This window comes from Papio anubis, chromosome 1 (assembly GCF_008728515.1).
Source record: "Papio anubis isolate 15944 chromosome 1, Panubis1.0, whole genome shotgun sequence".
Classification (NCBI taxonomy): Eukaryota; Metazoa; Chordata; class Mammalia; order Primates; family Cercopithecidae; genus Papio; species Papio anubis.
Genome location: NC_044976.1, coordinates 164,913,203 through 164,974,150, shown reverse-complemented (window position 1 = coordinate 164,974,150; position 60,948 = coordinate 164,913,203). Strand labels below are relative to the sequence as shown.

The 60,948-nt window shown below is 33.7% G+C and overlaps 1 protein-coding gene across 1 annotated transcript; it reads left to right on the top strand.

Moving 5' to 3' along the window:
* The first annotated feature begins 3,150 nt into the window (after positions 1-3,150).
* Positions 3,151-27,457, top strand: CFHR3 (complement factor H related 3). The gene is given in 9 exon segments (XM_031657432.1): positions 3,151-3,320; positions 7,565-7,759; positions 8,204-8,380; positions 20,265-20,389; positions 20,391-20,417; positions 20,420-20,456; positions 20,893-21,069; positions 25,765-25,947; positions 27,066-27,457. Coding segments are annotated over 9 exon segments (1,185 nt in total). The 5' UTR covers positions 3,151-3,262; the 3' UTR covers positions 27,272-27,457.
* Positions 27,458-60,948: the final 33,491 nt, after the last annotated feature.

Genomic DNA, 60,948 nt, shown 5'->3' with positions numbered 1-60,948 from the left:
ATAGTTATATATAATCCTTTGTGTTTCTGTAGAACCAGATGTAATGTCTCCTTTTTCCTCTCTGATTTTACTTATTTGGATCTTCTCTCTTATTTTTCTTAGTCTAATAAAAGGTTTGTCAATTTTGTTTTTTTTAAATCTTTGCTTTACTGATTTTTTTTTTTAACTTACATTTAGTCTCTGTGTTGTTTGTTTCTGCTCTGACATTTATTATTTATTTTCAAATTGTTTTTAATAATGTTATTCTTATATTTCTAGCTTCTTAAGGTGCAATGTTTGTTATTTATTTGAGAGCTTTCTTCTTTTTGATAAGGCATTTATTGCTATAAATTTTCCTATTAGAACCGGTTTTGCTGTATCTCATCTATTATGGTATGTTGTGTTTCCATTGTCATTTGTCTCTAAAACTTTACAATTTTTGTTTTTTTCTTACTGTCTTCATTGAGCCATTGGTTTTAAATGAACATGTTGTTTAATTTCCAAGTGTTTGTAAAGTTTCCAAGTTTTCTTGTTATTACTAGCTGTGTACCATTATGATCAGAAAAGATTCTTGACATAATTCCTATTTTTTTCAATTTGTTACAACTTGTTTTATGACCTATCTGATGATCTATTCTGGAGAATATTCTATGTGCAGTTAAGGAGAATGTGCTCTTCAGCAGTCAAATTAAATATTCCAAAAATACCTGCTAGATCTATTTGGTCTACAATGTTCTTAAAATCCAGTGTCATTTTGTTGATTTTCTGTGGGAAGTATCTTTCCATTGCTGAATGTGAGGAGTTGAAAACTCCTACTATTATTGTATTGCACTCTCTCTCTCTCTTTAGAGCTATTAATATGTGCTTTATATATATATATATATATATATATGTGCTCTAATGTTGAGTATATATATGTATGTTTACAATTCTCATGTGCATGTGCTGATTTGATGTCTTTATCATTATATAATGACTTTCATTGTTTTTTTTTCTGTTTTTAGTTCAAGTCCATTTTATCTGATTTACATATTTCTGCTCCTGCTTTTCTTTTCCAACAGCATGGAATATCTGTTTCTCTCCTTTCACTTTAATACTATGAGTCCTTAGAGGTATCGTGTGTCTCTTGCAGCAAGAATAGAGTTGTTTTTGTTTTTTTAAATCCACTAACCGAGTCTGTCTTTTAATTGAATAATTCAATCCATTGACATTCAAGGTAATTACTGATAGATAAAGATTAACTATTGCCATTTTGTAATTATTTTCTAGTCATTAGGCAGTTTTTTTTTTCTTCCTATCTTCTTCACTCTTTCCTGGTTAAATGATTTTTTCTATTAGTGTTGTTTGACTCTTCTCTTTTTACTTGGAGTGTTATTATTAGGGCTTTGTGCTGTGGTTATTCTGAGGCCCACAAAATTCTTATATTTATAACAGCTTATTTTACCATGATAACAACTTGTGATTCACTTTTTAAAAGAAAAAAAAAAAACTCTACATTTTTACTCTACTTTGGCACACATTTTGAATTTTTGAAGTTACAACTTACAACTTTCTAAATTGCATATTCTTTAACCAATTTTGTAGCTCTTATTTTGAATTGTTTGCTATATTATAGCTTCACTCCTAAGTTCTGGGATATTCAGGGTGGTAATCTTGGTCTGGGTGGTTGCTACTAAGTTTCTGTAGGAGGGAGAGAAGCTGGAGAACTCCTACGCTGCTGTTTTGCTGATGTTATTCTCTCCACGATTCTCTTATTTTAATGAGCGGTATCTTAAAACACAGCAAGTATAATAATGTAAAATAAAGAATAAACAGAAGAAGTCAATGAGAGAACATGTGTGGACTTGAGTTATATTCTTCCAACAAAGCAGAAATTTATATATATATAAAATATATATATTGGAAAATAGGTGAGTATCTTCCACATACAGAGGAATCACTAATGAATAACTCTCAGGGTCCACATGTCACTAAAATTTTCTGTTGTCCTTTGCTTTGCAGTACCTAACTTAATTCTTTCAGGATGTTTGAAAACAAACCAGTGTGTCTGGACCACATTCCACTGTCTGTGTATATATATAATATGTATGAATGTATTGTACCTTAAAATAAAGATACCCTAAAACACAACTTTAAAAATATTTAAAAATCAAGAATATACTGAAACTTTTGTACTCAGTATGATCTATTGTGAGTTCTGAAAATCAGTCTGTTTCTCTAAACACATAAAAATACAGACAGTGGAATGTGGTCCAGACACACTGGTTTGTTTTCAAACATCCTGAAATAATTAAGTTTGGTACTGCAAAGCAAAGGACAACAGAAAATTTTAGTGACATGTGGACCCTGAGAGTTATTCATTAGTGATTCCTCTGTATGTGGAAGACACTCACCTATTTTCCAGTGTTTAATTTTAAAATTAGTGTTCTCATTGTAAGAAGAGTATGTTGGATAAGAAATTGTATTTTGACCATTTGTGAGGAAAAAAAAAAAAAAAAAAAAAAAAACCAGCTTGCCAAGCTCAACAGCAGGATTTTCAGAAAGAGATTAATGTACCAGATGTTTATTTTCAATGTGACATCAACCCAGTTCCTATTTTCATTTTCTTCTGCATTGCGGACCATAAGTTTGAAACTATAGTTTCCGAAGTTCCTTTCTCCATAGCTTGCTTCTACCTTAGATTCCCCCATGAGATGTACTTAAAGAAGATTTGGAAGAAGAGAAAGACAAGGTATTATCTTGTAGCAGCTGAGATCACCAACAATAGCTTTTCTTGATTCTGGAAGTTTTCCTGAGAAACATCCACTGCAGCACCATGGATAATTAGTGAGGGCATCACTAAGATTCTTGAATATCAGAATTTTCTGGAAATAGCATTTTTGACCTTAGTTCCCTCAGTTCTTCCAACAGTTGCAGAAGCCTTTCGTTCCCTTTATTAATACTCTCTTTACTCAAAAAATAAGAAATAAAATAAATTAATATTTTATATTACTTTTGGATTCAGTCCATTATTGTCCCTAAATAAAATTGTACACATCAACTGATAAGCTACACATCAGGAAATCAATTCCACAGATGATTGTGAAACCACTAACTGGAATTATTGAAGGATTTTGCAAAACTCTCTGAACTTCGATATTTACTAAGTGACCTTAAAGGCCTAGCTTTGTGGTAGTGCACTTAAATTCAGAATCACACTTGGTAACTAGCAAGGAAAGATTTCAAACCCCAAATAGTGCAATTGAGACCTTTGTATGAATACATACTACTGAGAATATCTAACATGTTGTTACTAATCAATGTCATTCTCACCTTGTGGGTTTCCTGTGCTAATGGACAAGGTAAGTTAAAAGCGATCTAAACACTCAGCTTCCCTCTTAAATGTAACTTCAGGTAATATCTAGCTTTGTATATCTATCTGTTTTTTAATGAATCAAAGAGGATTAATTCACTATGCTAGTGGAAGTGGCATATTTTGTGGGAGTATAACAGAAACTAATGTTATAAAAAATTATCTCATTTTAACTTAAAGAAAAAATGAATAATATTTTATTTGTTTTCTAAGTTCTGCAGTGTAAAAGGCATTTAATATTGATTAAGGAGATATGAGAATGTACTCATGAAACGTTATTAGGAAACATGTCATTAGACAGATTCTAAACTTAAGACGTTCAGAATTTTCTTATCCATAGTACAAGGGGAACATTGGGAGTGATTGATATTTTCATAATCTTACATATGGTGATTTTCATAGATTTATATATTAAAAATCAAATAATACATTTTAAATTATGCAGTTTAATGTATTTCTATTATATCTTAAGAAAGCTGCTAAAACTAATTAACATTATCATCAACCTACCGTTTCAACAAAATTAGCAACATATATATATGTTGAATATAAACTTATATCGGAATGACATAAAAAGTAGAATATAAACTTACATTGGAATGACAGTATGTTTTGATTGGCTTTTCTGAGTCCACTAGCAAATGTTCAATAAGTAAATACACAGAAAATACTTTTCAGAGCTTTATGTCATTGTTCACTGATTTCTTTTCTCCTTGATAGTCATATATTTTCTATATTAACTATCTTTTTGAATGCAGGCTTTCCATGTTAAAGAACTATATCATAACATTAGCAGCTGAACCATATGGGTCAAAAATCGTGACCAATCAATGGTGTGTGGCTATTAATGAAGAATACAAACTTTGTTATTATTCAAGATTTTATAATATTTCAACAAACATAACAGTGGGTAATACTGGAAATCCCATTATCAATTCATGAGAGTATCTTTTCCCTCATCCTCTCCTCTCAAAGCTATGCCACCTTATTTGATTCTAGGGAAAGAGTTTTTAGTTTTATGGTATTAACTATCATAGGATTTGCTAGTTTTATTTGTTGTGCAAAACAAACTTGATCTATGCCAAAATGGAAAAAAAAAAAGGAATTACTCTGGTTATTTCCTTTTTTAACTGAACTGTTACAGGTATATTTTTTCAAATAAAGATTAAATTAAAGTAGAATGCAAAGGAGAAAAATAGCACTAGTTTGAAATGACTGGAATTAGAGAAGCATATGCGCTATACTTTCTTACTTACTTTCTTAAAAGCACTATAGAAAAGAATGATGACAAACTCTTTCTTATCTGATACTCCAGTTGAAAACTTGTTTCCTCCAATGAACTCTTTGTAAGAGTAAACTAGAGCAAACTGTCTTGTAAATTTGGGTCTCACCTATATTTCTCAAAGGAGAAAGTAACTCATTTAGTGGAATAACGTCTTGGGTAGAGAGAAATATCTTTATGTATTCAGCAGCATTGGCTCAACTGCATCCCTCCAAAATTCATTTGTTAAAGTCCAAACTCTCAGTACCTGAAAATGTGAGTGCATTTGGAGAAGGAGTGCTTAAAGAGGTAACTAAGTTAAAGGTCAATGATTCAGGTGGGCCCTACTCCAATATAACTGGTGTCTATATAAGAAGAGAAAATAAGGACACACCATATAGAGAAAGATCAAGCAGGCATAGAGAGAATACAACCATTTACAAGACAAAGGAAGAGGTCTCAGAAGAATTCAACTCCATTGACAGCTATATCTCAAACTAGTAGCCTCCAGAACTGTGAGAAAATAAATTTCTATGAAATCTGTGTACTTTATTATGGTAGCTCTAGCGGATGAATAGAATGATATTTACACAATTTATTAAAACAATATTAATAATTAAAATAACTTTCTACTTTTTACTCAAGGATATATATATATACACACACACACACACACACACCCAACACAGATTTTAGAGCGTATTCATCAGAATTTGGTAATAATATCTTGGGTGTATTGTCCTTGCTGATTTTTGTCTTGTTGAACACTTTATGTTTACATATTATCTGTATTCATCTATAATCAGAATCTAGTTAATCAAATCAACAGATATTTTTCATATGATTAATGAATGATATACTTTGTGAGTTGCTTATGCTAAGAATTTTTTTTTAATGGTAGTTGATATTTCAGTTCTGAACAATAAAATCAGCACGCCAATTCTTTTGGTAGCCACACTATTTGAAAGATAAACTTGACAGAAAATTTGTAATTGTAACTTATTATAACGTTCATTGAATTTGTATTGACCAATATTTCTTCCATCAACTCATAAGTTATTCACACTTATTTAAAAATAGGGTGTCAAGAACATTATTTTTAATTTCAAATATCCTTTTAGAGTTGTTTAAATTGTACATTCATCTACTAGAGTTGCCATAACAAAGTGTCAAGGGTGACAATTCTTAATGTAGAGCAGGGTTGCTTCTAAATCCCTTTTAAACTGATCATTTTCAGTACCCAATGCATTACAATCAATTGTCATTGTACTTCTTTGGGACGCTCAAATTTGTTTCAAATCTCACTAAGAAACTGGTTTCTGTGTATATTTCACGTGCTCCCATTAAGCTTTGGCATAACAAAAGGTCCCAGGCTTTCCTTGACTTTTCCTACTATGGACCAAGTTCCTTTAGTTTTTCTATGAAATTCAAGTGGCTTTTAGTGGGAAAAACGATTTTTAGAAACAAACCTAAACTATGAAAAACTCACTACAGGTTCGAAATTATCGTTGACTAAGAAAAATAATTTTTGACTGAGCCGGGGGCTCATGCCTTAATCCCAACACTTTGGGGGGCCAAGGTGCGCGGATCACTTGAGGCCAGGAGTTGGAGACCAACCTGACCAACATGATGGAACGCTGTCTCTACTGAAAAGTCAAAACTTAGCCGGGTGTGGTGGCACACATGTGTAATCCCAGCTCCTCAAGAGGCTGAGGCAGGAGAATCACTTGTACCTGGGAGGTAGAAGTTGCAGTGAGCCGAGATCGTGCCACAGTACTCTAGCCTTGGCGAAAGAGCAAGACCGTTAAAAAAAAAAAAGAAGAAGAAGAAGAAAAAGAAAAAAGAAAGAAAAAGAAAAATTAAAATGATTTCCTTTAATGTATGTCCCTTTCTTCCTCAGACTAAATATCCTGCAATCATAAGAAAATGTAAGAGTATCTCAGGAGGTTATACAGAGCAGGGAAGGTTAGATTTTCCAATATGGAGGAGACACTCAGCAGAAAACTGTGCATTCATGCTTGAGGGGCTGGGTCAGAGAAGCTGTCATGCGTCACCCAACAAGCCTCTGGAGCCAGTTACGTAACTAGCAAACGCTTCCCACTAAGTAAAGATGTCACTTCTCTGAACTTAGTCTTCTCGTCTGCACACTAAAGCTGTTGTGCCGCTAGCCTCCTTCCAGTTCTGATTTATGATGGTTCAAACTTAAAGATTTTTCTTTAGTTACATTCTCAGTTTTCACAATAAATAGGTTGTAAATATTATTTTCTATCACTTGTTCCAGAATTATAGAAGAAACATAAATTATATCCTATTTAAATTATGGTGTAAGTATAAATATATATATATATATATTTTTTGAACATTCGTGTATGCACCTGTATTTTTTATGGTAATAATATATCTCATCCGGTACATGAATTCGCACTATGGTAAGAATGCATGCCATCGAATACAAACAAAATGCCACGAAACTCAACAAAATGTTTTATTTCTGAAGATAATTTGCTACATTTCTGATTTTTTTTAATGTTAGAGTCGTATTTCTTGTTTCTCTTTTCCAAAAAACAATTAATGCCAATGTGTACACCCTGAACGGACAGCTTTAGCATAACTTGGTATAGAGTTAGATAAGCTCAGTTTAAATTAATGCTGATAAAACCTCCAGAATTGCTGAAGAGACCATACTACGTGAGTAGAATTAGAGAAAGTGGAATGAGATTCTTCTTGTCCTGTTAATTGATTTGGGATCCATTAAGGATTTTATGGAGAAATAAAATGGTCAGATGATGGGTTACTAATTTATATAAAGAAAAATAGATTATAAAGATGAGCGGTCAGGATCAGGAAACTAGTCATGGTTGCTGTGATTCCAGAAGAAAATGTTTGAGAGAAGGTGATATCAAAATTTATCTCTAATATGAGTTATTACAGTAAAAAATATGTATACTTTTTTGTTTGTTTTTTATTGCAAGTGAGACCTTGTCATTTTCCTGACATTAAACATGGAAGTCTGTATTACGAGAGCATGCGTCGACCATACTTTCCAGTACCTGTAGGAAAATATTTCTCCTATTACTGTGATGAATCTTTTGAGACTCCTTCAGGAAGTTACTGGGATTACATTCATTGCACACAAGATGGGTGGTCACCAGCAGTACCATGCCTCAGTAAGTAAACTTCTGGACACCTATACATGCATAAAACTTTCAAAGATTAAAGAAAGGAGAGCACAGAAGTGATTACTCTTGTCTTATGTAACAGAAATAGGGCCAAGAAAAGAGTTGTTCAAGCAAAATGACGAGAATAGATCTTTTCTATTATGAGGAGTTCTTGAAAATCATATGAGAAATAAATATAGAGACTTTATGAGAATATCTATATAGTTTATACATATTTTAATTATTTAAACTAAAGATAAGTAATCTTCAACGTTGATATTTCTTTTTGTGCAAACCTTTGTTAGTAATTTCAGTTCATACTAATTTATACATTATTTTTGGATGTTTATGCAATCTTATTTAATATTGTAAAAACAATTTTAATAAACTTTTTTTTTAGCAAATTTATGCTTCTCATTTACTTTATTTATTTATCCTTGTTATGGTCCTTAGGAAAATGTTATTTTCCTTATTTGGAAAATGGATATAATGAAAATAATGGAAGAAAGTTTGTACAGGGTAACTCTATAGAAGTTGCCTGCCATCCTGGCTATGGTCTTCGAAATGAGCAGACCGCAGTTAACTGTACAGAGAATGGCTGGTCTCCTACTCCCAGATGCATCCATGTCAGTAAGTACACTGCTCTGAGATCCCAGCATGTTCATGTCTTTCTAAGTAACATAGATGACATTCTCAGACTCATCTATATTAACTGTTGCAGAATGTTTTTGTCAACTTGTTTTGCCAATGGACCTATTTAGTTTTACTTTTTTAATTGTGTGAATATACAAATTTCTTGATAAGAACATAGCAAAATAAATGCTCCTACTAATGGACATTAGTCAAGAATACAGTAAAAGAGTTAGAGCACAATACTTGTTGGCTAAATAAAGTCACATGGAAGCGGCATCAGTGTCTGGGGTCAATACTCGAGGTTGGTCATCTCGCACCAAGAACATTAAGTACAAATGGGTATTCTGGGATATTGTGCATATTCGACTCTAGAAGGTTTCCTACAGTATTTATTCTGATATACATTTATATCAACAGTTCCTTCTTTTTTTACATGTTACTAATGATTGGTGATGTCACATTTTAATATTTACAAGTTGAATGACTATACAATGTTACAACACTGCAGTGTATATTTTCATTTACTACCAACTGATTTACAATATATGTTCACAATTTAATTGATATTTAATGATTCTAATCTTTGGAAATGCAATTTGATGTCTTTTTGATTTGCCTTTTTGGGAGTTTGGGAATTTATTAGTTGGAATCATCTTAATAATTCTGCATATAAAATCTCTTTTAATCATACGTGATGCAAATGCTTTCTGTTTGTGGCTAGTATTGTTCTTTCCCTTTTTTTTCTGCATTGTGAACATAAGTTGCTCATTTTACTAAATAATTGTCAATCTTGTTTCATGATGAATGCTTTTTGGTTCTTTTTAAAGGAATACTTTTCCAAAAACACAGAGTCATTACACTATTCTTTATTCTGAAATGTTGTATGTTATCTTTTCATATTTAAAAAAAAATTTTTGTTTATTTTATTCTTGATAACAGCTATATTTCATTATAAAATAAAATATGGTAAACTCAACATTTCCCTAACAATTTTTATGATACCTTTCTCATACAGTATGTGTTATGCTGTATATTTTGTACATTGTGTGTGTATACACACACAGGCGTACACACAGACAATGACTCTTATTCTGAATAGTCTATTCTGCAGTATTAGTAAACAGTTTTTTTAACCAGCATTCCAGTAACCCTCTATTGAATTTATTTTATTTTATTCTATTCTATTCTATTTCATTTTATTTTATTTTATTTTAGACAGAATCTCGCTCTGTCATCCATGCTTGAGTGCATTGGTGCAATCATGGCTCACTGTAACCTCCAACTCCCAAATTTTAATTAATATAGGTTTACAGTAAGTATGGATATGACTTTTCACCCTAATCATGACCTTTCATCCAAATCTTATTTCTTCATCAGCCTCTTTTCTGTGTCTCATCATTCAGTGTCAGATGATCCCATTACTTTCTTTCCATTTTTTTCTTCATAGATTACTTGAGGCTAATAAGAAGCCTTGATTAGATGTATAGTTTCTGCTGATATCAACCAACTCAATCAAGATTGATACCCCTTGCTTTGGTTTTGGAGTTGTTTGTAGAGTCAACTACTTGTTTTCTCTTTCTTTTCTTTTCTTTTCTTTTCTTTTCTTTTCTTTCTTTCTTTCTTTCTCTTGCTTTCTCTTTCCTTTCTTCTTTTTCTTCCTTTTCTTTTTTCTTCCATTATTCCTTTCTCTTTTTTTCTTTCTCTATCTTTCCTTTTCTTGCTTCTCTATTTCTTTTCCTCCTTCATTTTTTCCTTTCTTTCTTTTCTCTTGTTCTTTCTTTCTTCCTTTTCTTTTTTCTTTCTCCCTCTTTCTTTCTTTCTCTCTTTCCTTTTCTTGCTTCTCTATTTCTTTTTCTCTTTCATTCTTTTTTCTGTCTTCCTTTGTTTCTCTTATTTTCTCTTTTTTCTTCTTTCTTTCTCTTTCTTCCTTTTTTTTTTCTTTTTCTTTCTTTCTTTCTCTTTCTTTCCTATTCTTGCTTCTCTTTCTATTTCTTTTTATCTTTTATTCTTTTTCCTTTCTTCCTTTCTTTCTCTTCCTTTCATTTTCTTTTTTCTTGTCCTTTCTTTCTCTTCCTTCCTTTCTTTCTCTTTCTTTCTTCCTTCCTTTCTTTCATCTTCCTTTCTTTTCCTTCTTTCTTTCCTTCCTTCCTTCCTTCTTTCTCTCCATCCTTCCATCCCTCCTTCCTTCCTTCCATCCCAAGTTTGTCGGGCTCAAGTTATTATTAATAATGTTACTATCTTACTCTTCATGCTAGACCCTGTACTTTAGTCAGGTTATTTAGCTGCTTTATGTGGTCATATAATTAACGAGTATTAGCTTCATCTTCAGATTGAGATATCAACATTATGTTATCAGTGTACAGTCAATTATCAATGAATCAAGCACTTTTCAATTTAATAAAATCTAAATTATTCAAGCCATGTTGTGAAAATAAGCAGAAAAATTTAAATATAATTGAGTGAATACAGCAGATATATATTGGAGTATGTCCTGCATGAGTGCAAACTGGCTGTGATTTCCTTTAAAATAATCATGTAAAGAAAACATTTGCCAAATAAATCACAGAATACCAATTTCTCTTGACTTAGGTCTTGTTTACATATCCATTCTGCCTTCCTTGGCCTGGTAACTGGTGCACTTGGACCATTTACACTTAAAATATTATTGACATATAGTTTCTGTTTGTTACCTCTGGTTTTCAGTCTTATTACTCTTTTCCTCCATTCCCTGTGGAAAAAGTTTTTAAAAAGATTAATTTTGATTCATATGTATTGTTTACGATTGTATCTCTTTGTATAGTTTTCTCCTTCTTTTAAAAAGTTGTTGCTATAGCTAATACTATATACATGTAATAATATATTACTGTCTACTGGTACTGACATTTAAATCTACAACTGGAATATGGAAACCTTACTTTCATGTAGATCCATTTATACTCTCCACGTTTTAAGTATAAATGCCACTAGTATTTTTTCTACATACATTGAGCACAATATTAAACTCATTTTGCTTCACATAAAACATGATTGAACAAACTTATGAGGAAAAAGATAGCCTGTTATATTGACTCCTCTTTTTATCCATTATATTATTCTATTCTTTCAGTCTCTTAAAGTCTCAAGCTCTTTCTTTTATCTTTTTATTTTAATTTGAGGAATTCCTTTAGTTAATCTTTAAGCATAGATTTATTAGAGACAAACCCTCTTCGTTTCCCTTTCTCTGAGAATGTCTATATTTTTACCTTTACTTGTAAAGGATAATGTCACTGGATATAAAATTTGTAGTTGACTGTTATTTAAACACTTGAAAACTGTGCCACATGGTTATAGGTGAAAAACTCACCGTCACTGGAATTGTTGATCCCAGAGAGGAAAGGCATAGTCTTTGTCTGGTTATTTACAAGATATTTTGTTCTTTTTTTAAAGTAGTTTTATTTTAATGTATATTGGCATAAATTCCAATGTGTTTACCCTCGTTGGAGTTCACTCAGCTTCTTAAATATGTAAGTTTATACCTTATGTCCAAACTGGGAAATTTTCAGCCATTATTTTATTTATTCATTTTTCCAGCCCAATACCCTTTCTCTTCTTTTTCTGGATCTGCATTATTTGTTGTTTTTGTATTTTTCTAAATGTCTCAGTTCAGTTTTTTGTTTTCAGTCTTTTTCAGAATGGGTAATTTATATTGCTCTATGTTCAGGTTCATAGATTTCATGTCTGTCAGCTCACAATGTGTTATTACACCTTTCCAATGTTTTTTAAAAAATTTTGTCAAACTTTTCCATTTTATAATTCCCATTGGATTTTTAAAAATCATCATCAATTTCAAAACCTGTGACTTCTTAGTGTTACTCCAAAGAATGCTGAATATAAAAAAAGTAACTTTCTTTGTCATGGTTTTCTATGTTTAGCATGTATTCATTCGGAAAGACATTGCTTAATCCTGGACTACTATAAGCAGCGATATTTGTTAATGTTTTATGTGTTCCTTCAGCAAGGCGAAAAGAACCTAAATATATTACCTTCATTTTGTAGAAGTAAAATTTCTCCCAGGACACTTTTCTTTTGCCAAAAATGACAAAATTGTTGATATTATAAAAAGTGCTGTATTGGTATTTGCCTTATTTGAATTTGTATTTTGATTTGCTCTCACAATAAATCAAGTGATGAAATGATGTTTTTTAGATTCTACAAGAAAGTGTGGGCCCCCTCCACCTATTGACAACGGAGACACTACTTCATTCCCGTTGTCACTATATGCTCCAGATTCATCAGTTGAGTATCAATGCCAGAACTTGTATCAACTTGAAGGTAACAAGCGAGTAACATGTAGAAATGGACAATGGTCAGAACCACCAAAATGCTTACGTAAGTACTTTAATATTCGCATGGACCCTGGAAAAATCAGTGTGATGAGTCTGATATTTCGCTGTTTGTAACAAAATAATCACAGATTATTGTATAACCATTCTGCTGAATGCTTGCCTACCAAATATTTATGTTAGAAAGCAAACTTTAGAAATTTTTCTTTATGGCAGGGACGGTGGCTCAGGCCTGTAATCCCAGCAGTTTGGGAGGCTGAGGCGGGCAGATCACGAGATCAGGAGATCCAGACCATCCTGGCTAACATGGTGAAATCCTGTCTCTAGTACAAACACAAAAAAGAGATCCGGGTGTGGTGGTGGGTGCCTGTAGTCCCAGCTAGTCAGGAGTCTGAGACAGGAGAATGGCGTGAACCCGGGTGGCTCAGCTTGCAGTAAGCCAAGATCTTGCCACTGCACTCCAGCCTGGGCAGCAGAGTGAGACTCCATCTTAAAAAGAAAAAAAAAAAAAAAAAGGAAAATTTTCTCTTTATATTTATATTTCATTTTAAAACATTTAGTTGACAAATAAAAATAATATATTTTCATGTTTGATAATATGCTCTATTGATATATTTATAATACAATGATTACCACAATCAAATTAATTAGCACATTCTTCATCACCTATGGTTATCATTGTGTGTAGGTGGGTGTGGGAGTATCTGTGTGTGTAAAGGTGGTGAGGACATTTAATATCTTTCTTACCAATTTTAAAATAAATACAGTATTATTAGCTATAAACATCGCTTGATCTCTATGTTTGATTCCAAGTTCTTACATATTATAGTTGAAAGTTTGTACTCTTTGACCAATATCTTAATCAGAAAAAGCAGCAATGATAAGTTCTAAAATGCAGGGATCCTAAAATGGCAGTTTATGTAATGAATCATTGATAATACACCTGTAATTTTCATACATTAAACATAATACCTCATTTTTACATCCTTTGCCATTTTAACATTATTTAAATAAATCTGATGTTTTTACATAGTCTGTTTGGATAGTGTTTTGAGAAATAATTCCTGAACCATCATTTAACATTCTACTTGAAAACTTGAAAGTCTGTGACAATTTGCATATTTGCATAATAATTATTGTTTTATGTTCATTTTTTAAAAATTATACTTTAAGTTCTAGGGTACATGTGCACAACCTGCAGGTTTGTTACATATGTACACATGTGCCATGTTGGTGTGCTGCACCCATTAACTCGTCATTTACATTAGGTATGTCTCCTAATGCTATCCCTCTCCCCTCCCCGCTCCCCACAATAGGGCCCAGTGTGTGATGTTCCCATTCCTGTGTCCAAGTGATCTCATTGTTCAGTTCCCACCTATGAGTGAGAACATGCGGTACCTGGTTTTCTGTTCTTGCGATAGTTTGCTGAGAATGATGGTTTCCAGCTGCATCCATGTCCCTACAAAGGACACTAATTCATCCTTTTTTATGGCTGCATATCATTCCATGGTGTATATGTGCCACATTTCCTTAATCCAGTCTGTCACTGATGGACATTTGGGTTGATTCCAAGTCTTTGCTATTGTGAATAGTGCTGATAATAAAATACTAATGGTGCGCAGGTTCTATAGCAGCATGATTTATAATCCTTGGGGTATATCCCCAGTAATGGGATGGCTAATAAATGGTATTTCTAGTTCTAGATCCTTGAGGAATTGCTACACTGTTTTCTCCACAGGGTTGAACTAGTTTTACAGTCCCACCAACAGTGCAAAAGTGTTCCTATTTCTCCACATCCCCTTCCAGCACCTGTTGTTTCCTGATTTTTTAATGATTGCCATTCTAACTGGTGTGAGATGGCATCTCATTGTGGTTTTGATTTGCATTTCTCTGATAGCGAGTGGTGATGAGCATTTTTTCATGTGTCTGGTGGCTGTATGAATGCCTTCTTTTGAGAAGTGGCTGTTCATATTCTTTGCCCACTTTTTGATGGGGTTGTTTGTTTTTTTCTTGTAAATTTGATTGACTTCTTTATAGGTTCTGGATATTAGCCCTTTGTCAGATGAGTAGATTTCAAAATGTTTCTCCCATTCTGTAGGTTGCCTGTTCACTCTGATGGTAGTTTCTTTTCCTGTGCAGAAGCTCTTTAGTTTAATAAGATTCCATTTGTCAATTTTGGCTTTTGTTGCCATTGCTTTTGGTGTTTTAGACATGAAGTCTTTGCCCATGCCTATGTCCTGAATGGTATTACCTAGGTTTTCTTCTAGGGTTTTTATGGTATTAGGTCTAACATTTAAGTTTCTAATCCATTTTGAATTAATTTTCGTATAAGGAGTAAGGAAAGGATCCAATTTCAGCTTTCTACTTATGGCTAGCCAATTTTCCCAGAACTGTTTATTAAATGAGGAATCCTTTCCCCATTTCTTGTTTTTGTCAGGTTTGTCAAAGAACAGATGGCTGCAGATGTGTGGTATTATTTCTGAGGACTCTGTTCTGTTCCATTGGTCTATATCTCTGTTTTGGTACCAGTACCATGCTGTTTTGGTTACTGTAGCCTTGTAGTAAAGTTTGAAGTCAGGTAGCATGATGCCTCCAGCTTTGTTCTTTTGGCTTAGGATTGTCTTGGCAAATGGTAAATTTCTTGTTCCATATGTCCCTTAAATCGCTTTTTACAATTCGGTAGAAGAAAGTCATTGGTAGCTAAATGGAATGGTATTGAATCTGTAAATTACGCTATACAGTATGTCAGCCTTTTTAAAATAATACATTCTTCCCATCCATGAGCATGGTATGTTCTTCCATTTGTTTGTGTCCCATTTTATTTCACTTTGAGCAGTGGGTTTTGTAGGTTCTCCTGAAGAGGTCCTTTACATCCCTCTTTGTAAGTTGGATTCCTAGGTATTTGATTCTCTTTGAAGCCTTACGTGAATGAGAGTTCATTCCTGATTTGCCTTCGTTTGTCTGTGTATAAGAATGCTTGTGATTTTTGGTGCACATTGATTTTGTATCTTGGAGACTTCGCTGAAGTTGCTTTTCAGCTTAAGGAGATTTTGGGTCAGGCATGTGGTTTTCTAAATAAGGGCCAATCATGTCATCTGCAAACAGGGACAATAATTGACTTCTTCTTTTTCCTAATCCAGTCACTGATTTCTTTTCTGCCTGATTGTCCGTCAGAACCCCCAACACTCGTAGTTTAGGAGGGTGAGATACATCCCTGTCTTGTGCCGTAGTTTTCAAAGGAATGCTTCCAGTTTTTGCTCATTCGCATGATATTGGTTGTGGGTTTGTCATAATAGCTCTTATGATTTTGAGATATGTTCCATCAATACCCAACATAGTTTTGTGCTACGAAGGGCTGTTGAATTCTGTCAAAGGCCTTTCTGCATCTATTGAGATAATCATGTGGTTTTTGTCTTTAGTTCTGTTTATATGCTGGATTGCATTAATTGATTTATGTATGTTGAACCAGCCTTGCTCTCCTCTGTGACAGATGCCCACTTGATAATAGTGATAAGTTTTCGGTCGTTGATTTTATTTGCTAGTATTTTTGAGGATTTTTGCAACAATGTTCATTAGGGATATTGGTCTAAAATTCTCTTTTTTTGTTGTATTTCTGTCAGGCTGTGGTATCAGGGTGATGTTGACCTCATTAAATGAGTTAGGGAGGATTCCCTCTTTTTCTATTGATTGGAAGAGTTTCAGAAGGAATGGTACCAATGCCTCCTTGTACCTCTGGTAGAATTCGGCTGTGAATCCGTCTGGTCCTGGACTTTTTTTGATTGGTAGGCTATTAATTATTGCCTCAATTTCAGAGCCTGCTATTGGTCTATTCAGGGATTCAACTTCTTCCTGATTTAGTCTTGGGAGAGTGTAAGTGTCCAGGAAATTATCCATTTCTTCTAAGTTTACTAGTTCATTTGTGTAGAGGTGTTTATAGTATTCTCTGATGGTAGTTTGTATTTCTGTGGGGTCAGTGGTGATATCCCCTTTATAATTTTTTATTGCGTCCATTTGTTTCTTCTCTCTTTTCTTCTTTATTAGTCTTGCTAACAGTCTATCAATTTTGTTGATCTTTTCAAAAAACCAGCTCCTGGATTCATTGATTTTTTGGAGTGTTTTTGTGTCTCTATCTCCTTCTGTTCTGCTCTGATCTTAGTTATTTCTTGCCTTCTGCTAGCTTTTGAATGTGTTTGCTCTTGCTTCTCTAGTTCTTTTAATTGTGATGTTAGGGTGTCACTTTTAGATCTTTCCTGCTTTCTCTTGTGGGCATTTAGTGTTGTAAATTTCGCTCTACACGCTGCTTTAAATGTGTCCCAGAGATTCTGGTATGTTGTATCTTTGTTCTCATTGGTTTCAAAGAACATCTTTATTTCTGCCTTCAGTTATTTATGTACTCAGTAGTTATTCAGGATCATGTTGTTCAGTTTCCATGTAGTTCAGTGGTTTTGATTGAGTTTCTTAGTCGTGAGTTCTAGTTTGACTACACTGTGGTCTGAGAGACAGTTTGTTATAATTTCTGTTCTTTTACATTTGCTGAGGAGTGCTTTACTTCCAACTATGTGGTCAATTTTGGAATGCGTGTGATGCGGTGCTGAGAAGAATGTATACTGTGTTGATTTGGGGTGGAGAGTCTGTAGATATCTATTATATCCGCTTGGTACAGAGTTGAGTTCAATTCCTGGATATCCTTGTTAACTTTCTGTCTCATTGATCTGTCTAATGTTGACAGTGGGGTGTTAAAGTCTCCCATTATTATTTTATGGGAGTCTAAGTCTCTTTGTAAGTCTCTAAGGACTTGCTTCTAAATCCCTTTTAAACTGATCATTATCAATACCCAATGCATTACAATCAATTGTCATTGTACTTCTTTGGGACGCTCAAATTTGTTTCAACTCTCACTAAGAAGCTGGCTTCTGTGTATATTTCACGTGTCCCCATTAAGCTTTGGCATAACAAAAGGTTCCAGGGTTTCCTTGACTTTTCCTACTGCAGACCAAGTTCCAATAGTTCCAAATATTAAATGATTTTATGGTTCCAAGTATTAAATCATTTTATGGTTGACTTGTGACAATGTAGTTCAGCTCAAATGTATCTGGACCAACTGAGATCCAACTATATCTGGATTTCAATTGTTAACATTTAACATTGAACCATCAGGCGTTCTCATGGACAAGAGGAGAAGTTGATCAGTTATATGGTTTATCAGTTTCTAATTTCATTAAATAACCATATCTAATTATCAGACGCAGGACTTTATTCTCAGAACTGCTACATTACTCACTTGTGTCATTGAACAGTTTAAAGATTTAAGGGAATCAGAATTTGGTAATAATATCTCGGGTGTATTGTCCTTGCTAATTTTTGTCTTATTGAATACTTTGTGTTTACATATTATCTGTATTCATCTATATTCAGAATCTAGTAATTCAAATCAACAAATAGTTTTCATATGATTGATTAATGAATGATATACTTTGTGAGTTGCTTATGCTAAGAAATTTTTTTTTAATGGTAGTTGATGTTTCAGTTCTGAACAATAAAATCAACATGCCAATTCTTTTGGAAGCCACACTATTTGAAAGATAAACTTGACAGAAAATTTGTAATTGTAACTTATTATAATGTTCATTGAATTTGTATTGACCAATATTTCTTCCATCAACTCATAAGTAATTTACACTTATTTAAAAATAGGGTGTCAAGAACATTATTTTTAATTTTGAATATCCTTTTAGAGTTGTTTAAATTGTACATTCATCTATTAGAGTTGCCAAAACAAAGTGTCAAGGGTGACAATTCATATTGTAGAGCAGGGTTGCTTCTAAATCCCTTTTGAACTGATCATTTTCAGTACCCAATGCATTACAATCAATTGCCATTGTACTTCTTTGGGACGCTCAAATTTGTTTCAAATCTCACTAAGAAGCTGGCTTCTGTGTATATTTCACGTGTCCCCATTAAGCTTTGGCATAACAAATGGTTGCAGGCTTTCCTTGACTTTTCCTACTACGGACCAAGTTCCAATAGTTTCTCTATGAAATTCCAGTGACTTTTAGTGGGAAAAACGATTTTTAGAAACAAACTAAACCATGAAAAATTCACTACAGGTTCGAAATTATCCTTGACTAAGAAAAGTAATTTTTGACCAAGCCGGGGGCTCGCGCCTTAATCCCAGCACTTGGGGGGCCAAGGCGTGTGGATCACTTGAGCTCAGGAGTTGGAGACCAGCCTGGCCAACATGATGGAACGCTGAAAATTCAAAAACTTACCCGGGTGTGGTGGTACACATCTGTAATCCCAGCTCCTCAAGAGGCTGAGGCAGGAGAATCACTTGTACCTGGGAGGCAGAAGTTGCAGTGAGCCGAGATCGTGCCACAGTACTCTAGCCTTGGCGACAGAGCAAGACCATTAAAAAAAAAAAAGAAGAAGAAGAAGAAGAAAAAGAAAAAAGAAAGCAAAAGAAAAATTAAAATGATTTCCTTTAATATATGTCCCTTTCTTCCTCAGACTAAATATCCTGCAAACATAAGAAAATATAAGAGTATCACCTCAAGAGTTATACAAGAACAGGGAAGGTTAAGATTTTCAATATGGAGGAGACCTCAGCAAGAAACAATGCATCATGAGGGGGCTAAGGTCACGAATTAATCATGCGTCACTAACAAGCCTCTGGAGCCAGTTACGTAACTAGCAAACGCTTCCACTAAAGTAAAGATGTCACTTCTCTGAACTTAGTCTTCTCGTCTGCACACTAAAGCTGTTGTGCAGCTAGCCTCCTTCCAGTTCTGATTTCACGATGGTTCAAACTTAAAGATTTTCTTTAGTTACATTCTCAATTTTCACAATAAATAGGTTGTAAATATTATTTTCTATCCTTGTTCCAGAATTATAGAAGAAACATAAATTATATCCCCTACCCAAATTATGAATGTGAAATATAAATATATATATATATATTTTTGAACATTCGATGTATGCACCTGTATTTTTATGGTAATAATATATCTCATCCGGTACATGAATTCGCACTATGGTAAGAATGCATGCCATCGGAAATACAAACAAAATGCCACGAAACTCAACAAAACATTTCTGAAGATAATTTGCTACATTTCTGATTTTTTTAATGTTAGAGTCGTATTTCTTGTTTCTCTTTCAAAAACAATTAATGCCAATGTGTACACCCTGAGCGGACAGCTTTAGCATAACTTGGTATAGGGATGGGCTCAGTTTAAATTAATGCTGATAAAACCTCCAGAATTGCTGAAGAGACCATACCTCACGTGGTAGAATTAGAGATGGAATGAGATTCTTCTTGTCCTGTTAATTGATTTGGGATCCATTAAAGGATTTTGTAGATAAAATGGTCAGATGATGGAGTTTACTAATTTATATAAAAAATAGATTATAAGATGGCGGTCAGGATCAGAGGAAACTGAGTCATGGTTGCTGTGATTCCAGAAGAAAATGTTTGAGAGAAGGTGATATCAAAATTTATCTCTAATATGAGTTATTACATTAAAAATATGTATACTTTTTTGTTTGTTTTTATTGCAAAGTGAGACCTTGTCATTTTCTGATGACATTAAGTCTGTATTCTGAGAGCATCGTCGACCATACTTTCAATTTACCTGTAGGAAAATATTTCTCCTATTACTGTGATGAATCTTTTGAGACTCCTTCAAGGAAGTTACTGGGATTACATTCATTGCACACACAAGATGGGTGGTCACCAGCAGTACCATGCCTCAGTAAGTAAACCTCTGGACAGCTATACATGCATAAAACTTTCCAAGATTAAAGAAAGGAGAGGCACAAGTGATTACTCTTGTCTTATGTAACAGAAATAGGGCCAAGAAAAGAGTTGTTCAAGCAAAATGACGAGAATAGATCTTTTCTATTATGAGGAGTTCTTGAAAATCATATGAGAAATAAATGTAGAGACTTTATGAGAATATCTATATAGTTTATACATATTTTAATTATTTAAACTAAAGATAAGTAATCTTCAATGCTGATATTTCTTTTTGAGAAAACTTTTGTTAATAATTTTAGTTCATACTTATTTGTATATTATTTTTTGATGTTTATGCACTCTAATATGGTAACAATAATTTTAATATACTATTTTGAACAAATTTATGCTTCTCATTTACTTTATTTATTTATCATTGTTATGGTCCTTAGGAAAATGTTATTTTCCTTATTTGGAAAATGGACATAATGAAAATAATGGAAGAAAGTTTGTACAGGGTAACTTTATAGAAGTTGCCTGCCATCCTGGCTATGGTCTTCCAAAAGAGCAGACCACAGTTACATGTACAGAAAATGGCTGGTCTCCTACTCCCAGATGTATCCATGTCAGTAAGTACACTACTCTGAGATCCCAGCATGTTCATGTCTTTCTAAGTAACATAGATGACATTCTCAAACTCATCCATATTAACTGTGGCAAAATGTTTTTGTCAACTTGTTTTGCCAACGGACTTATTTAGTTTTACTTTTTAATTGTGTGAATATACAAATTTCTTGATAAGAACATAGCAAAATAAATGCTCCTATTAATGAGTATTAGTCAAGAATACAGTAAAAGAGTTAGAACACAATACTTGTTGGTTAAATAAAGTCATATCGAAGCAGCATCACTGTCTGGGGTAAATACTTGAGGTTGGTCATCTCGCACCAAGAACATTAATTACAAATGAGTGTTCTGGGATATTGTGCATATTCAACTCTAGAAGGTTTCCTACAGTATTTATTCCAATATACATTTATATCAACAGTTCCTTCCTTTTTTACATGTTTCTAATGATTGGTGATATCACATTTTAATATTTTCAAGTTGAGTGGCTATAAAATGTTACAGCATTGTAGTGTACATTTGCATTTCGTTTACTACCAACTGGATTTACAATATATGTTCACAATTTAATTGGTATTTAATGATTCTAATCTTTGGAAATACAGTTTGATGTTTTTTGATTTACCTTTTTGGGAGTTTTGGTATTTATTAGTTGGAATCATCTTAATAATTCTGAATATAAAATCTCTTTAATTATGTGTAATGCAAATGCTTTCTGTTTGTGGCTAGTATTGTTCTTTCCTTTTTTCTGCATTAGGAACATAAGTTGCTCATTTTACTAAATAATTGTCAATCTTTTTTCATGATGAATGTTTTTCGGTTCTTTTTAAAGGAATACATTTTCAAAAGCACAGAGCCATTATACCATTCTTTATTCTAAAATGTCATATGTTATCTTTTCATACTTAAAAAATATTTTTTTCTTTTCTTGATAACAGCTATATTTCATTTTTAAATAAAATACGATAAACTCAACATTTCCCTAACAGTTTTTATGGTACCTTTCTCATACAGTATATGTTATGTTGTATATTTTGTACATTGTGTGTGTATACACACACAGGCATACACACACACAATGACTATTATTCTGAATACTCTGTTCTACAGTATTAGTAAACAATTTTTTAATCAGCATTCCAGTAACCCTTTATTGAATTTTATTTATTTATTTTATTTTAAGACAGAATTTCACTCTGTCACCCAGGCTGGAGTGCATTGGTGGGATCTTGGCTCACTGCAACCTCTATCTCCTGAATTTTAATTAATACAGATTTACAATAAGTATGGATATGGCTTTTCACTCTAATGATGACCTTTCACCCCAGTCTTTTTTCTTCATCAGTCTCTTTTACGTATCTCATCATTCTGTGTCAGATGATCCCATTACTTTTAGACTATTTTTAAAGATTGAGGCTGATAATAAGCTTTGATTAGATGTGCAATTTCTGCTGATATCAACCAACTCAATCAAGGTTTATGCCCCTTGCTTTGGTTTTGGAGCTAATTGTAGAGTCAACTACTTATTTCCTTTTTATTTTTCTTACTTTTTTCCTTCCTTCCTTCCTTCCTTTCTTTCCTTCCTTCATTCCATCCTTCCTTCTTTCCTTCCTTTCTTGTTTCCTTGCTTCCTTTCTTTCTTCTTTCAGCTGTTGAAAGAGTCAACTACATTTTTTCTCCTTTCCTTTCTCTTTTCCTTTCTCCTTTCCTTTCCCCTTTCCTTTCTCTTTTCCTTTCCTCTCCTCTCCTCTCCTTTCCTTTCCTTTCTTTTCCTTTCCTTCCCCTTTCCCTGTCCTTCTCCCTTTTACTTCCCTTTCCTTTCCTTTTTCCTTTATTCTACTTTTCTCTTCTTTCTCTTTTTTCTTTTTTTCTCCCTTTCTCTTTCTCTTTTTTCTCTTTTCTCCTCTTCCTTTATTTTTCCTTTTTTCTTTCTTTATTTTTCTTTCTTCTTTTTTTCTCTGTTTCCTTCTCTTCCTTCTCTTTCTTTCTTTTTCTCTGTCACTCTTTTTCCTTTATTCCTTTCTTTCTTTACCTTTCTTTTTCTTTTTTCTCTTTCCTTCTCTTCCTTCCTTCCTTCCTTTCTTTCTCTTTCTTTCTTTCTTTCTTTCTTTCTTTCTTTCTTTCTTTCTTTCTTTCTTTCTTTCTTTCTCTTTCTCTCTTTCTTCCTTCCTTCCTTCCTTCTTTCTCTCCCTTCCTCACTCCTTCCTTCTTTCCTTCCCTCCTTCCTTCCTTCCTTTCTTCTGTCTCAAGTTTGTCTGGCTCAAGTTATTCCTAATAATGTTACTATTTTGCTCTTCATGCTAGACTCTGTACTTTAGTCAGGTTATTTATCTACTTTGTAGTGGTCATATAATTAACAAGACTTAGCTTCATCTTCAGATGGAGATATCAACGTTATATTATCAATGTACAGTCAATTATCAGTGAATCACAATACTTCTCAATTTAATAAAATGTAAATTCCTCAAACCATGTTGTGAAAATAAGCAGAAAAATTTAAATATACTTAAATGAATACAGCAGATATATACTGGAGTGTGTCCTGCATTTGTGCAAACTGGCTGTGATTTCCTTTAAAATAATCATGTAAAGAAAACATTTGCCAAATAAATCACAGAATACCAATTTCCCTTGACTTCGGTCTTATTTACATATCCATTCTGACTTTCTTGGCCTGTTAACTGGTGCACTTGGACTATTCACACTTAAAATAATTATCGATATATAGGACTTAAACCTCTGTCATTTATTAGTTTCTGTTTGCTTCCTCTGGTTTTCAGCCCTATTACCCTATTCCTCCATTCCCTGTGGGGAAATCTTTAAAAAAGATTAATTTTGATTCATATGTATTGTTTTTGATTGTATCCCTTGTATAACTTTTTACCTTTTTTAAAAAAAGTTGTTGCTTTAGCTAATACTATATACATAAAATAATATATTACTGTCTACTAGTACTGACATTTAAATCTTCAACTGGAATATGGAAACCTTACTTTCATGTAGATCCAATTTTACTCTCCACATTTTAAGTACAAATGCCACTAGTATTTTCCATACATATATTGAGCACGATATTAAACTCATTTGCTTCAAACATCAAACATAATTGAAAAAACATGAGGAAAAAGCCTGTTATATTGACTCCTCTTTTTTTTTTTTTTTGAGACAGAGTTTTGCTCTGTCACCCGGGCTTCTGGAGTGCAGTGGCGGATCTCAGCTCACTGCAAACTCTGCCTCCCGGGTTCACGCCATTCTCCTGCCTCAGCCTCGGGTAGCTAGGACTACAGGCGCCCATACCTTGCCTGGCTAGTTGTTTTTTGAGACAGAGTGCAAGCTGCATTAAGCTCAGGCTGAGTGCAGTGGCGGGGATCTCCAGCTCACTGCAAGCTCTGCCTCCCGGAGTTTCGCCATTCCTGCCTCAGCCTCCCGAGTACCCGGCTGGTTTTGTTTGTATTTTTTAGTAGAGAGCCCGGGGTTTCACCGTGTTAGCCAGGGTGGTCTCGGTCTCCTGACCTCATGATCCAGCGTCACCGGCCTCCCAAAGTGCTGGGATTACAAGCTTGAGCCACCGCGCCCGGCCTGACTCCTCTTTTTATCTATTATATTGTTCTATTCTTTCAGTCTCCTAAAGTCTCAAGCTCTTTCTTTTATCTTTTTATTTTAATTTGAAGAATTCCTTTAGTTAATCTTTAAGCATAGGTCTACTGGAGACGAATTCTCTTGGTTTCCCTTTTTCTGAGAATGTTTATATTTACCCCTTTATTTGTAAAGGATAATGTCACTGGATATAAAATTTAGTATGACAGTTCTTTAAACACTTGATAACTGTGCCACATGGTTATGGATGAAAAACTCACCGTCATTGGAATTGTTGATCCCCTAGAGGAAAGGCATAGTTTTTGTCTAGTTGCCTTCAAAATATTTTGTTCTTTTTAAAAGTAGTTTTATTTTAATGTATATTTGGTATAAATTCCAAAGTGTTTATCCTCTTTGGAGTTCACTCAGCTTCTTAAATATGTAAGTTTATACCTTATGTACAAAATGGGAAGTTTTCAGCCATTATTTTATTTATTCATTTTTCGAACCTAATACCCTTTCTCTTCTTTTTATGGATCTGCATTATTTGTTGTTGTATTTTTCTAAATGTCTCAGTTCAGTTTTTTGTTTTCAATCTTTTTCAGAGTGGGTAATTTATATTGCTCTATGTTCAAGTTTATGGATTACATTGTCTGTTAGCTCACAATGTGTTATTAAGCCTATCAAATGTTTTTAAAAATTTTTTTTCAAATTTTTCAATTTTGTAACTCTTATTGGGTTTTTAAAAACCATCATCAATTTCAAAACCTGTATCCTCTTAGTGTCACTCCAAAGAAGGTTGAATACAAAATAAGAAACTTCCTTTGTCATAGTTTTCTATGTTTAGCATGTATTCATTCAAAAAGACATTTCTTAATTCTGGTCTACTATAAGTGGCAATATTTCTTAATGTTTTATGTGTTTCTTCAGTAAGGCAAAAATAACTTAAATATATTACTTTCAGTTTGTAGAAGTAAAATTTCTTCCAAGAATCATTTCTTTCACCAGAAATCACAAAATTGTTGATATGATATGAAGTGCTGTGTTTGTATTTGCCTTATTTGAATTTGTATTTTGATTTGCTCTCACAATAAATCAAGTGATGAAATGATGTTTTTTAGATTCTACAAGAAAGTGTGGGCCCCCTCCACCTATTGACAACGGAGACACTACTTCATTCCCGTTGTCACTATATCCTCCAGATTCATCAGTTGAGTATCAATGCCAGAACTTATATCAACTTGAGGGTAACAAGCGAGTAACATGTAGAAATGGACAATGGTCAGAACCACCAAAATGCTTACGTAAGTACTTTAATATTTGCATGGACCCTGGAAAAATCAGTGTGATGAGTCTGATATTTCACTGTTTGTAACAAAATAATCACAGATTATTGTATAACCATTCTGCTGAATGCTTGCCTACCAAATATTTATGTTAGAAAGCAAACTTTAGAAATTTTTCTTTACGGCAGGGACGGTAGCTCAGGCCTGTAATCCTGCAGTGTGGGAGGCTGAGGCGGGCGGATCACGAGGTCAAGAGATCCAGACCATACTGGCTAACACACTGAAACCCGATCTCTACTAAAAATACAAAAAAAATAGCCCTGCATGGTGGTGGGCGCCTGTAGTCCCAGCTAGTTGGGAGGCTGACACAGGAGAATGGCCTGAACTCAGAAGGCAGAGCTTTCAGTGAGCCGAGATTGGGTCCACAGAACTACACCCTGGGCAGCAGAGCAAGACTCCATCTCAAAAAGAAAAAAAAAAAAAAAGAAAGGAAATCTTTCTCTTTATATTTACATTTTATGTTAAAACATTTAGTTGACAAACAAAAATATTTCAAGTTTGACAATATACTGTTTTGATATATTTGGAATACAATGATTACCACAGTCAAATTAATTAGCACATTCTTCATCACCTATGCTTACCATTGTGTGTAGGTGGGTGTGTGAGTATGTGTGTGTGTGTTTGTGGTTAGGACACTTAAAATCTGTTTCCTTACCAATTTTCAAATAAATAGTACAATATTATTACTATAAATATCACTAGATCTCTACATTTGATTCCCAGTTCTTGTTCATATTATAGCTGAAAGTTTGTACTCTTTGACCAATATCTTAATCAACAAAAAACAGCAATGATAGGTTCTAAAATGCAGGGATCCTAAAATGACAATTGATGTAATGAATCATTGATAATACACCTCTAATTCTCGTACATTAAACATAGTACTTCTTTTTTACATCGTTTACCATTTTAACTTTATTTAAATCAATATGATGTTTTTACATAGTCAGTTTGGATAGTGTTTTGAGAAATAATTCCTGGACCATCATATAACATTCTACTTGAAAACCTGAAAGTGTATGAAGATTTGCATAATAGTTAATGTTTTTATGTTTACTGTTTTCTATTTTCAGATGCGTGTGTAATAGCCCCAGAAATTATGGAAAAATATAACATAACATTTAAATGGGCAGCCAAACAGAAACTTTATTCAAGAACAGGTGAACCAGTTGAATTTGTGTGTAGATCTGGATATCATCTTTCACCAAACTCTCACGCATTGCGAACAACGTGTCAGGATGGGAAACTGGAGTATCCAACTTGTGTAAAAAGATATTGATCATAAAATGCACACCTTTATTCAGACCTTTAGTATTAAATCAGTTCTCAATTTCATTTTTTAAGTAATGTTTTACTTCTTTTTATTCATAAGTAAAATTTTGGGGTTGATTTGTGAAAATGTAATTATAATCTGAGACTGGTGGCTCTCTTCTTAAAAGCACCATATTAAAACTTGAGAAACAAACTGTTGTGTCCAGTTCATAAAATTTTTATGGCATGAAATTAGATGCAATTTTTTCAGACTGTATTTCTGTCCATCACTGTTAAATCTCTCAAAGCTTTCTCCATAGCTTCTGAGGCTCATTGTTTTACAGTAAATGGAAAACATATTGTTGTCTCTGACTTCAAAATTATATCACTTCACAAAGATGTAAAAACCAAGTCAAGTCTTAACTCATGTTAGTAATAAAAGTAATTACTATTTATGAATACATAAATGCACCAAAGTGATATCAACACATAAATGCACCAAAACTGATGAAATACAGATACTTCTACAAGATGTCAATCAAGCACACATAATAATGCAAACTAATCACAAAGAGGAATGAAAATGTAATTGGGTATATAAATACTATAACATAGACATACAAAAAATACAAATACAGTATCAGTTATAACACACTCACATGCACGCACTCACCTGCAAACACAGAAACATGATAGTTTTGCCCTGAATTAATGTTTATAGAAAAAAATGTTGCCAAGAAATTCAAAACTATGGATACAATTCTATATATGTGTTTAGAGATAGTAGGGGTAAAATTTGTGATTTAATTCCTTTGTATATATCAGTATTCTCTGATTTTTCTACCTTTAACATATATTACTTTGAACCAAAAGCAAAATTTATTTTAAATAATGATTTATAACAAACAAGGTGGTACATGTTGAGAATGATAAACATGTCATCAGTAATGATCTTAACATCAAATAACTTCTTAACTATTTTTGGAGAAGAGTTTTGGAAATTTCAATAATAAGGTTCTGAAGTGTAATTTTAAAATTCATTCATTTTAACCAGCACTAGTTAGTTAAAATCATTTTTGACTAGGAACATTTTAAACTCCTAAAGTGCAAATAAAGATATAAATAATACACCAAAAATATTATTTAATGATACCTTATGACTTCAAATTGCATAAAATCAGGTGACTTGTATACTCAGGCTTTCCCCTTGTTAGTGATCCTGATTTAGATAAATGGTATGAGTTGAGGAAAGCCAGCTTTCACAAATTTAAAGGACATTTGTTATAATTAGCAAGTAGTGTTTGTAGTAATGTCAACACCTAGGAATATACATTTATTCCTAAATTGTTTTAGTACTTTTGGTCCACTATAAGAAATTACCATAAACTGGCTAGTTTATAAAAAATAGAAATTTATTTCATAGAGTTTTAGAGGTTGAGATTTTCAAGATTAAGATGCCAACTAATTTGATGTCTTGTAAGGGCTTGTTCCCTGCTTTGGTGCCTTCCTACTATGGTGCCTTCCCACCATGGTGACTTCCCACTATGTCCTTACGATGTGGAAGGGGCAAGGGAGTTCCATGACGCTTGTTTGTAAAAAGACTAATCCAGTCTACGAGGGTGGAATGCTCATGACCTAATCACCTAAAAAGGCCTCACCTTGTGATATAATCACCATAGTGATGAGGATGTAACATACAAATTTTGAAGGGACACTACTATGCAGACAATAGCACAGCATATGGATAAACAAATATATTCCATGTAAATGGAAACCAAAAGAAAGAAGGGTGGATATACTGACATTAACTAAAATAGAATTTTGAGTCAAATCTGTAGAAAGAATTAAGGAAGGTCATTACATAATAATACAGGAGTCAATTCACCAAGAAATCATAACTATTGAATATATATATATATATATATATATGCACTCAACATGGGAGCAATGAAATGTATAAAGCAAACAATATATCTAAAGGAAGAAATAGACAACAAAACAATCATAGTATGGGACTTCAATGCCCCACATTCAACAATGGATAGACAATCTATACAGAAATCAATAAAAACATTGGATGTGAACTATAAAGTAGACCAAATGGACCTAACAGACCTATATAGAATATTCCATTTAACAACAGTAGAATAAACATTTTTCTATATTGTACACACAAAGTACATTCTCCAATATTGATCACATGTTGGGCTGCAAAACAAGTCTTAAAATTTTTAAAAAGATTGAAATTACATAAAGTATTTTTTTCAGGCATCATAATATGAAACTAGAAATCCATTGGAGAAATGTTAGGAAATTCACAAATACATGGAAATTAAACAACATCATCCTGAACAACCAATGAGGCAATGAAGAAATTCAAAGAGAAATTTAAAAATATCTTGAGACAAACAAAAATGGAAAAGCAACATAGTAAAAAACATATGGTATGTAGCAAAAGCAGTTTTAAAGGGATGTTTAGAGACATGAATGACTCCATGAAGATTCTAATAAAGCAAGTAACTTTGTATGTCTGGAAACTAGAAAATGAAGAAAAAATTTAACCCAAAGCTAGTGGAAAGAAAAAAAAAACCAAGGTACAGAACTAAATAAAACAGACTGGAAAAATAATAGTGAAGATCCACAAAACTAGAAGTTAGCTTTCGAGAACAAAAACAAGATTGACAAACCTTTAGCCAAAATCAAAAAGAGAGAAGGAACAAATAAATAAAACTAGAAATGAAAGAGGAAACATTGCAACTGATAGCACAGAAATAAAAAGAAACTGGAAGAGACCACTAGGAACAATTGTATGCCAACATATATCTGTTGAATAACCTGGTGGAAACAGATACATTCATAGACACATACAACCTACCAAGACTCAAACATAAAGAAATACAAAATTAATACAGAACAGTAATGAGTAAGAAAAATGAACAAGTAATAAAAAGTCTCTCATCAAAAAAAAAAAAAAAAAAGAAAACCCAAAAAGCTAGTGGCTTCATGACAGATGGAATCCTAGCAAACATTTAAAGAATCAACACTAATGCTTCTCAAATTCTGCCAAAAAATTAAGAGTGAACTCTCAGTTTTATTATATGAGGTCAAAATCACGCTGACACCAAAGTCACACATGAACACTACAAAATAATTATAGGTCAATATTCTTCATGAACATAGAGGCAAAAATGCTCAACAGAATACTTGCAAAGTGAGCACAACACATTAAAAGAATCATTCACCATAATGATAAGGGGATGTATATCTGCGATGTACAGATAGTATACACACACCAATCAATTACTGCTCCACACCAAATTAAAAGAATGAAAAACAAAAATTGTATACTCATCTCAATAGATACAGAAAAGCATTTAACAAAAATCAACATCCTTTCATGATAAAAAGTCTCAACAAATTAGGCAGAAAAGAAATTACCCCAAGACAATAAAGGCTATATATCACAAGTTCACATTTAAAATTATACGCGAGTGAAAAGTTGGAACATTTTTCTTTATGATCAGAAAAAAACAAGGAGGTTCACTGTCACCTCTTCTGTTCAACATAGTGCTGGAAATCCTGGATAGAGCTATTAGGTATGGAAATTGGATAAGAAGACAGTTGTCTCTGTTTGCAGATAACATGATCTCATTATACACACATAGAAAACCCAAGGACTTCACCAAACCTTGCTAAAACTAATAACCAATTCAGTAACACTGCAGGGTACAAAATCTTCAGACAGAACCAATTACATTTCTATACACTAACAGCAAACTATTGAAATAAGAAATTGAAAAAAAAAATTCCAATTTACAATAGCATCAAAAATAATAAAATACTTAAGACTAAATCAAAGCAAGGAGATGAGAGTTCTGTACTCTGAAAACTGTAAAATACTGATGAAAGAAATTGAAGAAAATGCAGATAAATGAAAATATGTCCTGTCTGCAAGAGTCAAAAGAATCAATATTATAAAATTGTCTTCAATACCTAAAACTCTAGATTCCATGCAATTTTTTTTTTTTTTTTTGAGACATAGTCTCACTCTGTCACCCAGGCTGGAGTGCAGTGACTGGATCTCAGCTCACTGCAAGCTCTGCCTCCTGGGTTTATACCATTCTCCTGCCTCAGCCTCCCAAGTAGCTGGCACTACAGGTGCCCACCACCTCGCCCAGCTAGTTTTTTGTATTTTTTAGTAGAGACGAGGTTTCACCATGTTAGCCAGGATCGTCTCGATCTCCTGACTTTGTGATCTGCCCATCTTGGCCTCCCAAAGTGCTGGGATTACAGGCTTGAGCCACTGCACCCAGCCTATTCTAAATACATCTTTCACAGAAATGGAAAAAAAATCTAAAATTAATATAGAACAAGAGACACCGAGTAGCTAAAGCAATCTTAGAAGAGAAAAAAGCTAGAGACAGCACACTATCATGCTCTCTGGTTTCAAATTACACTACAAATCTATAATAACCAGAGAACAGTTTAGTCTTGATGCAAAAAAGATACACAGAGAGAATTAAAATTTTCTAAACTCATGCATATATAAAGACACTTCAAAATATTCATGAAAAATTGAACTAAAATGAGAAAAATTTAAAAATACACTTTATGGCTTAACATAAGCTCCATCAAGTTCAACACATTCTTGTCAACAGCTATACAAACCATTTAGTCCATCGCTAAAGAATTGATGGTTCTGGGAATATAGCCATGTTAAGCAGTCTTTTTTACACAATTAACTGAAACTATGTGTACTCTTTAAAGATTTGTTTTTAATTACACAAAAGAGGGGCAGTTCAAAGATGGACGAATATGAACAGTTCCAGGCTACAGCTCCCAGCATGAGTAACACAGAAGATTGGGGATTTCTGCATTTCCAGCTGAGCTTTGAAGAGAGTAGTGGTTCTCCCAGTATGGAGTTTGAGATCCAAGAATGGACAGACTGCCTCCTCAAGTGGGTCCCTGACCCCCGAGTAGCCTAACTGGGAGACACCTCCCATTAGGGGCCAACTGACACCTCATACAACCAGGTGCCCCTCTGAGACAAAGCTTCCGGAGGAACGATCAGGCAGCAACATTTGCTATTCAGCAATATTCACTCTTCTGCAGCCTCTGCTGCTGATAACCAGGCAAACAGGGTATGTAGTGGACCTCCAGCAAACTCCAACAGACTTACAGTTGAGGGTCCTGACTTTTAAAAGGAAAACTAACAAACAGAAAGGACATGCACACCAAAACCCCATCTGTATGTCAGCATCATCAAAGACCAAAGGTAGATAAAACCACAAAGATAGGGAAAAAGCAAAGCAGAAAAGTTGAAAATTCTGAAAACCAAAGCACCTCTCCCCTTCCAAAGGATCGCATCTCCTCACCAGCAATGGAACAAAACTGAATGGAGAATGACTTTGATGAGTAGAGAGAAGATGGCTTCAGATGATCAAAATTCTCCGAGCTAAAGGAGGATGTTTGGACCCATCGCAAAGAAGCTAAAAACATTGAAAAAAGATGAGATGAATGACTAATCAGAATAACCAATGTAGAGAACTCCTTAAATGACCTGATAGAGCTGAAAACCATGGCACGAGAACTATGTGATGAATGGACAATCTTCAGTAACCAATTTGATCAACTGGAAGAAAGGGTATCAGTGATTGAAGAGCAAATGAATGAAATGAAGTGAGAACAGAAGTTTAGAGAAAAAAGGGTAAAAAGAAATGAACAAAACCTCCAAGAAATATGGGACTATGTGAAAAGACCAAATCTGTGTCTGATTGGTGTATCTGAAAGTGATGGGAAGAATGGAACCAAGTTGGAAAACACTCTGCAGGATATTATGCAGGAGAACTTCCCCAACCTAGCAAGGCAGGCCAACATTCAAATTCAGAAAATATAGAAAATGCCACGAAAATACTCCTTGAGAAGAGAACCTCCAACACACATAATTGTCAGATTCACCAAAGGTGAAATGAAGGAAAAAATGTTAAGGGCAGCCAGAGAGAAAGGTCTGGTTACCCATAAAGGGAAGCCCATCAGACTAACAGCACATCTCTCAGCAGAAACTCTACAAGCCAGAACAGACTGTGGGCCAATATTCAACATTCTTAAAGAAAAGAATTTTCAACCCAGAATTTCATATCCAACCAAATTAAGTTTCATAAGAGAAGGAGAAATAAAATCATTGACAGACAAGCAAATGCTTAGAGATTTTGTCACCACCAAGCCTGCCCTACAAGAGCTCCTGAAGGAAGCACTAAACATGGAATGGAACAACTGGTACCAACCATGGCAAAAACATGCCAAAATGTAAAGACCATTGAAGCTAGGAAGAATCCTCCATAACTCATTTTATGAGGACATCATCATCCTGATACCAAAGTCTGGCAGAGACACAACAACAACAACAACAACAAAGAGAATTTTAGATCAATATCCCTGATGAACATCGATGCAAAAATCCTCAATAAAATACTGGCAAACCAAATCCAGCAGCACATCAAAAAGCTTATTCACCATGATCAAGTGGGCTTCATCCCTGGGATGGAAGGCTGGTTCAACAGACGCAAATCAATAAATGTAATCCAGCATATAAACAGAACCAGAGACAAAAACCACATGATTATCTCAATAGATGCAGAAAAGGTCTTTGACAAATTTCAACAGCCCTTCATGCTAAAAACTCTCAATAAACTAGATATTGATGGAACGTACCTCAAAATAATAAGAGCTATTATGACAAACCCACAGCCAATATCATACTGAATGGGAAAAGCTGAAAACACTCCCTTTGAAAACTGGCACAAGACAGGGATACCCTACTCTCCACTCCTATTCAACATAGTGTTGGAAGTTCTGGCCTGGGCAATCAGGTAGGAGAAAGACATAAAGGGTATTCAATTAGGAAAAGAGGGATTCAAATTGTCTGTTTGCAGATGACATGATGGTATATTTAGAAAACCCCATCGTCTCAGCCCAAAATTTCCTTAAGCTGATAAGCAACTTCAACAAAGTCTCAGGATACAAAGTCAGTGTGCAAAAACACAAGCATTTTTATATACCAATAACAGACAAACAGATAGTCAAATCATGAGTGAACTCCTATTCACAATTGCTTCAAATAGAATAAAATACCTAGGAATCCAACTTACAAGGGATGTGAAGGACTTCTTCAAGGAGAACTACAAACCACTGCTCAATGAAATAAAAGAGGATATAAACAAATGGAAGAACATTCCATGTTCATGGATAGGAAGAATTAATATCATACTTCCCAAGGTAATTTACAGATTCAATGCCATCCCCATCAACCTACCAATGACTTTCTTCACAGAATTGGAAAAAACTACTTTAAAGTTCAAATAGAACCAAAAAAGAGCCCATATTGCCAAGACAATCCTAAGCCAAAAGAACAAAGCTGGAGGCATCATGCTACCTGACTTCAAACTATACTACAAGGCTACAGTAACCAAAACAGCATGGTACTGGTACCAAATCAGAGATATAGACCAATGGAACAGAATAGAGCCCTCAGAAATAATACCACACATCTACAACCATCTGATCTTTGACAAACCTGACAAAAACAAGAAATGGGAAAAGGATTCCCTATTTAATAAATTATGCTGAGAAAACTCACTAGCCATATGTAGAAACCTGAAACTGGATCCCTTCCTTACACCTTATACAAAAATTAATTCAAGATGGTTTAAAGACTTAAATATTAGGCCTAAAACCATAAAAACCCTAGAAAAAACCTAGACAATACCATCCAGGACATAGACATGGGCAAGTCTTTCATATCTAAAACACCAAAAGCAAAGGCAACAAAAGCCAAAATTGACAAATGGGATCTAATTAAGCTAAAGAGCTTTTGCACAGCAAAAGAAACTACCATCAGAGTGAACAGGCAACCTACAGAATGGGAGAAAGTTTTTGCAATCTACTCATCTGACAAAGGGCTAATATCCAGAATCTACAAAGAACTCAAAAATATTTACAAGAAAAAATTAAACAACCCTATCAAGAAGTGGGCAAATGATATGAACAGACACTTTTCAAAAGAATACATTTATGCAGCCAACAGACACACGAAAAAATGCTCGTCATCACTAGCCATCAGAGAAATGCAAATCAACACCACAATGAGAAACCATCTCACATCGGTTAGAATGGTGAACATTAAAAAGTCAGGAAACAACAGGTGCTGGAGAGGATGTGGAGAAATAGAACCCTTTTACACTGTTGGTGGGACGGTAAAGTAGTTCAACCATTGTTGAAGAGAGTGTGGTGATCCCTCAAGGATCTAGAACTAGAAATACCATTTGACTCAGCCATTCCATTACTGGCTATATACCCAAAGGATTATAAATCATGTAGCTATAAAGACACAGGCACACATATGTTTATTGTGGCACTATTGACAATAGCAAAGACTTGGAATCAACCCAAGTGTCCATCAATGACAGACTGGATTAAGAAAATGTAGCACATATACACCATGGAATAATATGCAGCCATAAAAAAAGGATGAGTTGTCCTTTGTAGGGACATGTATGCAGCTGGAAACCATCATTCTCAGCAAATTATCACAAGAACAGAAAACCAAACACCACATGCTCTCGCTCATAGGTGGGAATTGAACAATGAGATCACTTAGACACAGGAAGGGGAACATCACACACCGTGGCCTGTCGTGCAGTCGGGGGAGGGGAGAGGGCTAGAATTAGGAGATATACCTAATGTAAATGACGAGTTAATGGGTGCAGCACACCAATATGGCACATGTATATGTATGTAACAAACCTGCATGTTGTGCGCATGTACCCTAGAACTTAAGTATAATAAAAAAAAATAAAATAAAATAGGCAAAAGAAAGAAATCAGGAGGAAGCAAATCAAGACTGTAATGTAGGAATGCTCAATGATTTCCCATAACAATTCTCACAACATTGGTTTTGTTTGATGAAAGTAATGAGCACGAGCATTGCTGTGGTGGGGGAGGACTCTCTGACGAAGTTTTCCTGGGCATTTTTCTGCTAAAGCTTTGAAAACTTTCTCAAAACATTATCTTAAGAATCAAATGTTATTCTTTGGCCTTCCAGAAACTCAACTAGTGAAATGTCTTGGCCATCTCACAGACTGTTGCCATGATGTTTTCTCCTGACTGGTTTGCTTTTGTTTTCATTGGACCACTTGTGCCCTATTCAGGATCATACTGATAAACCCATGATTCAACTCTTGTTACAAATCTTTGAAGAAATGTTTCAGGTTCTTGTTCCCACTTGTTTAATACACTTTCCATTAAAAACTATCCTCTTGTCAGCCGGCCGCCATAACTCACAACTGTAATCCCAGCACTTTGCGAGGCCGAAGTGTGTGGATCACGAGGTCAGGAGATCGAGACCATCCTGGCTAATATGGTGAAACCCCGTCTCTACTAAAAATAAAAATATTATCTGGGCAAGGTGGCTGGCACCTGTAGTCCCAGCTACACTGGAGGCTGAGGCAGGAGAATGGCGTGAACCTGAGAGGCAGAGCTTTGCAGTGAGTTGAGATCGTGTCACTGCACTCCAGCCTGGGTGATAGAGGGAGAATCCCTCTCAAAAAAAAAAAAAAAAAAAAAAAAAAAAAACCTATTCTCTTTTCTACTACACCTCATTAAGGTGCAATGTATCTTGGCGCTCATTGAATGGAAATTTTGCTTTAACATTAATTTATCCATCAGAATTTCTAAGGTGAACTAGTGAACTAATTATGGTGTTGGCTATTAATTCTGCTCTTAATCATCAGTCTTCTTTAATCCAGGTATGAGCAAAATGAATTTTTGTTCTCAGAAATTAGTGTGGCTAGTCTGCCACTTGGGCTTCATCCTTAACACTGTCTTTTCTCTGCCTAAAATGACTTATCTGTTTGTAAACTGCTGATTGCTTTTGGGGTGTTGTCCCCAGAAATTTTTCAATAATTTCACTGAAGCTTCATGACAAGTGTTGGTTAGGATGTGGAAAAAAGGAAACACTTGTACATTGTGGGTGGGAATGCAGATTGTTACATCCATTATAGAAAACTGTATGGAGGTTCCTCAAAATATTAAACACAGAACTATCATATGATTCAGCAATTTCACTTCTGGGTATATAAACAAAGAAAATGAAATCAGTATGTCAAAGAAATATCTGCACTCTTATGACATTTATTGCAGCATTGTTCACAATAGCAATGATATAGAAACAACTTACGTTTCTGTCAAAGATGATTGAATAAAGAAAATGTGGTGTATATATACAGTGGAACACATTAAATTCTGTCTTTAAAAAGAAGGAAATTCTGCCATTTTTAACAACATGGACAAACCTGACAAGTATTAAGTAAGTGAAGTAAACCAGACACAGAAAGACAAGTGCTGCATGATGCCATTTATATGTGGACTCTAAAAAACACCTGAGCTCATAAAAGCAGAGTAGAAGGGTAGTTACCAGAGGTTGCACGGTAGGAGAAATGGAGAGATGTCCATCAGAGGATGCAAGTTACAAGGTGAATAAGTACTGGAGACTTAGTGTAAAGCATGGTGACTATAGTTTTTATTAATATATACTGGAAATTACAAAGATAATAGTTCTTAAGTATTCTGACTTGACTTATACACACAAAAGGTAACTAGGTGAGATACTAGATATTTGATTAGCTTCATTGTGATAATCATTTTAAAAATATTATGTTGTATAACATGAATGTAAAAATTTGTATTTGCCAATGACACTTTTATAAAAGTGAAAAAAAGATTACATTAATCAAAGAAAAATGGAAGTTAATGGACCAAAATAATACTTCTAGATATTGGCAATATAAATACTTCTTTTTATAAAAAGAAAAGATTTATTGTGTGTTGTTGTAGTTGTGTATATCACCTTGGGGTCCTTAATTTTGATTTATTCAATCTGTTAAAATAAATACAGTTTTTATTCTATTTGAAGCTCAAATTGTACCAAATTTGGCTACTCAGTGCCTCTGGAAACTGACTCCTCATTATTTCTCACATGTCCTAATTAGTATTTGAAGATTTCTTTTGGTTTGTTTTTGTCCACCAAAACATGTTCTAAGTTCACTTTACATTTCCTCTGCCCAACATTCAAAATCATACATGTTTCTGAGAAAGTCTTATTATTTTTAAAGCAGAATATAATTTAGAACTCAAGAGACATGAAGTATTGCTAATAGATGGGAATGTTCAATACTTTGAAAATATAATTATTTTCAGGGATTTTTGGTGGTAAAATCTTTGAAACATAAATAAAATATAAAAGTTTATAATTCTTACTGGATTTTACAATTCAAATATAATGATACATGCATTAAAACAACTTTAGTATGTATATTTTTATTTTTCAGTTTTATGAGTACATGATAGGTCTATATATGTATGGGGTACAGGAAATATTTTGATACAGGCATACAATGTCTAATAATCACATCAGGGTGAATAAGTTACTCATCATCTCTAGCATTTATCCTTTCTTTGTGTTACAAACAATCCAATTATATGTACGTTTTAGTTATTTTTAAATGTACAATAAATTACTTTTGGCTGTAGTCACCCTATTGTGCTATCAAATACTAGATCTTTTTTATTCTATCTAACTATATTTTTGTACTCATTAGTCATTTGTCTTTACTGATTGATTCATGAAAATGTCAAAAGTATAATGAAACATCACTATTACTAAACTACTAAGTGAAAATTAAAATTTCTTTGTTTATTTTGTCCCTAGATAGTTGACTCTGAGTGTGAATCCTCTTTTCAAAAATTACTTGAAATATTTCTCATCTTTGCTTGACCCTATTACCAAATTCATAGAGTTGTATATTAATTTTCACTAGTTTTCTTCATTCTTAGATTTTGCTTCTTTTTTGTTTCTTATACACTAACAATAAACTATCTGAAAAAGATATTTAAATACCTATTTGTTTTGTGATGACAGCAAAAAATAAAATAATTAGGAGTAAATTTAACCAAGGATCTCAAAAATCTATATATTGAAAACAATAAAATATTGATGTAACAATTTGAAGAAGACACACGTAAACAGAAAAATAGCCCATGTTCATGGACGGCAAGATTTAATATTGTTAAAATGTTCATATTACACAAAATGATTTAAGAATTCAATGTAGTCCCCATCAAAATACTAATGTCATTTTTCACAGAAACATGAAAAACAATTCAAAAATTTGTATAAAATAACAAGAGATCCAGAAGGTCAAAGCAATTTTGATCAAAAAGAATAAAGCTGGAGGCATCACACTTCTAAATTTTGATTTACTTTATAATGCTAACTTAGTCAAGATAGTATGACATTGGCATAAAACACGACATATCTATCAATAAAACAGAATAGAATTCAATGTATTTTCAATAAAGATGCCAAGAACACACGATGGGAAAATAATAGACTCTTCACTACATCTTGCTGGGAAAATCGAATATTCACATGTAGGTGAAATGGAACCCTGTTTCACACTCCATAAAACTATCTACTCAGAATATATGTAAGATTTACATGAAAGCCTGAAACTATAAAACTGCTAGAGGAAAACAAAGGAGAAAAAAATCCATGACATTGGTCTGGGCTATGATTTCTTGGATCGGACCCCCAAGCACAGGCAACAAAAGGAAAAATACACACACTGTATTACACCAAACTAAAAAGCTTCTGCATAGCAAATTAATGCACAGAGTGAAGAGACAACTCATGGATTGGAAAAAAAATACTTGCAAAGCATACATCTGTTAAAGGATTAATATTCAAAATATATAACAAACTCAACTCAATGGCTAATAAAAATGAATAAACCAACTTAAAAATAACCAATATACCTGAATAGACATTTCTCAAAAGAAGACGTACAAATGACCAACAAGTATTTTTATCAGCAATACAAAAAACAAGTGTTATCAAACATGTGGAGAAAAGGGCACACTTGCACATTGTTGGTGGAAATGCAAATTAGTACAGCCATTATGGAAAATAGTATGCAGTTTGTCAAGAAATGAAAAACAGAACATATGATCAATCCAGTAATCCCACTACTGAATAAATGTACAAAGAAAATGAAATCAATATGTCCAAGAGTTATCTGCATTCCATGTTCATTATAGCATTATTTATAATACCCAAAATATGGAATCAGCTTAAGTATCCATTACATGTGAATAGATCAAGAAAATGTGGTGTATATACACAATGGAATAGTATTCGCCTTGAAAAAAGGAAATTCTGTATTTTCAAAAACATAAAATGAACATGGAAGACACTAAGTGAAATAAGACAGACAAAATCACGTGATCCTACTTATATGCAGAACTTAAAAAGTTGGATTCATAGAAAGAGTAGAGTGGTGGTTACCAGGACTGAGATGGAATGAGGGTGGAGAGATGTTGGTCAAAGGATAAAAAATTTTAGTTAGATAGGAGAAATAAATCGAAATATCTGTTGTAAAACATGGTGACTATAGTTAATATGATTTATTCTTGAAAACTATTGAGTGCAGACTTTAAGTAGTCTCACCACACACAAAAGAATGAGAAGTATGTGAAGTGAAGCATGTATTTGTTAGCTTGATTTAGCCATTATATAATGTATACATATTTCAAAATAATATGTTGTACATAATCAACATATGCAACGTTTATTTTCAATAAAAAATAAATGAAAATGTTTACAAAAAAGAAAATGTGGTATATACACAGAGTGGAAGGCTATACAGACTAAAAAGAAGACAATTCTTTCAATAGTGAAAACGTGGTTGAATCTAGAGGATATTATGCTAACTAAAATAAATTCGACAGAAAGACAAATCCTGCATGATCTTACTGATATGTGGAATCTAAAAAATTCACATTTACAGAAGATGAGAGTGGAGTGGTGGTTACCAGAGGCTGAAGGGATGGGGGTGGTTCTAGGGAGGTGTTGGTCAAAGGGTGTAAAGTTTCAGTTAGACTAGAGGAATACATTGTACTATCTATTGTACAGCATGGTGGTCACAATAATAATAATAGTGATTATTATATATTGCTGTGGGTAGATATGTTCTATTTAATATATTTAAGCCTAGCTTTTCTGACTACTACAGGAAAAGATGCTAAACACTTGTTATAAGTATGCTTTTCTTACAAAAAACAAGTTCAATTGATATTCATGTAATAAATCTAATCTTTGTTTTATTGATTTTCAGATCAACAAAGACCTTATCTGAATACTCTTTACAACTTTTATGTAAGTCTAAAGTTATTTCATAAGAAAAATTTTATGGAAAAAAGACAAGGGCCTGAAGCATGTTTCAGTTTGGGTATTTCACTTTGTATTCACTGAATTTTGAAAAAATTAAAATAGTATCAAATAATGTATACAATCATATAATCTCCTTAAAAAAATCCACTGAAGAACCTACTTGCATGTGTAGTGTTGGATAATCAGGGTTTTTTGCTATGCTATACTTTAAAAAGTAATTAATGAAGGGGCCTACTCTTCTTTTTGTTAATAGCACACTTAACAATATTAGTGGATTCCTGGTGTTCTTCACTAAGGTCCTTGGTAAGTAAGTTCTGCTTATATTTTGTGCAAAGAACTGTGAAAACACCTTGTGCTGCATTTTAAAGTTTATTATAATCCACACTTCTGACCAATCACAGCTGTTCCGAAAGGTTGGAACACTTGGAAAACAAATTTTTTTTTAAATATTTCTTTTTCTTTTTTTCAGAATTTCAAAAACAACCATGTTTAAAATTAATAACAATAGTTTTGAAAATTACAATACTTTTTAAAAGGTTTTACATACACCACTTACAGATAGAGTAAAATTTAATTATAACTGAAAAAGTTTTCATTAACATGTTATACTGGGCTAAATGTCATCCAACTAAAATTCCACATCTCTTCACCATTTACATATATATTATATATTTTTATATGTAATATAAACATATATCTTACATATAAAATATATATAAAAATATATAAATGTATGTATAAATATATAAATATATGTAATATATATATTTTGTATATAATATATAATATAAAATATATATAAATGTATGTATATATAAATATATAAATATATGTAATATATATTTTATATGTGATATATATTAATATATGTAATATATATTTTATATGTGATATATATTTATATATTTATATATTAAAGTATATATTAAAATATGTATTTTAAATATATATTATATATATTTTCCTGAAGATTCTCTGACTTACATTTTCAGTCATTTTAAGTTATGGGAGAGGTTTTGCTTAATTTATTATGTTTTTTATACAGTTTGTCTTTAGCATTATTGATAGATCTTTTTCTCCTAAATGTAGGCCATATTTTCTGCTTCTTTACCTATCTAGAAGTGTTTTATTGTTCTCTGGGCAATGCCAATAACACATTGTGATGATTACAGATCCTGCTATGCATGTCAGAATAATACCGATTTTTCTCTTTATAAGAAATAATGCACTATTCACAATAGCAAAGACTTGGAATCAACCCAAATGTCCATCAGTGACAGACTGGATTAAGAAAATATGGCACATATACACCATGGAATACTATGCAGCCATAAAAAAGGATGAGTTCTTGTCCTTTGTAGGGGCATGGATGCAGCTGGAAACCATCATTCTCAGCAAACTATTGCAAGAACAGAAAACCAAACACCGCATGTTCTCACTCATAGGTGGGGATTGAACAGTGAGATCACTTGGACACAAGAAGGGGAACATCACACATCGGGTCCTATTGTGCGGAGGGTGGGGGAGGGAGAGTATTAGGAGCTATACCTAATGTAAATGACGAGTTAATGGGTGCAGCACACCAACATGGCACATATATACATATGTAACAAACCTGCAGGTTGTGCACATGTACCCTAGAATTTAAAGTATAATAATAAAAAAAAAAGAAATAATGTTCCTGCTAGAAAACTATCATCTTATGAAGTCATGAGTTTCAGTTTTCTTATGGTGAATCTACTTTAGTTTTGACTTATTCTAAATGTATAGCACTTAGTCCACTCCTGGGACATGGCATTTACTCCTAAGACATATGTTTTGAGTTCCAGTACAACGTGAGGAATTTAACAAATTATGCTCACCTTGAGCTCCAAACTCTTCCTCCCTATTTGGGTATTAGCTGAATTTTTCACCATTTTCAATCTTGCTTTTCTATATGGTTTTCATTGTAGAGATCTTTCACTTCCTCAATTAAATTCCTAATTATTTTATTTTTTTGTATCAATTTAAATAAGATTAATTTCTTTGTCTCTTTTTCAGAGAGTTGATTTTAGCATATAAAATTCTACTGATTTTCAAATGCTGATTTTGTTCTGTAACTCTACGGAATTTGCTTAATATTTCTAACAGTTTGTTTGTAGAGTCTTTAAAGCTTTCTGCATATAAAACCCTAATGTCTGTAAATAGTTCTTTTTAACTTGGATGCCTTTTATTTCTTTCTTTTGCCAAAAAGCTCTGGCTAAAACTTTTAGTACTATCTTGAATAAAAGTGGTGAAGGCAAGCATCCTTGACTTGTTTTGATCTTAGAGAAAAAGATTTCCACTTTTACTCATGGAATACAAAAGTTAGCTATGGGTTTGCCATATATGCTATTCATGGTATTGAAGTACATTTCTTCTATAACTATATTTTTAAATTTTTATGTGTATATAGTAGGTGTATAGTAGGTGTATGTATTGATGGAATACTTACAATGTTTTGATACAGGCATACAATGTGAAGTAAGTACATCATGGAGAACGGGGTATACATCCCCTCAAGGATTTATCCTTTGAGTTCCAATAATCCAATAACACTCTATAAGTTATTTAAAAATGTACAAGTAAGTTATGACTATAGCCAACCTGTTGTGCTTTCAAATAGAAGGTCTTATTTATTTTTTCTTTTTTTTTTTTTTTTTGATACACATTGACCATCCCCACCTCCCCTCTAGTCCTATACCACCCTTCAGTTTCTGGTAACCATCCTTCAACTTTCTATTTCCATGAGTTCAATTGTTTTGATTTTTAGATGCCACAAATAAGTGAGAACATGTGAGATTTGTATTTCTGTGTCTGGCTTATTTCTCTTAAAATAATGATCTCCAGTTCCACCCATGTTGTTGCAAATGATTGGATCTCATTCTTTATTATGACTAAATAGTACCCCATTGTGTATGTGTACCACATTTTATTTATTCATTCATCTGTTGATGGACACTTAGGTGTCTTCCAAATCATAGCTACTGTATACAATGAGGCAACAAACATAGAGGTGTAGATATCTCTTATATACACTGATTTCCGTTCACTGCTGGTATATACACGGCATTAGTGATATACACAGCAATATTGATTCTTCCAATCCATGATCATGAAATATCTTTTTATGTTTTGGTGTCCACTTCAACTACTTTTTTTAATGTTCTACTGTTTTCCTTATAGAGATCTTTGACTTCTTTGGTTAAGTTAATTTCTAATTATTTATTTTTATGTGTGGTTATTGTAAATGGGATTACCTTTTGGATTTTTTTCAGATTGTTTGCTGTCGACATATAGAAATGCTACTGATTTTTTATGTTGATATTATATCTTGCACCTTTACTGGATTTATTAGTTCTAATAGCTTTCTGGTGATTACTTTAGGTTTTGTCAAATAAAAAGTTATATCATCTGCAAACAAAGATAATTTGGCTTCTTTCTTTTCAGTTTGCATACCCTTTATATCCCTCTTTTGTCTGATTGCTATAGCCAGGACTTCCTGTATTATGTTGAATAACAGTGGTGATAGTGGGCATCCTTGCCATGTTCCAGTACTTAGAGGAAAGGATTTCAGTTTTTCTCCATTCAGCATGAGAGTAGCTGTGCGTCTGTCAAACACAGTTTTGATGTTTGGTTGTGTTCTTTCTATCCTCAGTTTTCTTTAGTGTTTCATCATGAAGGATTTTGAATTTTATCAAATGTCTTTTCGGCATCAATTGAAATGACAATGTGGTTTATATCCTTCATTCTGTTGATATGATGTATCACAATGATTGAGTTGTGTACATTGAACCATCCTTGCATCTCAAGGATAAATCCCATTTGGTCATGTTGGATAATCTTCCTAAATATTGTTAAATTAGTTTGCTATTGTTTTGTTGAGAATAATTATATTTATCAGAGATATTTCATTTTTATGTATCTTTTTCTGATTTTCATATCAGCGTAATGTTGGCCTCACAGAATGAATTGGGAAATATATCCTCCTCCTCCTTCTCCTCCTCTATTTTTCAAAATAGCGTGGAATTGGTACTAGTTCTTTTTTAAATGTTAGGTATAATTCAACAGTGAAAGTATCATCTCCTGAGCTTCTCTTTACTATCAGACATTTTATTCTTGCTTTGATCTCACTACTAATTAATCTCATGTTAATTGTATTAATATTTGATCTGTTCAGGTTTTGTTCTTTCTTATTTAATTTTAGTAGGTCTTATGTGTGTAGGAATTTGTCCATTTCTTCTAGATTTTCCAATTTTTTTGGCATGTATTTACACTTAGTGTCCAATAATGATAAATTTCTGCAGTATCAGATATAATGTCTCCTTTTTCATTTCTGATTTAATTTATTTGAATCTCTCTTTTCTCTTAGTCTAGATAAAAGTTTATCAGTTTGTTTAATATTTCAAAAAACCAACTTTTGTTTCATTGATCTTCATTTTTTTTCCACTTCAAGTTTATCTTCTCTGACTTCATCATTTATTTTCATCTATGAATTTTGGGTTTGCATTGCCCTTCCTTTTCTAGTTATTTTACATAAATCACCAAATTGTTTATTTGAAGTTTTTCCTTTTTTTTGTTTTTGATGTAGTCACTTATAGCTATAAACTTTTCTCTTGATATGAATTTTGCTATATCCCATAGGTTTTGTGAAGTGAAGTGTGTTTTTTATAGGCAACAAAATCAATGGGTCTTGTTTTTTCGTTCTTCAGCCAGTCAGTGTCCTTTGATTGGAAAGTTTAGTCCATTTACCTTCAATGTTATTATTGCAATATTGGTATTTGTTTTCTGTTTTTTTCATGATCTCCTCTTCCTTTTTTCTTTCCCTTTTGTCTTCCTTTAGTGAGGTTGATTATTTATGGTGATACGATTTAGTTTCTTGCTTTTACTTATTGTGTCTCCATCATATGTTTTTTGGTTTCAACTTACTGTAAGAATTGGAAATACTTTCTTATAACCTGATTTTTTTTTTTTACCAGAAAACAACTTAACACTGTTTGCACAAACAAGCAAAAAGAAAATTCATAAAAACTCTCCACCTTAATTTTTTCTTCTGCTGTCAAACTTTTTGTTGTTTCTATTTTTATCTTATTATACCGACTATGTCTTGAAAGGCTGTAGTTATTATTTTTCATTGGTTCATTGTTTAGTCTTTCTACTTAGACTAAGGGCAGCTTACACAACCCAGTTGCAGTGTTATAATATTCTGTATTTTTCTATGTACTTACTATTATCAGTGAGTTTTGTGTCTTCAGGTGATTATTTATTGTTCATGAATGTCATTTTCTTTTTGATTGAAATATTCCCTTTAGCATTTCTTATAGGACAGGTCTGGTGTAATAAAATCCATCACTTTTTGATTATCTGAGAATGTCTTTATTTCTTCTTTGTGTTTGAGGCACATTTTCTCCAGATATTCTATTCTAGGATAAAAGTTTTTTTCTGTCAGCACATTAAATATGTCATGTCACTCCATCTTGACCTGTAAGGTTTCCACTAAAAAGCCTGCTGCCAGATGTATTTGTGTTCCATTTTATGTTATCTGTTCCTTTTTTCTTACTGGTTTTAGAAGAGTCCCTTAATCCTTGACCTTCAATAATTTGATTATTAAATGTGTTGAGGGAATCTTCTTTGGGTTAAATCTGCTTGGTTTTCTGTAACCTTCTTGTACTTGATATGGATATCATTCTCTAGGTTTGGGAAGTTGTTTCTCATTATCCTTTTGAATAAACTTTCCACTCCTGTCTTGTTCCCTACTTCTTTTTTTAAGGTCAGTACTCTTAGATTTACCTTTTGGAGGTTATTTTTTACATCCTGTAGGCATACTTCATTGTTTATAATTCTTTGTTTTTTTGTCTCCTCTGACTGTGTATTTTCACATCGCTTATCTTCCAGCTCAACAATTCTTTCTTCTGCTTGATCTATTCTGCTATTAAAGAATAGCATGTTTAATGTCTTCTTCAGTATTTTCACATAGCTTGTCTTCACGCTCAACAAATCTTTCTTCTGCTTGATCTATTCTACTATTAAAGAATCGCATGTCTAATGTCTCCTTCAATATGTCAATTGCATGTTTCAGCTCCAGAATCTCTGCTTGATTTTTTAAAATTATTTCAATCTCTTTGTTCAATTTGTCTGATAGAATGCAGAACTCCTTCTCTGTGTTATCTTGATTTTCTTCCATTTTCCTCAACAAGACTATTTTGAATTCTTTTTCTGAAAGTTCTCATATCTCAGTTTCTCCACGGTTGTTCCCTATTGCTTTAATTAGTTCATTTGGTGAGGTCATGTGTTCTTGGATGGCGTTAATGCTAGCAGATTAACTAGTGCTAGCAGATTAATTAGTGTCTGGGCACTGAAGAGTTAGGTATTTACTGTTTTCTTCACTATCTGGGCTTATTTGTAACCATCCTTCTTGGGAAGACTTTCCACATATTTGAAAGGACTTGGGTGTTGTGACCTAAGCTGTATCTGCTTTAGGGGGCACTCCTACCCCAGTAATGCTGTGGTTGTTGCAGACTCCTGGAAGTACGGTATTGATGGTCTTAAACAAGATCTGGGAGAATTCTCTGGGTTACCAGGCAGAGAAACGTGTTCTCTTCTCTTGCTTTCTCACAAAGAATGTCTGTCTCATTGTTCTGAGTCACCTAAATATGAGTATGGAGTGAAAAAATGCCCACTGTGGCCACTGACACTAGACTGCACTGGGTCAGACCTGAAGTCAGCCAAGAACTGGGCCTTGGGTCGTCCAAGGTCACCATCCCTGGTTACTGCCTATGTTCACTGCAGGCCCTGGGCCTCTAAAATCAGCAAGTGGCAAAACAGCCAGGCCAGTGTTTTACCCCTCAGGGTGATAAAGGCCCTGGCCTAGGTAGGTTCAGAGGTTTTATCTGTGAGTCAGGGACCAGAGTCAAAAACCTTAGATGTCTGCCTGATGTTCTATGGTACTGCAACTGGGTTGGCAGTCATATGGCAAGTTAAAGTCCTTCTCACTCTTCCCTCCCCTTTCCAAAGGCAGAGGAGCCTCACCTCATGGTCTAACACCACTCCAGGACTCCAGGCCATGACAAGTACTGTCAGACAACTGCTGAAGTTTCCTTAAGGTTTAGGTGCTCCTAAGTCAGTTTGTACTGAGTGCTGGCTGGCCTAGGATTCACCCTTCTGGCCACTGGGATCTCATCTGGTCCAGGTCATGTCCAGAAATGCATCCAGGAGTCAACTCCTGGAATTGGGGACCCCAGGAGCCCAACTGGTTTTCTACTCCCTGTGCTCATGCTGGTACCTGAAGTCAGCAAGTCTCAGAGGCTCTCCTAAGGCCCTCAATGTAGTACCTAGGTATCACTGCTGGTTATTCAGGGCCCATGGGCTCTTAGTTAGCCTGGATGAATGCTGCCATGACTGCATCATTTCTTTCAGGGCAGTGGGTTCCCTTTTGGCTCAGGGTATGTCAAGAAATGTCATCTGGGTGCTTCAGCTTAGAGCAGGGGCCTCATTACTTTGACTATTGTCCTGTCCTGCTGTGGCTAAGCTGATATCCAAGATGTAAGACAAAGTCTTCCCCACTCTTCCCTCTGCCCTCCTCAAGCAGAAGGAAGGGGTTTCTTCTGGAGTTGTGAACTGTGAAGACTGGAATTAGGGGTTGGGTGATGCCAGCACTCCCTTGGCTGCCCCAGCTGTTGCAGCTGGTGCCTCTGAATATCGCATGTCTTCCCCCAATCCACTGTCTCTGGGCCTAGCTCAGCACTAGGACTCACATTAAGTGCTGCAGTCCTTATGTCCTAGACTGTCTCTCTAGTTTATTTAGAGACACAATGCATGGTAGGTAGCCTTAGATGGCAAGATTTGCAGGAACTCGACTTCAGACCCCTGTGATCAACGATTCCATCATGGCTAGGATTGGTTTAAATGTTCCCTCCATGGGCAGGCGTTAGGTGAGTTTGGTCTGATTTTCCTTTCTGCTCTAACAGCACAGCACTTTGTTCAGTAACTCACAGTTGCTGTGTTCTCCTTCCCTCAGTGCCTAGAGAAAGGCTCTGTATATCATGGCACAGCTGCAAGTGTGGAGATAGGGGAAAGCTTTGGTGGTGTCAGTGATTCAAGACTGTCTTATCTAGCTCTTCTGGGACTCTTTCAGGGATATGAAGTTAAAACCACGTACTACGAGTACTAACCTGTTTTTTTAGTTTTTTATTTTTGTTTCATGAAGGTTTTTTTTTTTTTTTTTTTTTTTTTTGAAGGTTTTTTTTTTTTTTTTTTTCTGTGTAGATAGTTGTTAAATTCATATCTTGGAAGAGGAATAGTTGGTATCACCTTCTATTCCTCCAGCTGGCTCTGCTCTGCCTAATTTGTTGAGAGTCTTTATAATGAAGAAATGTCCGTTTCTCAAATGCTTTTTCTGCTTCTATTGAAATGATCGTATAGTTTTGTTTATTCTGTTATTGTGATATGCTTCCTTGCATATGTTGCATATGTTGACCCATCTTTGCTTCCTTGAAATGAGTTCCACTTGATTATGCTGAATGATTTTTAAATGTGCTGTTCAGTTTCTAGGCTAGGCACAGTGTCTCATGCCTGTAATCCCACACTTTGGGAAGCTAAGAGGAGCCGATTGCTTGAACCCAGGAGTCTGAGACCAGCCCAGGTAACATGGAAAAACCCCATCTCTACAAAAAATACAAACATTAGCTAGGTGTGCTGTCACAAGCCTATAGTTCCAGCTACTCAGGAGGCTGAGGTAAAAGTATTGCTTGAGGCCAAGATGTCAGGGACACAACGAGCCAAGATTGTGCCTCTGCATTCCAACTGGGCTGACAGAGAGAGACCCCTTCTCAAAAACAAACAAACAAACAGAAATTCACTTTTCTTGTAATTTATTAAGAATTTTAGCACCTCTGTTCAACAGGGACATCAGTCTGTAGTTTTCTTTTTGTGTTATTTCCTTATTTGGTTTTGGTATCAGGGTAATGTTGGCATGCAAGAATGAGTTAGAAAATTCCATTATCTTTTTTTTTTTTGCATAATTTGAGAAAAAATACTATCAGTTTTCTTTTTAAAAACATGTTTGCTAGAATTGAGCAGTGAAGACATCAGGTTTTGGGCTTTTTTGATAGGTGAATTTTATTACTGGTTTAATCTCCTTACTCATTACTTGTCTGTTTTGATTCTCTGTATATTCTGAATTCAGTCTTGATATGTTGCATGTGTCCAAAAATTTATCCGTTTGTTCCAGGTTTACCAAATTTTTTTTTAAACAAATATTTGTTTCTTATAGTCTTTTATGATACTTCGTGTTTTTTTGTAGAACCAGAGGTAATGTCTCCTTTTTCACCTCTGATTTTATTTATTTGGATCTTCTCTCTTTGTTTCCTTAGTCTAATAAAAGGTTGGTCAATTTTGTTTCTATTTTTTTAAAAGAAATCTTTACTTTTTTTTTTGTATTTACATTTAGTCTCTATGTTGTTTGTTTCTGCTCTGATATTCGTTATTTCCTTTTCTACATTTTTTTGGTAAGGTTGTTCTTGTTTTTCTAGCTCCTTAAGGTGCAATGTTTGGTTGTTTATTTGAGAGCTTTCCTCTTTTTGATAAGGCATTTATTGCTATAAAGTTTCCTCTTAGAACTGGTTTTGTTGTATCTCATCTATTATGCTATGTTGTGTCTCCATGGTCATTTGTCTAAAAACGTTTCAAATTTTCCTTTTAGTTCCTTCATTGACCCATTGGTTTTAAATAAACATGCTGTTTAATTTCCAAATGTTTGCAAAATTTCCAAGTTTTCTTCTGTTGCTAATTACCAGTTTTATACCATTATGATCAGAAAAGATTCTTGATGTAATTCTAAATTTTTTTTCTATTTGTTACAACTTGTTTTACCGCCTAATTTATGAGCTATTCTAGAGAATATTCTATGTGCAGTTGAGGAGAATGTGTTCTACAGCTGTTGAATTAAATATTCCAAAGATGCCTGTTAGAGGCATTTGATCTAGAATGTACTTTAAATTCAGTGCCTTTTTGTTGATTTTCTGTCTGGGGTATCTTTCCATTGCTGAAAGTAGGGAGTTGAAGTCTCCTACTATTATTGCATTGCAATCTTTCTCTCTCTTTTTAGAGCTATTAATATTTGCTTTATATATAGAGCTGCTCTAATGTTGAGTGTATATAAATATTTACATATATATATATTTACAATTCTCATGTGCTTATGCTGAATTGATGCCTTTATCATTATATGACGACTTTCTTTGTTTCTTTTTCTGTTTTTACTTAAAGTCTACTTTATCTGATTTACATATAGCTGCTCCTGGTCTTTTATTGTTTCCAATTGCATGGAGTATCTCTTGCTATCACTTCACTTTCAGACTATGAGTCCTTAGAGGTAATATGGGTCTCTTGCAGGGAGCATATAGTCGAGCGTTGTTTCTTTTTTTTTAATCCACTAACCCATTCTATGTCTTTTAATTGAATAATTCAATTCATTGTTATTCAAAGTAATTATTGATAGACAAAGATTAACTATTGCCATTTTTAATTGCTTTCCAGTTGTTTGGCCGATATTTTTTTTCTTCCTCTCTTCCTCCTTCCTTTGTGGTTGATTTTTTTCTATTAGTGTTGTTTGCCTCTTCTCTTTTTATTTGTAGGTACTTACTATAGATTTGTGCTGTGGTTACTATGAGGCTCACAAAATTCTTATATTTATAACAGCTTATTTTACCATGATAACAACTTGTGATTCACTTTTTACAAGAAAAATCAAAACTACATTTTTACTCTACTTCAGTCCACATTTTGAATTTTTGATGTCACAACTTACAACTTTTTAAATCACATATCCTTCAACCACTATTGTAGCTATTATTTTAAATTGTTTTCTATATTACAGCTTCACTCTTATATTCTATTATATTCATAGTGGTAAACTTGGCTCTGGGTAGTTGATACTTGAATTTCTGTAGGAGAGAGAGAAACTGGAGAACGCCTACACTGCTGTTTTGCTGATGTTATTCTCTCCACGATTCTCTTATTTTAATCAATGGAATCTTAAATCATGGCAAGTATAATAATGTAAAATAAAGTAAAGAAAGAACAGAAGAAGTCAATTAGAGAACATGTGTGGACTTGAGTTATATTCTTCCAACAAAACATAAATTTTTATATGTATGTGTGTATACACACACACACACACACACACACACACAGAGGAATGTATTGTACCTTAAAATAAAAGATACCCTCAAACACAAATTTAAAAATATTTAAATGTCAAGAATATGCTGAAACTTTTGTACCCAGGACGATCTATTGTGAGTTCTGAAACTCAGTATGCTTCTGTAAACACATGAAAATACAGACAGTGGAATGGGGTCCAGACAAACCCGTATTGATTTTTGTGAAACAAAAATTCTTAAATAATTAAGCTGGGTATTGGAAAGCAAAAGACAACAGAAAATTTTAGTGATGTGGACTCTGAGTGTTGTTCGTTTATGATTAATCTGTTTGTTGAAGAACTTCACCTATTTTCCAGTGTTTAATTTTAAAATTAGTGTTCTCATTGTGAGAAGAGTATCTGGGATAGGAGATAGTATCGTGACCATTTGTGGAAAAAAACAACTTGCCATGCTCAAACAGCAGGATTTTCAGAAGTAGAATAGTGTGCCAGACGTTTATTTTCAACGTAACATCAACCCAGCTCCTATCTTCATTTTCTTCTGCAGTGCAGAAGATAAGTCTGAAACTACAGTTTCTGAAGTCCCTTTCTCCATAGCTTGCTTCTCCCTTAGATTCCTCCATAAGATGTACTTAAAGAAGATTTGGAAGAAGATAAAGACAAAGCATTCTCTGGCAGCAGCTGCTGGTAGCAGCTGAGATCACCAACAGTAGCTTTCCTTGCTTCTGGACGTTTTCCTGAGAAACATCCACTGCAGCACCATGGATAATTAGTGAGGGCATCACTAAGATTCCTGAACTTTGGAATTTTCTGGAAATAGCATTTCCGACCTTTGTTCCCTCAGTGCTTCCAATAGTTGCAGAAGCCTTTTGTTCCCTTTATTAAAACTCTCTTTGCTCAAAAACTAAGAAATAAAAATGAATTAATATTTTATGTTACTTTTGGAGTTGGTCTATTACTGTCGCTAAATAAAACTGTACATGTACATATCAGGGAATCAATTCCACAGATGATTGTGAAACCACTAATAGGAATCATTGAAGCATTTTGCAAAACTCTCTGAACTTTGATATTTACTAAGTGACCTTAAAGACCTAGCTTCGTGGTAGTGCACTTAAATTCAGAATTATATGGTAACTCATAATGAAAGATTTCAAACAGTGCAACTGAAACTTTTGTATTAATATACTGCTGAGAATATCTAACATGTTGTTACTAATCAATGTCATTCTCACCTTGTGGGTTTCCTGTGCTAATGGACAAGGTAAGTTGAAAGAGATCTAAACACTCAGCTTCCCTCTTAATTGTAACTTCATGTAATATCTAGCTTTGTATGTCTATAATTTTTTAATAAATCTAATAGGATATATTCACTATGCTAGCAGAAGTAGCATATTTTGTGAGAGTATAACAGAAATTAATTTTATGAAAAAAATTTCATTCCAAATTAAAGAAAAAATGAATAATATTTTCTTTGTTTTACAAGTTCTGCAGCGTAAAAGGCATTTAATATTCATTATGGAGATATGTGAATATACTTATAAAATTTTAAGTAGGAAACATGTCATTAGATAGATTCTAACCTTAAAATGTTCAAAAGTTTCTTATTCATAATACAAGGGGAACTTTGGGAGTGATCGACATTTTCATAATCTTACATATAGTGATTTTTTATAGATTCATATATCAAAACCGCAAATAAAATATTTTAAATTATGCCATTTCTTACATTTCCATTATACCTTAAGAAAGCTGCTAAAACTAATTAACATAAGAATTTAATATTTCAACAAGATTAGCAATATGTAAATCACAACATACATGTAATCAAAAAGCAGAATATAAACTTACATTGCAATGCAGTAAATTTTAATTTGCATTTCTGAGTTTTCTAGCAAATGTGCAATAAACAAATACAGAAATAAATACCTTTCATAGCTTTATGTCATTGTTCTCTGATATGTTTTCTCTTCAGTAGTCATGTATTTTCTATATTAACTATCTCTTTGAATGCAGGCCTTGCGTATTAAAGAACTACATCATAACATTAGCAGTGGAACCACATGGGGTAAAAATCATGGAGAATCAAGGGTGTGTGGCCATTAATGAAGAAAACAAATTTTGTAATTATCCAAAACTTTATAATGTTCCAACAAATGTAGTGTAGGATAATACTAGAAATCCCATTGTCAATTTATGAGAGTATCTTTTCCCTCAGCCACTCCTCTCAAAGCTATGCCACCTTATTTGATTCTAGGTTAAGAATTTTAGGTTTTCCAGTATTATCTATCACATGATTTGCTAGTTTTAATTGCTGTGCAAAATCAACCTTGATTTGTGCCAATATGAAAAAAAAGCAATTTCTCCTGTTATTTCCTTTGTTAACTAAACTGCTACAGACACATTTTTTAAAATAAGGATTAAATAGATTAAAGTAGAATGCAATGCAGAAAAATAGAGAAAATCAGTACTATTTTGAAATGACTGAAATTAGATTAGAATAAGTTCTATACTTTCTTTCTTACTTTCTCAAAAGCACTATAAGAATCATGACAAATTCTTTCTTATTTGATATTCCAGTCGAAAACTTGTCTCCTCCAGTGAACTCTTTCTAAGAGTAAACTTGAGCAAAATGTCTAGATATATAGATATAGATATATAGTATCTAGATATATAGGGTCGCACCTATATATCTCAAAGGAGAAAGTAACTCATTTAGTTGAATAATACCTTGGTAGAGAGAAACATCTTTGTGTATTCAGTAGCATTGGTTCAACTGCATTCCTCCAAAGTTCATTTGTTGAAGCCCAAATTCCCAATACCTGAGAATACGACTGCATTTGGAGAAGGAGTGCTTAAAGATGTAATTAAGTTAAAGGTCAATGATTCAGGTGGGCCCTACTCCAGTATAACCGGTGTCAATAAGAAGAGAAAATAAGGACACACCATATAGAGAGAAGGCCACATAAAGGCATAGACAGAATAAAACCATTTACAAGGCAAAGGAAGAGGCCTCAGAAGAATGCAACCCTGTTGACAGCTGTATCTCAAATTATTATCCTCCAGACCTCCAAGGAAATAAATTTCTATGAAATCTGTGGTACTTTGTTATAGTACCGCTAGCAGAAAAATACAATGATATTTACACAATTTATGAAAATGATATAATTAAAACTAATTTTTACTTTTCACTCAAGGATACGTATATACCCACAATACATATTTTAGAAGGTATTTATTAGAATTTGGTAATTATATCTTGGCTGTATTGTCCTTTCTGAGTTTTGTGTTGTTGAATACTTTGTGTTTTTATATACCTGTATTCATACATGTTTAGAATCTGGTAAAGCAAATCTAAGAAATATTTTTCATATGATTAATGAAAGACATACTTTGTGAGTTGCTTATGCTAGGAAACTTTTTTTAATCGTAGTTGACGTTTCAGTTCTGAATAATAATTATTTGGAAGCCACGCTATTTGAAAGATAAACTTGACAGAAAATTAGTAATTATAACCTATTATAATGTTCATTGACTTTGTATTGAACATTATTTCTTCCATAAACTCATAAATTATTAACACTTATTTAAAAATAGGTTGTCAGAAAAATTATTTTAATTATGAATATCCTTTTAAAATTGTATAAATATTACATTCATCTATTAAAGTTGCCATAACAAAGTATCAAGGGTGACAATTCCTATTGTAGAGCAGGGTTGCTTCTAAATCCCTTTCAAACTGGATCATTTTCAATACCCAATGCATTACAATCAGTTGCCATTGTACTTCTTTGGGACGCTCAAATTTGTTTCAAATCTCACTAAGAAGCTGGCTTCTGTGTGTATTTCACATGCCCCCAATAAGCTTTGGCATAACAAAAGGTTCCAGGCTTTCCTTGACTTTTCCTACTACACACCCAGTTCCAATAATTTCTCTATGAAACTCCAGTGTCTTCTAGTGGGAGAAACGATTTTTAGAAATCAACCTAAACTATGAAAACCTCACTTCAGGTTTGAAAATATCATTTATTAAGAAAAAGAATTTTTGGCCGGGCATGGTGGCATGGTGGCTCATGCCTGTAATCCCAGCAATTTGGAGGCTGAGGTGGGTCAATCTCTTGAGGCCAGGCCTCTCTTGTTGACCAGCCTGGCCAACATGGTGAAACACTGTCTCTACTAAAAATTCAAAAAATTAGCCAGGCATGGTGACAAACACCTGTAATTTCAGCTACTCAGGAGGCTGAGGAAGGAGAATCACTTGAACCTGGGAGGTGGAGATTGCAGTGAGTCAAGATCGCACTACTGAACTCCAGCTTTGGCGACAGAGCAAGACTGTCTCAATAAATAAATAAATAACATTATTTCCTTTAGTTTATTTCCCTTTCTTCCTCGGACTAAATATCCTGCAACCATAAGAAAACGTAGGAGTATCTCAGGACGTTACACAAAGCAGGGAAGGTTAGATTTTCCAATACGGAGGAGACTCAGCAGAAAACTGTGCATCCATGGTTGAAGGGCTGGGTCGGAGAAGTTGTCATGAGTCACCCAACAAACCTCTAGGGCCAGTTCCGTAACTAGCAAATGCTTCCTACAAAGTAAAGATGTCACTTCTCTGAATTTAGTCTTCTCATCTGCACACTAAAGCTGTCATGCCACTAGCCTCCTTCCAGTTCTCTCTGATTTATGATGATTCAAACTTACAGATTTTTCTTTAGTTATATTCTTAAGATTTCATAACAAATATAATGTAAATATTATTTTCTATCATTGTTTCAGAATTATGAAGAACTTGATATAAAGAAACTTGTTTTGAAATTATAAACAAACATAAAATGTATGCTATTTAAACTGTGTTGTTCAACATTCTCTATGTATATGCATATATATATACATATACATATGGAATGTATAAATATATATGTATATTCGTGTGTGTGCCTATATTTTTATATCAATAATATATCTCACCTGATACATGAATTCTAACAAACAAAATGCCACAAAACACAACAAAATGTTTTATTTCTGGAGATAATTTGCTACATTTCCGATTTTTTCTCATGTTACAGTAATATTTATTTTCTCTCTTTTCCAAAAAACAGTCATTGCTAATGTGTGCACCCTAAACCGACAGCTTTAGCATAACTTGGTATAGTTTTAGATAAGCTCAGTTTAAGTTAATGCTGATAAAATTTCCAGAATTGCCAAAGAGACCATACTACGTAGGAGAAGTGGAGAAAGTGGAATGAGGTTCTTCTTGTACTGTTAGCTGATTTGGGATCCATTAAGGATTTTAAGTGGAGAAATAAAATGACCAGATGAAGGGTCATTAATTTATACACAAGAAAATAGATTATAAAGATGAGAAGTGAAGATAAGGAAACTAGTTATGGTTGCTGTAATCCCAGAAGAAAATGGCTGAGAGAAGCTGATATCAAAGATTATTGCCTGGGTTTTTTTGTGCCTGTTGTGTTTTTTTGTTTGTTTGTTTTGATAGAAAAATTGAATGAAAGGGAACACCACAAATTCAGAATTTCGGTTAAGTTTGAGAGAGGTAATGAGAATGATTAACATGAATTTCTCCCCCCCAAAAAATTCTGTCAATAATTACCATACTATGAATAAATAGAGCATGGGTTATTTTTGCAGCTGACTCAGAGAAAATAGCTGTCACAGCAAACCTATGTCTATATTGAAATTCATATATACATTTAAAGAATATTACTCTACCCCATTTATCTCAAGAGAACTAACCTTCAAATCAAGGAAAATCAGCAACATATTTTTAATTAAAATTTTAACTTCTTTCAAAAACACCTTTATTATTTATCTATTAAGAACAAATAAATCATTCATGAGGCATTCAAGTCAAAAAAGAATTTTTACTTTTTTGTTGGCGGATTTACCTAGTGGAAACAACATTTATATTTAGCTTTTAAAAGTAAATTCCACTGATACCAGATGAGGAAACATTGAACTAACAACGCAATTAAGTGGAAGAAAATGAAGATATTCATTAATAAGCCTAATATTAATAGACAATAGTGGTACTGAAAGAAACATCTGTCTCTTCTAGACTCCACAAGGAAAGATGTTTTTCATTATCAATGAATTAATCTCAACTGCGTGGTTTGCCCACCAAATATCATATCTGTAATAGTGTATTGCACTCACTCTACCACATTTTAAAATGATTGGTATCAAACTATCACGGCATGGAAGACAATATATAGATAGTTGAAGAGTTAAAGAAATTATAGCACAAGAAGCATGCAAAAAGGTACAGTTGTAGCATTATGATGACTGTCGAGGTATTTCAAAACACTTATGAAGGGGAGCAAGTTAGCTTTTGATGAAGACTGTCACAGTCAGTGAAGCAGGTAACAGTTTTATCCAACATCGAGTCAGAGGTCGAGTGACTTTCTAAAAGGGTGACCTTTACAGATATTGCCATATGTTGTGGGGATGGTGGGGTAGAAGAGTTGATCTCTTCTCAGCCCTCCACATTTTAAGTTGTATGATTCAAAATTACACATACAAACCTTGTTTTAATTATACTCTATTTTTAAAACTGCAGTTATCTTTTGAGTTGATTTTATAATTTATTTTTCTTTTAAATTTGACTTGAGCTCACAAGCAGTTCCTTGGAAAATATATTTCACTACACAATTGAGCGATCTTCACTTATAAGTACTGTTCAGAAAAGATGTTAGAAAGAGATTAATGAACACAAGAAAATGATAACCCACATTCAATTTATGTTTGGCTGATAGTACGTGGAATACCATTGTTTGTCTTCAGATGTAAAAGGTTTACCAACACAAGAAGCAGATTTTCTTTTTATTTGGGAATAATTGTATTCTCAAATCTCAGTAGCTTAATAAACCGAAGTTTATGTCTTGTTCACACTTTGTTTTCAATGTAGCTTAGAATCTTGTTTATTACAAGAATTCTAAGACTCAGGTGACACAGACCTAATCTCTCTACGTGCTTCCATGATAACTCTTAACAGTTGGGAAGAGAACACAAAAATTTCCCCAATGGCTTCTTAAAATCCCCCCCCATCTGAATATTAACTCTCATTTACACCTATTACATATTACAACACTCTCGGTTGAATTGCACCTGCTTAACTTCACTAATACATAAAAACTTTGCTCCATTCCCTCTTTTCAGTTGTTAATGTCACAGAACTGCTTCTTTACACATCATGTGCCCAAAATGTAATGATTCATTTAAATGCATTGTTTTCTTAAATTATGTAGAAAATGAAATGTGGAGTTATAAATCAAAGCTACAACAATAAAAGCTTTCAGGTTAATAATTGTTTTTCTAAACTTCACTGGTCTTTCAAATCATATAGAAAATCAAAAAAATGGAAACAAAACCATTGTTACTGTAATGCTGGTCTTTTTAAATTGCTCATGCATTTACCTTTAATGAGGTCATTATTTCTTCCTTCACTGTCCAGTATTATTTCACTTTACCCTTCAGGACTCTATTAGACATTTCTTGAAAGTCAAGTCTAGTGGTCTCAAACTCCCTGAGCTTTTGTTTATCTGGGAATGAGTTAATTTCTCCTTCACTTTTGAAGGACACTTTTGACAGATATGGGATTCTTAGTTGAAAGACATTTTTTCTTTTAGCATATTGAACATATTGGCCCAACACCTTCTGGCCTATAAGTTTCTGATGAGAAATCTCCTAATAATCTTACTAAGAAATACTTACCTGTGAGAAATTGCTTCTCTCTTGCTTCATTCAAGACTCTCTGTGTCTTTGCTATTTAAAAGTTTGATTATCACTAAGTATAGTATCTCATTCCTGTAAAATCAGCACTTTGGAAGTCTGAATGGGGAGAGTTGCTTAAAGCCAGCAGTTTGAGGCCAGCCTGGCTAGCATGGCAAAACCCTGTCTCTAAAACAACAACAACAACAAAAAGTCTTCAGGTATGGTGAAATGCACCTGTAGTCCCAGCTACTCAAGAGGCTGAAGTGAAAGGATCACTTGAGTCCAGGAGGTCGAGGCTACAGTGAGCAGTGATCATATCACTGCATTCCGACCTGGGTGCCAGAGCATGACCCTGTCAAAAAAATAATAAAAAGTTATATTAAATTAAAAACTTACCCTGATATAGTAGAGCATGCCTGTAGTCCTTACTATTGAAAAGGCGGAGGCAGTAGGATTGCTTTGGACTAGGAATTTGAGATTGCAGTGAGCTATGATCACATCACTGCACTCC